The 72,089-nt window shown below is 44.0% G+C and overlaps 1 protein-coding gene across 3 annotated transcripts; it reads left to right on the forward strand.

The window, feature by feature from the left end:
* The first annotated feature begins 3,806 nt into the window (after nt 1-3,806).
* Nucleotides 3,807-6,177, forward strand: MID1IP1 (MID1 interacting protein 1). 3 transcript variants are annotated; one of them, XR_012160618.1, is made up of 2 exons: nt 3,807-4,805; nt 5,474-5,563. XR_012160618.1 is itself a non-coding variant. In XM_073358353.1 (2 exons), exon 2 carries the CDS (start codon nt 5,652-5,654, stop codon nt 6,150-6,152), a length of 501 nt encoding a protein of 166 aa, XP_073214454.1. In that variant the 5' UTR covers nt 4,875-5,105; nt 5,474-5,651; the 3' UTR covers nt 6,153-6,177. The 3 variants fall into 3 exon arrangements, 2 of the variants coding, with proteins under 2 accessions (XP_073214454.1, XP_073214445.1); XM_073358353.1 differs by lacking the exon at nt 3,807-4,805 and adding an exon at nt 4,875-5,105 and having other exon boundaries at nt 5,474-6,177; XM_073358344.1 differs by lacking the exon at nt 3,807-4,805 and adding an exon at nt 5,107-5,194 and having other exon boundaries at nt 5,474-6,177.
* The last annotated feature ends 65,912 nt before the right edge of the window (nt 6,178-72,089 follow it).

The following is a 72,089-nucleotide window of genomic DNA, read 5'->3' on the forward strand; positions in this document are numbered from 1 at the left end:
AGAGGAATTATTTAAACTCAATACCAATGTGGACACAAGAACAAATGGATATAAACTGGCCACTAGGAAATTTAGATTAGAAATTAGACGAAGGTTTCTAACCATCAGAGGAGTGAAGTTTTGGAATAGCCTTCCGAGGGAAGTAGTGGGGGCAAAAGATCTATCTTGCTTTAAGATTAAACTCGATAAGTTTATGGAGGAGATGGTATGATGGGATAACATGGTTTTGGTAATTAAATATTCATGGTAAATAGGCCCAATGGCCTGTGATGGGTTTTTAGATGGGGTAAGATCCAAGTTACCCGGGAAAGAATTTTCTGTAGTATCTGGCTGATGAATCTTGCCCATATGCTCAGGGTTTAGCTGATCGCCATATTTGGGGTCGGGAAGGAATTTTCCTCCAGGGCAGATTGGAAGGCCCTGGAGGTTTTTCGCCTTCCTCTGTAGCATGGGGCACGGGTCACTTGCTGGAGGATTCTCTGCTCCTTGAGGTCTTCAAACTACAATTTGAGGACTTCAATAGCACAGATAGGTGTGAGGTCTTTTTTAGGAGTGGTGGGTGAAATTCTGTGGCCTGCATTGTGCAGGAGGTCAGACTAGATGATCATAATGGTCCCTTCTGACCTAAATATCTATGAATCTATAAGTTTCAGGCAGACTATACAAGATATATATAAATTCATTATGTTGCATTTCATCTTCCATTTTGTTGCCCAGTCACCCAATTTTGTGAGATCCCTCTGTAACTCTTCGCAGTCAGCTTTGGACTTAACTATCTTGAATTGTATATCATCTACAAACTTTGCCACTTCACTGTTCACTCCCTTTTCCAGATCATTAATGAATATATTGAACAGTAGTATTTACCTCTCTCCGTTGTGAAAACTGACCATTTATTTAAAACAAACAAGAGGAAGTACTTTTTCACCCAGTGCACAATTAACCTCTGGAACTCATTGCTATGGGCTATTGTGATGTCCATAAGTATAACTGGGTTCAAAAAAGAAGTAGAGAACTTCATGGAGGATAGGTTTCAGAGTAGCAGTGGCTATTAGCCAGGATGGTCAGGGATGCAACCCTATGCTTGGGGGTGACCCTAAACCGCTGACTGCCAAAAGGTAGGAGGGGGAGACAAAGGTGGATCACTCCAACTGCCCTGTTTTGTACACTTTCAGAAGACAGGATACTGGACGAGATGGACCATTAGTCCGACTCAGTATGGAAGTTCTGATGCAGGCAACCACCAGCAGCACAGGGAATAGCAGCAGGGTCAGCTGGAACGATGGGTGTGGGAGCCTTGCTGCTACTCATGCTGATCAGATATATTTTATTGTACTGTTGAAATCATGTTCTTTCTGACTGACTGGTTTTTCTGTCTCTCCCATGATCTTCAATCCCAAATCCCAAATGTATATATGCATATGTAGGTTGAATTTCAGGCTCTCCTCTGCCTCACAGGTTGCACAGTCATTCTGCCCTGAGTTTGCACTGTGCTTTGTGTCTCTCTCTTTCCACTGTAGTCTATGGTCACTCATTCTGTGTTTGATAACTCTGCCTTACCTTTGTGCATTTCACAGTGGCCTACGGGTAATCTGCCAGTATGGCAGTATGCCAGCTTGTCGTTTCTCATCTGTTCTTCCCAATAACTTGAATTTGAATATTGCAAGCCGTGGGCTCGCATCCAGAAAAATTAGTTTTTGACTTGCTAGTGCTTCCTGGCAGCGGACAGATCGTTTGTCCCTGCGGTTGAGATGGCACCGGAAAGTTCAGGGTGGCTTTTGTACGTTGGCTAGGAGTCAGAGAGGACAACGTCTTCGTTTAATTTGGCCGCTGTTTTTCTGGGTGTGTGCATTCTCCGCAAGTGCTCTGCTGAGCTGTGTGTCTTTTCTGCCTGTGGCCAGGCGTGCATGGGCTGCGTGCGGGCCTTAGGCGTGCTCCTGACTTTGCAGAAATGTAGGGGGTGCCTGCAGTACAAGGATGGGACCAAAGTCTCCCTGCGACCCAGGGCACTGAACTCTCCCACGGCGGGGCGACTGCGACACAGCGGCGGGGGCGCCGCGACCTGCCTGCGCCGGGCCGGGATCAACGCCCATTCGTGGCCCCCGCCCGGTGTTGTGGTTGATCGGTTGTCTAGGTAACGCGGCACGGCCATCTCCCTCCGTCCCACGTGTCCCTGCAGCGGCCGCCTCTGTTACCAGGGTCGCCAGAGAGAGGGGGGGAGGTGAGTGTTGTTTCTGATTGGCTGCCGCCGAATCTTGCTTACGAGGGTATGTCGGCGGAGCCCGGCTACTGGAACGCGAGCCGATTGGCTGAGGTTGGAGGTGAGGCTGTGGGGTGATCCCGGCCCCGGCGCAGCCCGCTAAGTCGCCGGGCGCGGGCAGCGAGCCAGATAGGGCGGGGTCGAGCGCGCGCCTGTTGCCCGCCCCCTCCCTTCGCGCGTTCTGGTTTTGCCTCCTTCCCGCGGGGAGGGGGGGGAATGAGCGGCGTGTCGCGCGCCTGGCCTAAGATGCCCTTCCTCTCGCGGCGCCTGCTGCAGCCCGGCTGGGGGAAGGGCGGTGCACGTGGTCGCGGTGCAGCCTGCTCCGGTTGCAGCCGCGGCTGGGCTGCCCAGCTGGGAGAAGACAACGCAGGGAAGCCGGGCTGTTGCTGGACAGATTGGCTGCAAATGCGCAGCGCTGCTGCTAGAGCAAGGGGCTTGATGGGGGAAGGGAGGCAGGTAGACAGGAGCCGGGCAACGTGCAGTAGCAGGCGGGAGGGAACGCCTCGTCTCGGGGTGCACAGCGGCGCTTTGTAATGCTCTGCCCTCGCTGCTGGGGGCAGTGACCGGCATGCCAATGTCAGCCAGTCCGCTCAGGGCACAGCTGGGGAGAGCGGAGCGCTTCCCATCTCCTCCGTTGGGCGAAGGCCGACAGCAGGTCGAGAGAGACCGGTTTAACAAGGACTACATTCCTGGATCCCAGTCGGATGAGTAAACCGTGTCCTCCCCGGCTAATTACCCCCTCCGTATGCGGGGGCCAGAGCGCCGGCTGCGCATCAGCAGCGGAGAGGAGTTAGCGTGTGCACGCCGTGGGGCTACTGATTCCATCTCCCTCCCTTTAGAGCGCGATATGAGGAATCGCATTCGCTGTAAAGTCCCTTCAAAGGCAGCAGCATGCGGGGCCGGCGTGTCACTTGGGGGCGTGCCTGGCTATGCAGCTAGGGCGTGCGAAACCACCGATTTGCTCGCTACGATATATGAGACCGACCCGTTGCGATCCCCTTCCCCCACAATGCAGCAGAGCCGAGCCACATCATCACCCGTGCCAAATACATTCCCACCAGGCATGTTACAACCTGCTGCTACAGACACATACTGAGGTGCAAACATACATATTGGGCAGTGGGGAAAGAGGTTTAAAACTGGGTGTGTTCCAGACTCCCTGTTTTTGGATTACGGTCCGCGGAGCGAAAGGCAGTTTAAACTGGGTGTTTTACAGTCTCCCTTCTCTGAGGTTTAGGAAACAGGTTTAAAGCTGGGTGTAACAGTCTGTCTCTCTGGGCATGGGGAGGATTTGCGTGTGTTACACAATCCAGTTCTTTCTTGGACCAAGGTACACAAGTATCGCTGAAGCACGGTAGCACGTCTGTCTGAAGTCGGTATTGTCTCGAGAGAGGGGCTGTCTATCCAGCCACACGGCATGTATAAAGTGCTTATCTGCAGAGTAGCTAAGTGGTGTACGTAAAAAAAGATGGGTGGGTTACTCTCTCTCTGGAGTTGGGGGGCGGGAATTTGAAGATTGGGGTGGGTGGATTTTCCTTTCGGGGTCTGGGGAGGAGAAGTAAGATTGCTTTGTGTTAGAGCAGGAGGATTAGGATGGTTTGGGGAATGCTGTGTGCTCGTTGACTAGGCGTGGAATTCCAGGCTGAGTGTGTTAGGGGTTTTCCTCCTGGGGGTTGGGTGCAGCTGGCGTAAGGTATGTTGCACTCTATCCCTCGTGTGAGCAAGGAGGAGGAGGAAGATTGTGTTCTATTAAATTGGTTCCCTCTGGGAACCAGAGGGAGTTTTCTTTTTCGAATGCCCAGACCTATCCTGCTGGGATGCTTGGGGTACTTACTCGAACTGCCTCTCTGACAGTTGCCCGAGGTGTCTGTCTCCTGGGCTCACATTGCCACTGTTTGCATGGCTTATCCGGCCGATACGGAACTGATTCAGCGCGAGAGTCAACATTCCACTCCGCGCTGTGTCCTGCTCTGCCCACTGACTCCTACGGGACTGAGTCAGGAGCGGCTGGTCCCTATACATAGGCATGGATGGATGTGGCTATAGATAACAAACCAATCCAATCCGGAGGAAACAGGACCAAATTCGGCCCTGAGGCAAACAGGGGTTTGCGCGCCGCTGTGTAGCTGGCTCCTTTCCCGTCACCGGCCGGGGTGTAGAGTGATGGGTGGGATGCGCTGTAGCAGGAGCTGGTACCTCGCCCACCCGGCTTCCCTCCCGCAGCCACTAGCTCTGGCAGGATCTGCCTCCGGGTGCGCGCTGCGCCCTCCCCTTATGGGTGTCAGGCGAGAGGCGGAGCCGCCTTCCCGTCCCTTGTAGCAGGAGCCGGTATTACTCGCGGTCACTCAGAGCCGCCTTTATCTTGCTGCACTGCAAGGGGGTGGCACTTGGGAACACCTTATTTTACCATACACGCTATAAATACACCTCCTGGAATGGGAGCAGGGCTACCGGCCGCAGCGGGACACAGTGGCGCACGGACACCCGGACACCAGCAGCCAGACCCAGAGAACCGGCAGTGAGGCTCGACTCTACAGGACATTTGGTGGGTGTGGGCTGCCTGCGGCGTCCCCCTGATCTGAGCGGGTGATGGGGTGAATGGCCGTGGGAGCTCCCGAGGCGGCTTGCATGGATCTGTGGCCGTGTCACGCTCACAGGGGGCTCTTTTAATTTATTCCCGCTGCAAGGAATTGTGTTTCTGCCATCAGAGGCGCTCCCTTTGCCGTCCCCATCCCCCAGTCTCATTCTTTGAACCGTGGGGCGTGGACTGGAAGAAGTTGCTCTTGCATCTTCTGAATGAGAAATCGAAACGCAGCTCGGTTGCCTCCCTTAGCTGCTGGCTTTGGTGATGATGCGCTGATAAAGGATGCCGCGAGATATTGGGCAGGGGGCCACCGGGAGAGGGTTGAGGCCAGAGGAGATTTGCACAGAGAGGTAGGGAGCCTTGGGGGCGGAGGAACGGAGGGCTCGGCCTTGGAAGGTACACGGAGTTAGGAGGAAAGATCGGAGGCAAAGCCCAGAGCGGGGTTAGGATTAAAACGGGGAGCTGAAGGGGACGGGGGTGAAGAAGGAGTTTGCAGAAGGATAGGGGGAGAAAAAGGTGAAGCTCTGAGAGAGGGTTATGGGTAGGAAGAGGAAGTACTGATAACTGGGGGTTGGCGCATGGCGCAAAATGCCTTCCATCTAAACAGCATCTATCCTTCTCTATTCCAGCAAACCGCCCTTGAGCGTTGCAGCGAGCAAGCGGGGGGAAGGCTTTGGAGATACAAGGCCTGGCTCCTGGTGGCCCTTGCAAGGAGATTTGGTGGGGCAGAAGAAGGAACCAGCTGCTGTGTCCGTGCTCCCCAGGCACCCGGTGATCACTGGCATTGCACCCCACCCATCTGCCAACATGATGCAGATCTGCGACTCCTACAGCCAGAAACACTCCCTCTTTAACGCCATGAACCGCTTCATCGGGGCCGTCAACAACATGGACCAGACGGTGATGGTGCCCAGCCTGCTGCGGGACGTGCCGCTGCTGCTGGAGGAGCTGGACTCGGGGGGCGGCTGCGGGGAGGGGGATCCCCAGCTCTCACCGGGGGACGCCGGCGCCTTCTTCTCCCGCAGGGACATGTACAGCCATTACCTGCTGCTCAAGTCCATCCGCAACGACATCGAGTGGGGGGTGCTGCAGCAGGGCGCCGAGGAGGCCAGCCGGAAGAAGGACAAGCTGAGCGGGGACATTGTCCGGGGCCTGCCGGAGCCCGCGGTGGAGGAGGAGGATCTGGAGAAGCAATTCCATTATCACCTGAGCGGACTCCACACGGTGCTCTCCAAACTCACCCGCAAGGCCAACGTGCTCACCAACAGATACAAGCAGGAGATCGGCTTCAGCAACTGGGGGCACTGAGCCAGGGCAGGGCTTGGCATGGGCTGGGTGGGTGGGTGGGTGGGTGGGGGTGCTTCCGAGCAAGGGATCCCTATCTGCCGGGGGGCGGGGGGGAAGAGAGGGAGGGAGGGGCTCAGGGGAGCGCGCCCAGGGGACGAGGAGCGTGTGTGTGTGTGTGCGCGCGCGTGCAGATGGAGGGGGAGCGAGTGTGTGACAGTGGAAGCGGGTGGGGGCGCGTGCCAGAGGGGGGATGAAGGACTGCGAGCGTGGAGGAGGGGGGCAGACGTGTGTGTGTGTGCGTGTGCATGGGGCGGGTGGACGTTCAAGCGGGAGGGGGAGGGGACCGTGACGCATGGCGGGCACATCCTGCCCGGGTGTGCGAGCAGCTATGCGCTGCACGGCGGCGGGGATCTTTGCCTGCGCAGCGGCGGCAGCGAAGCGGCGTGGGTGTATCCAGTTTCCTAGTCTGGGAGCTTAGAATGAATGACGGAGGGTGACCGAGGCCAGTAGTTGCTGAGAGCGTGTGGTGGCGGAGGCGGCCGTCCTCCTAGTGGAGACTGCATCACTTCTTTCTTTCCTGTTTTGCACTACTTTTATAACAATAAAAGACGTGTATATAATGTGTAAGATTTCTTTGCATGATCGTAGAATTGCAGGCCTCTTATTTTTTACCAACGCACAAACAGAGAAAGGTGTACATTAATCAATATTAGTTTATTCGAATTTTTGTTCTGTCCAGGGTGAGGAATTATTGTTCCCCTCTAAGTAAGGAGACTGATGACTTGTACCTGTATGTGCTGGCTGTATAGCTGGCTGATATGAGGCTGAAAATAAGCCAATGAAAATAATAAAACTGTTGTAAAAATTCCATTTATTACCCAGGACAGAGCCAGTTTACTAAACTACATCCCTGTATCACTGGACGGATGATGGGTTCCATTAGTGTACATGTACTGAAGCTTATTTAAAACTTTTTTTTAATCCAGATGTAGAGTATATTCTAAATAAAGAAGCAAATGTATTGACTAAGATTGGCTTAACTTTTTTTGTTATACTCCCTGTTCCCTACTTGTATTAAATACTAATTATTCACATACACAACCTAAATATGTTAATTGCATCTCTAAATGAATTTAAAATTGTATTTCCAGTGCTATGTTACAAGGCGCTGGATATAAAGGGGTAATTTGTTAGTGAGGACTAGCCAACATATGCAAAACTGCTAAAAATGGGTCTAGTAAATATACCTTACACAATATGTTTTAAGTTACTTCAACTGTTAAACAGAGTGAGAATAGTCTGTCAAGATGTATGTATACCAATATAAAGGTCAATCCCTGTTTAAACTAAAGTATTTGACAATATATATATTATATATAATAGCAACCAGCTCTATGTTACCAGAATGGTATAGATTTTATTCTCTGTGCATTTTTTCCCATTTGCTGAAGTAATAGGCCCTGTAATTAGTTCTCTCTTTCTCTCTACATATATATGTAATATTAGGTGGTGTAGCACATAGCACATTTTATTGTTTGGTAAAGGCTTGCCCTTGAATAAGTCCTAAGTAACATTACAGTATACTTATGATTACAATATACGTGTGCATATGACAAACAGATAGGGTTAACAGCTTTGCTTTTCACGTCATGAAATACTTATGTTCAGTGATAATATACACTTAATCTTCAGGCACAATATCACTTTCAATTTTTTCTTGCTCAGAAAGGCTAATAGTTTGTATATATCTTAAATGTACTTAAAACGACACTGCCATGCAGCATGTGCACAAACAAACAAAAACCGCCTTTGCTTAGATTTAAAAATTCCCCAACACTCTTTTCAACGTCTCACTGTGACATTGTACTAGTGCATGAGAACCAGACACTGATACCAGCGGGTCAGTTTTCATTGTCCAAGTTGAGTAAAGTGAAGAAAGTAAACAGTTTAAATGTTAAAATGTATTTTAAAGTTCATCAGTGCTTCCAGTGCTAATTTAAACTGGAAATTAGAAGGTTTCTAACCATGAAAGGAGTGAGATTCTGGAACAGCCTTCCAATAGGAGCAGTTGGGGACCAGGGCAGACAACCCAATTTGTTTGAAAGATGGAGTTTGATAAGTTTATGAACAAGCTTATATGACTGGTATAGCAGGGCACTAGAAGGTCCCTTCCGGTCCTATGTTCCTAATAAATCAAAGTATTTATTAATGACATAACTGAGGAGACCTTGGAAAACATAACTGGCTTTTTAACCTAACTCTCTCTTTAGTAGTAACATTGCTAATCAGTCTGTTTTACTAGTCTAGTGTATCTCCTTCTCAATAGGGTTGTGCATGGAAAAATATCAGGGGTAATGAGAAGTATATAAGGGATTCCTAACTTCTCAGGTGGTAAGGCTCTCTATTAGTGAACAAAGCCCGATAAACATGAGGTAAATGATGCCTTGCCTTGGGATTGTTTTAAATTTTGTACTCCTGGAAGTTTTGGAGGAAGAACTTGTTCTGCTTTATTATCTAGTTTTGTATCAGAGTCTTGCCAGATAAACCATCTTAAGGCTACAACACTATCTGTGTTTAAAATTGCTTATTAAAAAGACAGGCCCTGTTATTTTAAGTTTAACTATCTAATTCCGAATTAGTTGTAATCTCTCACAGTAAAGATTTAGTGTATACTCAATTTATAGTGCTGATCAAAACTACAAATACAATAGTAGAAAATATCCATTAGTAAATTGATAGTATATTCTCATCTTGAATATTACATTCAATTTTGGACACATCTAAAAATATAACAGAAATAGAAAAGGTTCAGAGGGAGAACAATGAAAATTATTAGAGGTATTTGGGAGTAGAAAGTTTCCATATGAGAAAACCTTAAAGCTTAAGGTGATATACGAGTATATAATATAAAGGACTGTAGAGAAGCCATTCAAGTTCTTCTGTTTACTTATTCATATGATTTAAGTAAAAGAGCACCCTTGATGAAATAAAAAGTCTTTGAATTTAAAAATAGATAAAAATGAATATTTTTCCAATGCAAAGTCCAAAGTATGGAATTCGTTGTTGTCATGTTATTGAAGAAAACAACTTAGTTTAAAAATATGTTTTAAAATGACATATAAATCATAACATCTGAAATTTCAGTAGCAAGGATACAATTACAAAGTCCACCACTCTGAGTCTTCATGCCATAAATTGATTGGGAAGAAATCTCCCTTAATGGTACCGTGTTGCACAATTAGCTGTATTACTGGGCATTGTATCGCCCTTTGAAGCATTAAGCATTTGTAAATGCTAGAGATTAGATAAAAGAAAAGGAGGACTTGTGGCACCTTAGAGACTAACCAATTTATTTGAGCATGAGCTTTCGTGAGCTACAGCATATGCTCAAATAAATTGGTTAGTCTCTAAGGTGCCACAAGTCCTCCTTTTCTTTTTGCGAATACAGACTAACACGGCTGTCACTCTGAAACCGGAGATTAGATACTGGACTAGATAAACCATTAGTTTGGGCCAATAAAGCAATTCTGGTTTCAGATTAAATCATGCTTACAGACAGGATCTGCCTTTAAGAAGTTTCTCCCTCAAAGCTGCAGTCTAACAACGTAGTGAATGGAGCGTTCTCCAAGGATATGACTTACAAGAAAAGGCAAGTTTTAAAAAAAAAACTACAAAATTGTTATTTAACCAGAAGAGGTACAATTTGTGAAGTAGTAGTATTTTTTAACTCACCTCTGATGATAAGAAAATAAACCAAGTAAACTATTTCAGATATTGGTAGAGTAATAATTAAGTCTTAAAGCGCTTTGCATACTTTACAAACTGGTTGCAACTCTCTATATATGCTGTCTACCAACTACTACAAGGCATTGTTCATGGAATATGTCAGTTGTATGAGAGAGTTGTATGTACACCACTGTGGTTTAAGTGCTAAATCATACCTTTCTGCATATAAAGCCACAAAAGGGCAAAAGTTAGCTGGAGAAGTCATGGCTTCATCTTAGCAGGGGGCTGGTTTAACATCCTTGGAGGATACTGGGGATATGGTGGCCAAAGGGCATTACGGCCATGGGCTGCAGTCCTGGATGGATGAAATTTTGTGTTGGATTAAATGTACATTTCACAAAGCATATTGTATAGTTCTGTCAAGTGTGCACAATGAGCCCCTGGCTGGTAAACTGTTGGGATGGCAAAGGTGCATGCCAGTCTGCACACAGGAAAGTAATTGGGAATGGAAGAGTGTAGGACTCTCATAAAATGCTGAGTGCAAGTACTTAGGTTAATACAATGTGAAGAGCAAAACTATGCTTCCTGGGAGGCAGAGGTACACTGGAGGAGGCAGCACACTACCCAAGTGGTGGTGGCTGGTGGCATTATATGCCTTTACTAGCAGCGGTGGAGACATTTTGAGAACTGTTTTTTTCTGTGCCTTTGAAAAACTGCTCTGCTGTTATGTCCTGCCCCATGCAGACGAATCCCTCGATAAAGCCATTAGCTCTGCCTGCATTGCTAGCTGGTCCCTGCCTCTCATTTCCCTGCAGTTATATAATGGCTACCTTCTTTGTTGGGTGTGCATGGGGAAAAGGGCTTCTTGGGCCCCCTCCCCGATCTGGTGCACCTGCACAACATAGCCATAATTTGGGCCTAAGGTTGCAAATGCAACAACACAGAAGTCAAGAAGTAGCCCAGTTAAGGTTCTTACAGTATCAGCTGCTGCATACATATTACTTCTGATTATTACTTTGGATGTCAGGTGTTTACCTTCCTATATAATATGTGCGATGTGAAAGAGTTGATGTTGCTATGGGAGATTTAACTTTTTATGTGTTTACATTTGCAGCATTCATTTTACATTTGCACAGGTTTTTTGTAGTTAATTTCCATCTGATTTTTCTCCCTGCTTTTAAAGATACAGGCAAAATCTAAATACCACTTATGTTCATGGCAGCTACGGGTCAATTGTATTTCCGTAACCATTGAATAAACTGTGTATTTATTTCACAGCTTTGATCTCTTTGCCGGCACTCTGCCCACCACTCCATTTCCACTGGGACTACTTCTAACATCCCCAACTCCAGAGAAGCCTTCAACAGCTGCCTGTCTTTATAAGAAGAACATGGTACAATAAGGTTTTCTTCTTCCCTCCCTAATACCGATCAAGGAAAGAAGGGCCTAAACATTATACTTTCTATGTCCAGTTCTGACATAGAGACAGATTAATGATCTGAAACCAATATCTTGACACTAACCTTGATTAGAAACACTGAGGCATCCCACAGGAAAATCTGACATCTGTTGGGCCAGATGTGGCTCTCGCCATTGCTGTGTCGAATGAAGGGCTCATCTCAATGGCACCCTCATGCCTTCCACACCCTGCAGAGGGTGCTCCATGCTGTACGAGGTCCATGCAGGGTCAAAGGATGGAGATTAGGTAGAGCTGGGCAGGACTATCATTGACTCATCTCCTTCCCAATAGACCTAGCTTGTGAAAGCAAATATAGCTTGAGGTGGTATTACCTCTTCTACATAGGCCCCACTCCTGCTGCAGCCAGGTGAATCCCTGGTAGCTTGGCTTCAATGGAAACTGGATCTCCACCATGGGCCACAGCTGGTGCCAAGACACAAGGCTTCCATTGAAATGGGCCTGGCCACTCAAGTGGGTATCTGGTAGGTTTGAGGAAGGGCTCTGCACCCTATTCCATAGGCAAAGAGGGACAGTAAAAACCTATCTTCCTCCCCACTGATGAGATAATTTGGGCTAGTGGGAAATGATTCTGTGAGAAGATCCTTGCAGAGATTTCCTCCCATAGAGCCCTTTCCTACAGATTTTAACATTACATCATTTATATTTGGCCAGCAGCATGGTTGGTGCTCTAAAGCTTAGCGACTTAGCCAAAGCATACAGCCCATGTCGCAAAGGACTTATTTATCTAAGAAGATAACATATAGACAAAAAATAGGAGGTGAGATATAACAGACCATAAATCTGGGCAGAGTGCAAGTAAAGAGTTCAATACGGCAAAATTAATCACAATTGGTCACATGGATTTTTGCGGAGGTTTTTGGTCATTTGTTTGTCACTTTGAAAAATTAGAAATGTCCAAAAATACTAGTGTCAAATTTGTAAAGTAATTCATTTTCGGACTGAGGCCTGGCATGCCAAGTTTAGGTCCAAATTAATTGTATTAATCAAGTTACAAACCCCTTTAGAAAAGGCATTTGCAAAAATGACTTTGCTTTGCAATTACTCAGTTTGTGGTTACTACCTGTCTGCGAGAATCCATGCTCTTTAAAAAGAAAGTCCCCCCTCACACAAGTTCATACTTATCTGCCCGAGTGTAATGGAGTGAGAAAAACACCTTTTAGTTCTGGGCTTTTGTGTCGTGCTTGCTCGTAGAATAGATGGTATATAAAAACCTTCGAGAGATTAGAGAAAAAGCAGGTGGTGCCTCTGTATTAAAATCACCAGCCATTAAATGAGCTTGTCTAGTGAGGTCTGTAGGATCTGTCATAGTATTAATTAAACAGTGTTGGATCTTTTTATTAGGATTATCTACATACAAATAATTCTAAAATAATTCTTCCTTTCCGCCCCCCACCCCCTCTGTAATTGCTCAGGGCTATTTTGCAGTAGCATCTTCATGTTAAAAGCTGGGTATATTGCACATTGCTTATGCCCTACGGTCCTAGAACTGGTACCTATGACTATTTGAGCAGACCAGCCTGTTTATTAAAAGTTTCCCACTTATACATTGTATTTAGGTTGAGAAAACGGGCAATGTATCTAATGTAATAATTCACAGTAATCCACAGTTTTGCATGTCATCAGGTCCACCCCTCTTGCGGACCTACCTGCTGCTGCAGGGGAGGGAGTCTGTGAGGAGGAATGCTGTGTGAAGACTTCCTCCTTGAATTTCTTCCACATCATTCTGTGGGGGGAGGGGTGGATAGGGAGGAATTTAACCCTTCCCCCAGCCTTTGCCCTGGAATGCTGAGTTCTGCCCCTGGACTCACAGGAGGCTGGGGCTGACTATGCAGAGGCCCTAACTCCTCCCCCGGCACTGCTGTTTAAGGATGCTCCTTAAAGTGAAAGGGTCCGGCAGAAAAGGTAATACAAGTTAGGGCCTGTCCCCACCCAGTCATAGACTGCCCGTTGCTGGCCAGGCCTGCCCAGTTCCTCCCACCCTAATCCCAGCCCTGAAAAGAATCTTAACTGGGGTCCAAGAAATGAAGAGAGAAGGTGATATGACAGTGCACGACCTCCTCTCCCTTTCGTCCCCCACGCAGAAGAGGTTGAGATCCATGCATGAAAGATCCCCACATTACTCAGATATGGACGAAACACTCTTGGCCCGAGTTGTTGGCATGCCGCTGATTGCTGTTTTAGCTAAGTGTCTGGAGAATGATAAGACCTGCCAAATCTGCTGCTTTTCCGGGCACTGCACTGGTGGGGACTGTGTAAAAACAAAGATTAGGTACCTTAGATAAAATACTACCTTTTAGCCCTTCTTTCTGATCTACGGGGAAACCTGACCAGTCTACTGCTTTTGTTGGTTCTTGGCTCAGTGGGGAAGAAGGCTATTATCTGAAAGCTGAGAGTGGTTTTTGCATGTGCAGAACTATAGCTCTGGCTCTAAAATATTTAAAAGTAATCTTCTGTTCCCCTTGCTTTTCTCATAATGTAGATTATCCAAATCCAGATTCCCAAGAGACTCTAACAAGGCATTTATCCTAAGAAAACATTTTCTTTTTTCTATTTTTAATATCCATGTTTCTCAGATTTCCTATTTCATCCTAGTCAAGTTTGAAATCGGCCTCTGAAGACTTGTCTTCATGAAAAGGGGAATAGAAATATTATTGGAAATGTATTTATTTCCTCAACTCGCATGTATGGCACCTAGGATAAGCAATCTAGATACCCCCCAAATGCATGTAGTTATCTCCCCACACTGGCACCTTATTATTGTATAACTTTAAAATGGGAATGCACATGCTTATAATGGGTTCTGCCTGAATTTATGCAAATATATGAACAATTAAGAAAATGGACAATCTACTGCTTTTTTGTTGAAGGATGTTGGCAGGTACAATATCATTCTGGGCTTTTCACATGTTAGTAACAAAAGTGGATGTTTAGAACGCTCTAGCTAAAAAAGGCCAACAAAGGCACTTACTCACCACTAGGTCCTACAGCTATATACAGTCTACACAGGGTGAGACTAATACCACTGTCTTTATTTAGATTAAACTTCAATTGGCTTCAATGAGAGTTTTGCCTGAGTAATGATCACAGGATCACATACAAGGTGGCTTATACCACCTGCCTCAACAGCTGCCTTCCCACTTGGGCTACCATGATTTTCATTAATGTTCTCCCTCTGCACCCCCATGAGGCCATTTTCCCCCTGGACTGTTTCCTTCCCAGTTCACTCCCCTTTCTCTTCAAACCCATTCACACCACCCCTCCTCCCCCAAAACTCCAGACCAGCTCCGGACCTGATTTCATTATCTGGCCATTTTTGAGTTTTGAATTGAATGGATAATAATGTTATGTGATGTGATTCCATGGTGCTTCCTTGTTTGAATACTACTACTTTTATTAACTTACTATTGTTATACGGGCGGGCTGATTTTTAATTTAAAGATGATAGCTGATCACCAATCAATACTTTGAAAAATGTCAGCGTGTATAATTAGCCCTGCTGAAAGCAGAGCCATCAATGCAGGAAGCTAGTGTATGTTGCTAAAGTACATTATATTCTTCTTTTGATGTGCCATCTAATTGCCGTTAGCATTAAGGGGAGTGTTTCGCTCTCTCTCTCTCTCAAACATCTCCCTTCACACACACACACACACACTGAAAGGAAAATATACCAGCAGTGAGCATGTATGGGGAGGAGGAGGAACAAGGTGGTTGTTAGAATGGTCTGCATGCACTTACAAAAAGGTAGTAAATTGCATTTGAGTGCAGAATACTGAAAACAAATGTGAATTTGAAAACAGTAAGAAATCAGGTTTTAACAAAGAAGAATGTGTAGTCTTTTCAGCTCTCACTAGCATCATTAGTACAATATTTAATAACGTATAAAAGGCTCTCTCAAATGTTTCCATAATGTGGACCACACCTTAGTAGAGGGGCTAAAAATTTCAGAAGTCCCTAAGAGACATAGGTGCCTACGTCTCAGTTTCAAAACTGAGTTAGGAACTCAGAGTAAACGTTTTTAAAATGCCTAAGGTAAGTGATGCGGTAATATCTTTTATTGGACCAATTTCTGCTGGTGAGAGAGACAAGCCTCTGAGCTTACACAGAGCTTTTCATTTTACTTGTCTTCTATTCATGCACATAAGGCCTTATCTCCACTTTCCTTTACAACCCTCTTTTGGGTGGTGTTATAAGGAGCAAGAGTGGACTGACTACCTTTGCCCAGGCCTTAAGGTAATAAAGATAGGTGGTCATGAGCAACAATGCCAAAGAAGGCAGAGCAAAGTTAATACAGATGTAATACACTGAGAGGAATGCCCCAACTCTGCATTTTTCATGACTTCAATCCACTTTTAGTTTTCCTTGCAAAAGAAATAAAGATGCACTTTTGAAGTCTTTCCCATTATTTGTAAGTGATTAGGGCACACGAGTCTGTAAACCCCCTTGTGTTTCCATCAACAGAATCTATATGTTCTTTTGGAAGGGAGAGGGTGTCTTCCAAGACTATGTGCAGGGCTTATCACTTATTTTGGGGTCCCTTCAGTTCACTGCACGATTAGCATACAGTGTTCTTCAGCACATGGGGCATGCACTATTTTTTAGCTGCCCTCCTTGTCACTCAATGGATTATCAAATAGATGGTGTTCTTAGAGATCCACCAATGTGATCTATGCCATCATGTGCCAGCAATGCCCCTCTGCCATGTACATTGGTCAAACTGGACAGTCTCTACGTAAAAGAATAAATGGACACAAATCAGATGTCAAGAATTATAACATTCATAAACCAGTCGGAGAACACTTCAATCTCTCTGGTCACGCAATCACAGACATGAAGGTCGCTATCTTAAAACAAAAAAACTTCAAATCCAGACTCCAGCGAGAAACTGCTGAATTGGAATTCATTTGCAAATTGGATACTATTAATTTAGGCTTAAATAGAGACTGGGAGTGGCTAAGTCATTATGCAAGGTAGCCTGTTTCCTCTTGTTTTTTCCTACCCCCCCCCCCCAGATGTTCTGGTTTAACTTGGATTTAAACCTGGAGAATGGTCAGTTTAGATGAGCTATTACCAGCAGGAGAGTGAGTTTGTGTGTGTATGGGGGTGGGGGGGATGTGAGAAAACCTTGATCTATGCAGGAAATAGCCCGACTTGATTATGTAAAGAGTTGTCACTTTGGATGGGCTAGCACCAGCAGGAGAGTGAATTTGTGTGGGGGGGTGGAGGGTGAGAAAACCTGGATTTGTGCTGGAAATGGCCCACCTGTTGATCACTTTAGATAAGCTATTACCAGCAGGACAGTGGGGTGGGAGGAGGTATTGTTTCATGATTTCTGTGTGTATATAAAGTCTGCTGCAGTTTCCACGGTAAACATCTGATGAAGTGAGCTGTAGCTCACGAAAGCTCATGCTCAAATAAATTGGTTAGTCTCTAAGGTGCCACAAGTACTCCTTTTCTTTTTGCGAATACAGACTAACACGGCTGTTCCTCTGAAACCTTAGAGAAAGATGGCTCTCATCCCTCATTGGACCAAAGTTAATCATGTCTGAGCTACAGCAGTTCTTTACTATTCTCTGAAGTGAGAGTCTTGAGGTTTCCTCAAATGTATATGACAGCCTAGTACCTTGCCACCTCACCATCAGACATGCTCGTCTTAGGTACTCTGAAATACAAGAATTTTGCAAAAATGTTACATTTGATTTAATAAGTGGCACAAAGAACTTGATCTGCTTTGCAACCTTCTAGTTCGTTAGGCTACTGATTCTGTTTCGGAGATGAGACTATATGTTCACATATACAGTGGAATTAAGTACTCAAACTATAGTTCAATATAGCATGATGATCTTTATTGTTTTATACCAATAATATGCTCATTTTGCATGTCTGTTCTTCCTTCTCCCAGATGATGGTATTTCTCCTCTTGCTTCATTTACACTCCAGTCCTTTCTCTTCTTCTGCATGTTAACATGATTAGCTTTCTATCCAACCTGTAAATCACTGCTTTTGAAGTCTCGCAATTTTTACACACGTTTCAAGCTATTATCATTGGGTTATATTTAATTTGAAAGGACACAGTGTTATTGTCTTTTCCTCCCTGCAGATGTTTCTTTAAAATTATAACATATTCAGTGCAATACCCCACTATGTTAATATTACAGGCTGACATTTAAATCACACACAAGTCAAAAAATTCAACGCTGTGGTTTCCACAGCAATCATAATTTGACATCTATGCACACGTGTATTTTCTATCCTTGCAGTGTTGTTACAAGAATTGGTTTAAGGCCATATCCTAAGGCCCCCCTTCTATGGGAATAAGGAGATAATATACCTATGAGGGTTTATACAAGTCTGACCAGTCCTGAGAATGATCAGACCACTGGGGACCACACATAATGCCTGAGAATGGTCAGATCATGGAGGGAGTTGCAGTGGGCTCTATGCCTACTCCTCCACCAAAATGTTCAGTGGGCCAAGGAACTACCCATAATACAATTTAGCTCACCAGACATCCACCCCCCAAACCCTCTGTGGTTTCTTTTCCTCCTCACCCCCAGTACATGACATATGGAGGTTACATCAGCCCCATAGAGCTGCTGGCAGTGGACAGAGAAGTAACAGTACAGGCCCCTGACAGAAGCAATGTGTGGTGGAATATTGGGGATCATCTTCCCCCCCCCCCCCCCCCGCTACTTGTAACACTGCCAAAGCCCTCACTCTGCTATCAGCAGGTACAGGTCGTCTCTGGCCCCTGAACAGGACATTTCCCCTGATATTGGTATTCTAAGGGTCTGAGACTAGGCCATTGAATTGCTGTCACACTGTATGTGCTGCAAAGTCTTAAACACCAAGGGAGAGTCACTAAGCAGCCAAAGAAGGAGTTGAGAGTTATGTTCAGGAGAGGGGAAATGGTGGGTGGTATTAAAGTAGAGTTTTACCACTTCCCCCGCCCCATGTTTTCCTAGCAGAGGGAAAGGAAGAGAAAATGAAACCTACAGGAACTCTAATTCTGATTACAGGAGCATCATGGCAAGTACAGATTTACTGCTGATGGGTTGAAAAAACATGGTGACTAAATACAACAAGACTCAGGGAGTTTTAACTTACTGATCCATGTTATTTATTTAAAGGGGCATTACTGATTTGAATTTTGGCAAAATGAAAAGATTGAAAGATTTAATTTGCAAAGTCTTGCCTTAACACAAGGGTTTTGCACATAGCCTTTGGTGGTGCAACAAGTACTCCTGAGCACTATTTCCTCCCCCAAAGGAAGTGAAGTGCCTCCTAACCCTGTGGAAAGCTCAGTTGCCTCCCACCCTGCCCTCACCAGGTTCTTACTGCTTCCCCCACCCAGGCCCCACTTCAAGTACTTCTCATCTCCCAGCCCTATGGAAAGGTTTGGAAGAGGACCTCAACCCCAGGGACAAGACTGCTCCTCTCCTCATCTTCTAGTTCTGTGGAAGGGTTGGGAGAAGTCCATGGCACTACACCAACTGCCCTCACCTCACTGATTTCTATTGCCTCCTCCCTCTAGGTCCTGTGGAAAGATCAGGGGAGACCCTCAGAACATGTTCCTTCCTATCCCCTTCTCCTGTCTTTGTGGAAGGTTTGGGGAGGATTCATCCACCAGGCCCCTCCCTGGACTAATGGCTCCTTTTGGAGCCTGTGAATGGAGGCATCTTCCAGGGTTTGGGCTAGATGAGGCAGAATCCTCAGGTTTGCACCTCCTGTTTTCCTGCCTAGTGCAGGTGTTTGGGAGAAGCAGCAGATGAGAGCTGGGGGAGGACGAAGATGAGATCACAAATGGTGAATCCTCCTTCTTCCTATTCCCTGGGTCAGTTTCTACCCACAACCTTCTGGTAGCTGGTCCATTATTCTGGAGAAATGTAGCTTTCCTGGGAGAACATGATTGCAGAGAGAGAGAGAGAGAGGAGATCTCTCAGGGAGTGTGGTCTTCTTTTAACCTTTCTCTTTTCTCTGTATTCTCCCCATGCCCAGTTATGAACCTTTCCCCACATATGTCTCTCTTCTTATGCCCTCTTTCAACCTCTCTCTCCTCTGAAGGGTCTGATCCAGCTCCCAATGAGATATATTGTAATCTTCACATTGACTTTAACACAGACAAATCATGTCCTCTCCCACGTGAGAGAGATTATGGGATTCACTCCTGCAAAAAACAATGAGCATTGACCTCACTGCTTTTTGAAACTCATGTTCTTGGCTTTTCATTCCTACAATAATTACTGGGGAAGGGAAGGGAAGGACACTACAATCAAAACAAAGCATATATTTCTGGGAGAGCAAGAGAGAGACACACGCACACTAATCTTTTATTTCAGTTAAAACTTGTAAGGTGCCTAGATACAACAGTGGTGGGTGTGGAATAAAAGACTAGATTGCTAGGATAACCAGCTAAAATATAGATGAGGCAGACTGTTTGGCTTGAGGTAGATACATGAAAAGGCCTGGGATGAGAGAGAAATGGAGCAGGGAGAGGAGTGAGAAAGAAAAAGCGAAAGCAGGACCTAGGGAGGAGAAAATTTGAAAGAGGGTATGAGTAGGAGAGAGAATCAGAGAAACTTAAACAGGAGTTGGTGAGGCTATAGAGGGAAAGTGAGAGGGGTTGAAAGAGAATATAGGGTTGTCAAGGTTCCTTCCCCACTCTGAACTCTAGGGTACAGATGTAGGGACCTGCATGAAAACCCCCCTAAGCTTATTTTTACCAGCTTAGGTTAAAACTTCCCCAAGGTACAAACTATTTTACCTTTTGCCCTTGGACTTTATTGCTGCCACCACCAAGCGTCTAACGAATATATAACAGGGAAAGAGCCCACTTGGAAACATCTTTCCCCCCAAAATCCTCCCTAAACCCTACACCCACTTTCCTGGGGAAGGCTTGATAAAAATCCTCACCAATTTGCATAGGTGAACACAGACCCAAACCCTTGGATCTTAAGAACAACGAAAAAGCAATCAGGTTCTTAAAAGAAGAATTTTAATTGAAGAAAAAGTAAAAGCATCACCTCTGTAAAATCAGGATGGTAAATACCTTACAGGGTAATCAGATTCAAAACATAGAGAACCCCTCTAGGCAAAACATTAAGTTACAAAAAGACACAAAAACAGGAATATACATTCTCTCCAGCACAGCTTATTTTCTCAGCCATTTAAACAAAACAGAATCTAATGCATATCTAGCTAGATTACTTACTAAGTTCTAAGACTCCATTCCTTTTCTGTACCTGGCAAAAACAACAGACAGAGAGAACCTTTATTTCTCCCCCCCTCCAGCTTTGAAAGTATCTTGTCTCCTCATTAGTCATTTTGGTCAGGTGCCAGCAAGGTTATCCTAGCTTCTTAACCCTTTACAGGTGAAAGGGTTTTTCCTCTGGCCAGGAGGGATTTTGAAGGTGTTTACCATTCCCTTTATATTTATGACAAGGGTAAAGCGGTGGGAGGTTGAAAGACATCCAACTTCCATTCAGGTTAATGGAAAGGTTCTTGTTGACTTCACTGGGAATTGGGTCAGACCCATGGGGAGAAGAGAACAAGGAGAAATAGGACATGGGGAGGAGAAAACAAGGAGCAGTTGAACTGGGACATGGGAAGGAAAGGGAGAAACTGAAAAAGGACACAGGGAAAAGGAAAAGAAAAAGAAAGGGGAGGAGGAAGACATTGAAAGTGGATATGGAGAAGAGAGAAGAAAATTAACCTGGGGGAACAGGGAAGAAAGAGTTCTTATAGAGCAGAGTCAGCCTTGAAAAAGGGAAGGGAGATTACAATCAGAGCAAAGTAATATCCAACAGGAGAGAGAAAATGACAGAAAAATAGAGAGCTAGATAGAAAGCGGGACTGAAAGAGAAAAAAAATCTCCTGGAGGAAGGAGATGAATGGAGTATGGTGGGAGAGAAAAAGCACAATATTAAAAAAAATCATTAAACACTGAAAAATTAGGTTTCAGAGTAACAGCCGTGTTAGTCTGTATTCGCAAAAAGAAAAGGAGTACTTGTGGCACTTAGAGACTAACCAATTTATTTGAGCGTAAGCTTTCGTGAGCTCATGAAAGCTTATGCTCAAATAAATTGGTTAGTCTCTAAGGTGCCACAAGTACTCCTTTTCTTTTTACTGAAAAATTAGACTCAGGCAATGCCAACAATGACAGAGCCAGAGCACAAGGGGCACCAAGGTATACAGAAGAAGGAGAGAAAAACTGGAGGGAAGGAAGGGAAAAGGAAAGGAGAAAAAGTTTTAAAAAGTGTATTACTTTATGGGAAGGTTGAGGCCTTTATAATGCTGTAAAATACCACACATTTATGATCTCATCTTATATGAGACATAAGGTGCCTGACTGTGGAGAAGGGGTTTTGGAAAACCCAGTGGTGTATGGGAGAAGGCCACATAAGATTATTGTTCTTATGCATGGGAGAAGAAAATAAGTTTCTTTTCCAAGGCACAGAATAAGATGTTTTTACCTATGTTTCTCTTGTGGTGTTGCTGGAATTTTGCATGCTTTTCTATGTAATTTTGCAACATTAGTACTGGGAGATTTGATTGTTTTTAAATACTTTTTCCATGTTGTGTCCAGCTTCCATGGCACCGGGGATGGTTCTTGTAGCTTCTCACTCCAAGATCTTTTTTGTTCAACACAGAGTTTAAACAGAACACTAACATCCCCAATAGGGAAAAGGAGGCTCTCACAAAAGCACAATGCAAACCTTTAACAGGTTTAGTAAGTGTGTGACTAGATTCTGAAGAAAAAAATACAAGCAGATGACATATTCCATAATATGTGCTTCCTAAGAACTTGGTATACTGCTGAAATCATCTCTGAGCACACTCTGTGACTACAGAACTTTCTGTTCCTTCGTTTGCAAACTTCCCTCAGCAGAGTCTCTCTCCTTTTTTCTTTTTTTTTTTTTTTTAACATACAGTTCCACCCCTATCAGGGTGCACACCTGGGCTTTCCAAGTGCATCCCACAAGAGGCAGCAAACAGCCATTCTGGCTTTTAGAGACTCAGTCCCAGTCATGGAGGGTGAATACAACCTGAGGTAAGATTTCTGGAAAAGTTCCTAAAATGTCTAAAGTAGAGTGTGTATCATGTAATTGCTTGTTAGGAAGTATGTGAGTATTTGCGGTCTTGTGATTCTGGTGAACTAATTGAGTTCAGCCCCCTGCCTTTGTGGATACACCACAAATTGTACTGGTTCCCCCTCCCCTTTTTGTTTGCTGTCCTTCAGTCTCTTTACTGAAGTCATAGTTGGTCCATGACACTGAATGTCTCACGTTTTGGACTATATCCCTGGTGCACTAGCTTGCATTTGCCTCTCATTTTATTCCCTGCCTATATTTCTAACTTCTAGGAACAAAACTTTTCCAGGCGGCGCCCTGCTGATTTAGTGGCTTGCATCCATTTCAGCATGAAGATAGTCGCTTCCAGTCCCTAGCAAGGGATTTGCTCTCTCTTCTTACTACAGCTGGTACTGGTCTGGGCACATAGGGTGGAGTCCATGAAGCTACTTAAGCACCTAAACCTAGATTTAGGTGCCTAAATTTCCCACTTTGAGCCACTGAACTCCTGCCAAACGCTGTAGGTGCCAATCAGTGAGTGCCTATGTGTTTTTTTTTTTCTTCTTCTTGTAAAGGGGCTAGGCCGGGGCTCGACCCTCTCCGAGGCAGCGCGGAGCCACACCAGCTCGCTACAGCCAGCTGACTTTAGGGAACTTGTTCGGCCACCGGAGTCTCCCTCGGCAGTCCTTGCGGTAACTGGAACGAGCACCGTAGGCCCGGGCCCTGAGTCAGGGAGGGGCCCCAAATAGTCAGTAGCTCAGGCCCTCGGGCGGGGCTGAGCAACACAGCATGTGTGAATTAGCCCAGACCTACAAGGACCTGGAAGAGGGGGAGACTACCACCCACAAGCTGGGTGGCAGGGACGAAGCAGGCCCACCCACTTCACTGCGTCCCAGCCCGGGGCCCTCGCAGCAGCAAACAACCACTGCTGGGTCAGTGGGAATCCTGACCGCAACACACTGACATGGGTTCTGGCAGAGTTACAGCCAGACTAGGGTCGGCTGCCCCCGGCCTGCTTCCTACCTCCCCTCCTTCTGGTACCTGGGTCACGGCGGTGTTCCCCGGGTGGCCCAGCACCATGGGCTCCTCGGGGCAGCGGACAAGTGGCAGGCCTGGTAACTCCCCCGGATAGCTGGCGCAGGGCAGGTCCGACCAGTCTTGGCATGGACCTGGGGCCGCAGGGTTTTCCCAGTCGCAGGTTAGGCTGAATACATCTGGACCCCCCTGCGGCAGGTCCTCTAGTGAGCTCTGAGCGCCTGCCTTTATACTTCTGGGTCACCGCCTGTCCCTCTGGTGCCTGGAGGCTCCGCCCACTCTGGTGTCCCTCCGAGGCGGCGGGGAGCCACACCGCCTCGCTACACTTCTTCAAAGTAAAAGTTTCTCAGGAGCCTACGTTTTTTAGAACCTAGGGCATGTGTGCTGCTGCCTGACTCTAGGCATCTGGGTGCCTGTCTCCTGCCTAAGCCCCAGGGTGATGCGTGAACCAAGGGACGATAAGTGTTCTGCTGCCTAACTCTCTCAAGGGGCCTGCTGAGCATGCTTACCAGGTTGGGCTACTTTCAAATGCCAGCTGGTGGTAGTAGTGCCTATCTCTTAGCCCAGTGGTTAGCGCACTTGCCAAGGATGTAGGAGACCCAGCTTCAAGCCCTCCTAGCACAGGGGGAGAAAGGAGAGAACAGGGGGCTCGGAAGCAACTACAGAGCACTGAAGAATGTTGTGAATTGCTAGCAGAGTAAAGTGCTTCTCTAAAGCCTGGCCTATCTCTGAAAAAGGGCAGGGTGGGAGAATTAGCACATCAGCATCTATCTCCCCTGGGCTAGCCTAAGCAGGAGCTACCTGCCATGCTGGCTTCTGTGGATAGCATTCTAAGGCACCTATCTCTTCACATTCATTGTACAGGGAGCCTCGGTTCCCAGTTTGCCTTGTGGTCATAGTGTTGTTCCCTATTTCCAAGTCTCTGTCCCAGGCCATACTGGAATGAATGAAGGTTACATCGTGTACAAAAGATTGGAGATAGGTTTTAATACAAACTTCCCATGTGAACACCCTTCAATTTTGGGAAGGTTCCGATCCAGATTAGAAAGTCATTATTATCTCCTGTCTCTATAATAAGTTAAGTGAAGCCCCCCAGCTGGGTCTGAACACCCCCTCCCACCCCTCCATATTACTGTCCAGCTTCTGGAAGCAGTCAGATAGGGATCCAGGTGCAGTTCTGAAGGTAGATCCCTCCACAGTGGTGGAGTAAATGATATGCAACTCCCCCAGAAGTGAAGTCGTTGTTGGATGGACAAACATATTCCAGTCTTCCAAATTGTCTTTAAAATATAGGTGACCAGGGCATAACATCTACTTGCTTGTCCCTTACCTTGATGATAATGATAAAACTGATGATATTTTATTTGTTCATCAAACAAAAAATATCCACGGCAAGTAGAATTTTGCAGGTCTGGTCTATTCGCACACTTCTGGCATTGGAAAGGTTGAAAAACCAATAACATCTACTGACATTGAACTTCCTTGGCAGACAGGTACCATGAATTCAACACGTACTTATTTTCCTACTTCTAGAGTCATCTGCAAGTCTTACTGACATGCTATTATCCCGAGATGGCTAATGAAAATGTTACATGGATTGTTCCAGCAGCAATCGCTGTGGTATATACACACACACACACACACTCCACCGCCCCATAAACAACTCAGTGCTTTGGTGCTAACCATTAACTAATTATTTATGGTCCTTCAGCCACTTTTAAATCCCAGTAGCAACTCCCAGCTAATCTGAAGTTTTCAAGTACTATGGGCCCAATGCTGCTCCCACTGAAGTCAGGGCAAAACTTGCCATATGGGTGTTTCCTGTGCGAGGGCTCTGGTGGGAGGGGCCTTGTGTGTCCTCTCTCTCACTTGCGCAGACCACCTATCGTTTAGCTTGACCTATGTAATATTAAATGTAGTTAATTTGTTTTACAGTACCTTGTCAGGCACTATTTCCTCCTCACTGCTGTTCACTATCAAAGTATGCATGTATAAATAGAAGCAATTGGAGGGGTGTTCCTCCCTGAGGACATAATTCATTGCCAGAGATAACATAATTCACTGTTTGAGAAGTGATCACACTGGATTAAGATGCCACTATATAAACAAATCAGGAAGAATGAGATGGCTGTAAATGAAGTAGTTTCTATGCACCCAGCAGTATCTTGAGTCAGCTGTGATGGAAAAGAAATATGGAAAAGTTTCATAAGAGTTAGGAGAGGCTCATGGGCGGCGAGTGAAGCTTCCCCTGCGGGAGGCTCGCTCCCTGTCCTGCTTCTTCTGCCTGCAGCCCTACCCACGCTCCACCCATGCTCCTCCCCCGGCCCTGCTCCCTCCCCCGCAACCTTCGCCACCAGCCACATCCCTTCTTTCTTCCACCCTTCCTCCCCCGTGAGTCTGCTCCCTGCTCACCGTGTCTCTCCTCTCCTCCATCATGCTCCCTGCAAGAACCCCCTGCCTGCCACTCACTGTGTCCCTCCTCGCCGCTCGCCATGCCCTGTCCGCGGGGGTGCGGGTGAGGAGGTGAGCAGCAAGTTTGGGTGGAGGGAGGTCTCGTGGGGAGGGGGCAGGGGGAGAGGAGGGACACGGCGAGCAGCAGGGACCTCAGGATGCGGGGGGTGGAGTGAGGAGAGGAGGCATTCACTCACCAGGCAGCGGTAGGCAGTGGGGTCCTTGGGAAAGGGGTAGAGTGGGGAAGGGAAGAGGCAGAGCGCAGGCAGGGCCACCATGGCCCAGGTGTCTGGCAGCGGGTTGGCTGTGGGCAGCTGTGCAAGGGGAGGCTTAGCCTCCCCTGGCCTCTTATACCTACCACCCATGGAGAAGCTCAAGAAAAAATATACAGTATGTTTTAAAGTTTGCTTGAGTGTGATTAGTGGTCTCAAAAACATGAGAATATGCTGATTGACCTGGGGTTGCCCATACACCACCTACACAGATTACTCATGTCAGGAGCACCTGCAATCCCTGCAGGTGCAGCTATACAGAGGATTGGGTCTATGTGCTGACATGCGTGGCTCATACTGTTCATTCCCAGACTCTGGGCTGGAATGAGCTGTTTACTGTTCATTCTGCAGGTGACCTGTTTATGGAGGAGATGGTATGATGGGATAACATGATTTTGGTAATTAATTGATCTTTAAATATTCATGGTAAATAGGCCTAATGGCCTGTGATGGGATGTCAGATGGGGTGGGATCTGAGTTACTCAGGAAAGAATTTTCTGTAGTATCTGGCTGGTGAATCTTGCCCATATGCTCAGGGTTTAGCTGATCGCCATATTTGGGGTCGGGAAGGAATTTTCCTCCAGGGCAGATTGGAAGAGGCCCTGGAGGTTTTTCGCCTTCCTCTGTAGCATGGGGCACGGGTCACTTGCTGGAGGATTCTCTGCTCCTTGAAGTCTTAAAACCACGATTTGAGGACTTCAATAGCTCAGACGTAGGTGAGGTTTTTCACAAGAGTGGGTGGGTGAGATTCTATGGCCTGCGTTGTGCAGGAGGTCAGACTAGATGATCATAATGGTCCCTCCTGACCTTAGTATCTATGAATCTATGAATATAAGGGTTTAGGGTACCAAAGTTACATCCTATTTGGTGCCCTCCCCTTTTCAGCATATGTGTATACATAAGAGCTGGTTTACTGACCTTTAATGGAATTTATTACACAAAGTTAGCTATTTGTTCCATGCTGATCTAAAATACTGAGATTTCTTAAAGGGTGTCTGGTACCCAAATTTAACTCCACCCAAATGGAATTTAGTGTTTCCAAAATTTAAAAAACTGAATATAAGAATAGCTTTAAAACAGCTATGCAAAGTCACTGCTGGAGTAAGGTGTTGAGGTGGAGATGTTAACTGATTTAGACCAAGCCTTTGGATTGCACATCAAACAAGGATGTGAAATGCTTTTTTCATCTATTGACCTAAGGCACAGTTTAGTCATGAAACAAAATATAGGTGTGTCAACCACTGCAATTCGTTAACTCTTTACTTCAATCAGTCTAAATTATGATGGGGTGATTCAGCGTCCCTTACACTAAATTGTAACTTGCTTCATGTGTAGTTCATGAGTACTACTTGTAAAGAAAGTTTGTATCTCAATGGAAGAGTAATAGAATTGGTCCCCAGAGTATTTTTCTCAGACACCTGAGTTGCTTTTTTTTCTGGCTTTGCCTCTTAAACGAGCTCAACCACTTCATTGAGAACAGCACTGCTAAAAGTGGATGTTCTATCCAAAATCCATAGGCTGAGTGAGAAAACGTTTACAGGCTAAAAGCTTTGGCAATGGTGCTGAAATTGCAACAGCCGAGTTTTCTTCAGCATGTGCATAAGCTCAAAATGAGAAACTTCTAAGAATACAGTTGGCCAACATGCTTTCTCAGTAGGGAAGTTCTTGTTCGGTATTAGTCTTCTTTGTGACGTTTGTTGGGGGAATTTATGAAGAAAGGAGAACCTTTTGTACTGTAATCTGGCTATGTGTGGGCTAGAAAGGAAAATGGCTGTATATTGCTTAGCGACAAGGTGGGTGAGGTAATATCTTTTATTGATCCAACTTCTAAAATAAAAGATAAAAGACCTCACCAACTTTGTCTCTCTCATATTCTGAGACCTACATGGCTACAACACCACAAACAAGTATATTGTTTCCCAGTTTAAAAAGATAGTCTCGTAAAAGGTCTGTATCAAAACTTCAAAAACTTTTGTTAACCTACCTGTCAAGGGTTGTTAGGGGAAAAACGTGTGGAGCAGGAATTTGGATGGAATTTGTTCCTTGCTGTGTTGCTGTCAACTTTTGAATGACATTAGAAGTAGTGGTGCCATGGGTTTACAGGTTTTTCTGAGTGACCACAGAGTTCTTTTGTTACTACAACCTTGAGTAGCATAGCTACAAATGTATTAGGTATATACAAGAACATGAAAAACATAGCCCTCATGCTCTCAGTGGAGATGGAGAGCGAAAAGTTTTGTATTAGGCAGGAGAGAAAACAGTTAGACCTGTGGGTCCAAATTCAAGCTTGATGTAAACAGATGCAACTCCATAACCAATGCACGTTCGCATACTTATACCAGGTCTGAATTTTGTCCAAGGAAGTGAACTTTGAAAAAACATGAAACAATGGAAAACTTTGAGGAAAAAATCTATTTAGCAACAATTGAACTTATACAGCATGCCAGGTTTTTCTATATTACTCTCCACTTATTAAGTGTTATAAGGAACACTTGCAAAAAACCCCAACCTCTGCTGCTTAATGTGTGGTTCTACCCTGAAAATGTCTATGTAATAATGGCACTTTTGTACTCAATTGGTTGACTCCCTGAGTGTGTTCAGAGTCAGATCAAATGGCTTTAGTGACATAAATAAGTTTTTGTTACTTTTTCATTCTTTTACTAACCAGAACCAACACTGCTTTCTGACTATTGAGCTGGATAGTTTTCTGGCTTTTGCGTCATCAGCAGAATTGTTACCTGAGTTCCAGTTGCAGAACTGTGCTGGGGGGAGGGGTGGAGTTTGCAAGTGCTTTGGAGGATAGGATTAAAATTCAAAATGATCTGGACAAACTGGGGAAATGGTCTGAAGTAAATAGGATGAAATTCAATAAGGACAAGTGGAAAGTACTCCACTTAGGAAGGCACAATCAGTTGCACACACATAAAGTGGGAAATGACTGCCTAGGAAGGAATACTGCGGAAAGGGATCTGGGGGTCATAGTGGGTTACAAGCTAAATATGAGTCAACAGTGTAACGCTGTTGCAAAAAAAGCGAACGTCATTCTGGGATGTGTTAGCAGGAGTGTTGTAAGCAAGACACGAGAAGTAATTCTTCCACTCTACTCCGCGCTGATTAGGCCTCAGCTGGAGTATTGTGTCCAGTTCTGGGTGCCACATTTCAGGAAAGATGTGGACAAATTGGAGAAACTCCAGAGAAGAGCAACAAAAATGATGAAAGGTCTAGAAAACATGACCTATGGGGGAACATTGAAAAAATAGGGTTTGTTTAGTTTGTAGTAGAGAAGACTGAGAGGAGACATGATAACAGTTTTCAAGTACATCAAAGATTGTTATAAGGAGGAGGGAGAAAAATTGTTCTCCTTAACCACTGAGGATAGGACAAGAAGCAATGGGCTTAAATTGCAGAAAGGATGGGTTAGGTTAGACATTAGGAAAAGCTTCTTAACTGTCAGGATGGTTAAACCTGGAATAAATTGCTTAGGGAGGTGCGGAATCTTCATCACTGGAGATTTTGAAGAGCAGGTTAGACAAACACCTGTCAGGGATGGTCTTCTAGATAATACTTAGTCCTGCCATGAGTGCAGGAGACTGGGCAGGATGACCTCTCGAGGACCCTTCCAGTCCTATGATTCTATGAAACTTTTTTATTGGATATATGTTAGACAGAACTAACCCCACTTGACTCTTAGATCCAATAGTAAATTTGCAGGGCTGAGAGATATGGGGGGCGAGGGAAGCCTTTCTTTTTAAATTGAGCTAATTGCTTCTTGAAATCATTGTTGCAGAATAAACACAGAGCCTCATTGTGTTACTTTCAGAATAAAACTGCACTTTAAACATTCAGCAGCTCCTTCTGCCCACTTTCCACCCAAAGTTGTATGTCTCAGTTTGTGTGTGTGGTATGATCTTTTTCAACAGCAAACAGTTGTACTGCCACGAGTGAAAGATGGTGACTTCAAGGGGAGGCAGATCCATTGCAAAAGGGTACTTTCATTCCTTCAAGCATCTTCCAGAAAAACAGTGTATTGCACTGATTTCTATATATTCCGGCATAAATTGCCAGAAACATGTGCCTTCTCATAAGTTATGCTATAGCATAGTAGGTTGCGCTTATTTTCCTCTAGATGAAGTAGTGCTTTAAAATAGTTTTCACATGGGGGAGGGACTTTTAAATTCATCAGTATCAGAGAAAAATCCATCCTGAATATTTTTGCTTGCAAATCAGTCTTCAGGATGTACAGTGATTTGTTTCTCAGGGCATGTGTGGAAACGAAGCACAAGTAGCTTTTGTAACTTGTGAATCAAATCAGATTTCTTGACTCTGGTCATGCTGCAGTTAAATAGTCTTGTGAGTTTCTGTATGGCACAGCCCCCACAGGACATCTTTTTGAAAGGACTGGTTCTGTTAACATAAGACTCCTTTTCTCAACGGGAATGTCAGAGTTATTCCCAGCAGTGACATCATGGTCTTCTACATTCCCACACTCACAAGGGCATTTATTGATGGGCATGACATTTTCCTTTTAATGCTTTCATTGTTTCCAGCACTTCATTTGCATCTTTGTTTGAACCCAAAGCTAGAGGCAAACTATATTATGAAAGAGCAAGAGAGAGAGAATGCAAAATATGTAGCAAGAAAGTAGAATCCAAGACCTCTAGTTATTTACAGGGACATAATTTTCTGCGGGAGTTCTCCCAAGTGGTTTATGATGATGTCACCTTCACAAGGCTCTGGTATCTGCTCATTATCATAACCCACTGCACCTTGATGGCTGATTACGTAATGTTACCAGGATCCAGTGCAGGTTTTTATTATATACAACAATGGCTCTTTTTAACAAAGGTAGGGGAGTTGCTATCATGCCTGCCTGTAAGAGCAAACTTGGGGGATACTGGGGCCCACAGAAAATTCTCCCCCTCAGCATTGGGGCTCTGCAGGATTCCAAGGTGTCTGTGTTCGGCATGGAAAAGGGAGGAGCTGGGGAGAAGCTACTGTCTGCAGCATGCTCCTTTTAAAAATGGCAGAGACCAAAGTGCTTATCGCTGTTCCTTAACACCACCATCCCTGGGAGGAGTACTGAGCGGCAGGGGTGTGCCTGTGTGAGGAGTGGGGGTGTTTGAGGGCAATGCGGGTCTGGCTCCTAAATGAGCTGTACTGCTATGGGGAGGAGGAGAAATGACCAGAAGAGTAGTGGGAAGTGAGCAGAGGTTCTTCATCCTGTTGAGTGGGAGTGTCCTTGAAAAATAAGATACTCAAGGTTTGGGGACTGTGCCCCCTCCGTGGTGGGATAAATCTTTCCCACACACGAGGAACACAGATCAGGAACTCTGCAGGTGAATGGTGTGGAGATTCCTGAACCCTCTATACGCTTTCTGTTGTTTTATTGCCCTGTATGTGGTATAGCCCTTCCTCTACAGGGGATTGAATTTTTCTGAGGAATACCTATAACTCTGTCAGGGACATGACTTCCAGAAAGCTATGTTATTTACAAAAAAAAATCTCTGTTACACCCCTTATTAAATAGATCCTAACGAACACATTGCATTTAATGGAATATGCAGACATTTGTGTCCCCCTCTTAAGACTTCATTTGGCTGGCAATAGTGGCGGATTAACACATAGGCCCATGAGGCCCGTGAGCAGGGTCCCTGGCCAATTTGGGGGCCCTCAGCAGGAGAGCTGGAACCTGGGTAGAAGGGGTAGGCATGAGGCCCTGCCACTCTCACTGGCCTCGCCCCTGCTTCTCCTCTTTTCCTGAGGCCCCGCACCTTGGCAAGGTTGTAAGCTGGATGGGCCCCAAGCTATGCTGGCAAAAATTCGAAGTGCAGACCTGGCTTTACTCTGATGCAACTCCATTGACTTCAGTTGAGTTACTCCTGATTTGCACCTGGGTAAATGAGATCAGATTGAGGCCCATAACTTACAAATAATTTAAGGTGTTACAAAGTTTCTCTTTAAATTTTCCAGGAGTTAAGATACTTAGAACCAAATGTTGTAAGATCCTGGGTGCTGCCTGTTAGGTGCAAAGCACGCCCGCTCCCACTGATGTGAATGAAAAGAAAGGAAGGTGCTGAACATCTTTCAGGATTGGGCTCATAGTCCTCAAAAAAATTGTTGGAATGGGTCCAGAATTTAATGTAGCTAGGGAAAAAGGAATAAATACAAAATAAACACTGTCAAATATTTTCCTATCATTTTATTTACTTAAAAAAAAAATCTTTCCATTGACGTTAATGATCCAGCTTTGCGGAAGTCTGCAATGATGGCCAGAATATTCCAACCTGGGTACCCAAAGGACACATTTAGGCACCTACATATAAGTGATCTGATTTTTTTTTTCTTTAAGAGCAGCTAAGCATCCACATTTGAGAGCTCTGACTAGTATTTCTTTCCTAATTAGTGTTAACCACGTATGTTTGACCAACATCTTTTCCCCACTAAAGAGCTGAAATATCAATGGAACTGAAATGAACGTGGCTTTTTTGTTGTTGTTTTTGCTTCTGTTTTGTATACTGCTTTGTATGTAGGTGGCATTGAGAATATCCCCAAAAGGTCACCTCAGATCTGTAAATAAGGATTATTAATTAGTTTGAGCTTGCTTTGTGTGGTTGACAGGCTCTGAAGCAGCAGAGATCAAATCACTGTACACAATCCTACACGAACAGTGTGTATTTGTTAATTTTTATTTATTTCTTGGTGGCGGAACGGTAACCTGTTTAAAAGAGAGATTTGTAATGTGAAGGGCATTCCCCATCAGAGTATCAATTTTCAGGTAGGTCTGATTTTGGGGCCTACAGATAGTTATTGTACTTTACATTGACAATTTAATTGATGAGAACTATATTTTTTGTATAAAGGGAATGAATAAAGTGCTTAATTTTACTTTGTCTCTAATAAACATACATAATCCATGTGAATGGTTTGGTATAGGTGTGTATTTTACAGCACACAGATCACAGGCATGCAACAAATCTGCTTGTTTTGGATTTGTCAGGTGGACAGATAACATGGATCAGGATGCATGGATACTGAATACAAGAGCAGGCAGCTGGGAGGAATGGTTGGGAAGAAGATCATGGGAGCACCATGCTTGGAGGAGGGATGATAGTAAGGAAGATGTGGGAGCGAGGCCCTACTTAAATGGCCTCTGTCATGTGACACCAGCCATTTTAAATATTAGTTTTCCATACTTAAAAAAAAGATTGCATTTGTACAAATACGAATCCATTGAAGTGGTCAGATTCTATTACAAATGGATTCTGGTTCAGTGAATTATCACATCCCTAACAAACAATGAAGACAGCAGGTGCTGTTAGACCACACACCCTTTCTCCAACTAGAGGAAGGAAAGAAAGCTTCCCCGTCTTTCCAGAGTATGTCCTCTATGGCAGTGGTTCCCAAACTTGTTCCACTGCTTGTTCAGGGAAAGCCCCTGGTGGGCCGGGTCGGTTTGTTTACCTGCCGCATCCGCAGGTTCGGCCAATCTCGGCTCCCAGTGGCCTCGGTTCGCTGCTCCAGGCCACGTACTGGCCTCCGCTTCCAGCAGCTCCTATTGGCCTGGAGCAGCGAACTGCGGCCACTGAGAGCCACGATCAGCTGAACCTGCAGACGCGGCAGGTAAACAAACCGGCCCGGGCCGCCAGGGGCTTTCCCTGCGCAAGCGGCAGAACAAGTTTGGGAACCACTGTTCTATGGGCCTTTGTGAGTAAGCATTTCTTGGACTGAGCTCTTTATAAAGCCTTTAGCAGTAGGTTGGGCTTTTAATATTGAAGTTACAGGTGTGTTCTGTCTCTGCTCTGACTCTCTCTCTCTGGCCTTGAGCAAGTCACTTTTTTTTTATTAGCTATCTGTACAATGCCATACACATATAGGTGGTGCATAGTGTGGCATTTAGAGACATGCAGACACAGTTCTTGCAGGACAGGGAGACAGCATGACCTAATGGAAAGAGCACTGGGCTGGGACTCAGGTAATCTAGGTTTGTTCCCAGTTCTGCCATTGAATTGCTGGGTGACCTTGGGCAAGTCATGTCACTACTCCGTGCCTCAGTTCCCCATCTTGGGATAATAATATTGACCTCCTACATAAAGCACTTTAAGATCTACTGATTAAAAGTATTATATAAGAGCTGCTTGGTATTATTCAGTATATCAGGAACTTACAATCCAAAGTTACCTCTCTGCTTCTGTTTCCCTGAATGTGAAAATGAGGCTTTTGGCAATTACCACCTTACAGAAGCTTTGTGAAAATTAGTAATTTTTGAAAAGCGCTTTGAAAAGAAAAAAATAAAAGTGCTAAATATTATTTGTTAGTATTTCATGCTCAGAAAGCCAGGCTAGCTATTTATGCATGTTAGGAGAAAACATATTTTACTTTATTTATTTGATCCTGACATCTGGGACAGTATTTTAATTTCTCTGTAAATTCAAGAAAAAACTGTACAAGGTAATATACAGGACCTGCTTAAACATCATTTTTACTGCACATATCCAGTCTCATTTCATGCTGAACTTGTCAAGACCAAACATCTGGCTTTTGCTTTGCCATGTGATGCCTATAGACTTGCCAACACACTACCGATAGAAATGCTTTCAAAGAAGTGAGCTGGGTGGAGGAAGGGAAAGGAAATCAAATCTGTTTCCTGTCATTTCATTATCAGTAGCAAGAAGGACAAAAGTGTTTCACATTAATAAGCCATTTTTGTATGGGAATGTCCCCATGAAGCTTTCAGAATTAGAACATAAAAGTAGCCTTACTGGGTCAGACCACTGGTCTATCTAGCCCACTATGCTGGTGCCAGATGCTTCAGAGGGAGTGAACAGAATGAGGCAATTATCAAGTGATCCATCACTTGTTGTCTAGTCCCAGATTTTGGCAGTTGAAGGCTTAGGGACGCCTGGAGCAAGAGGATTGTATCCCTGACTATCTTGGCTAATACCCATCAATGGACCCCTCCTCCATGAACTTACCTAAATCTTTTTTGAACCCAGTTATACCTTTAGCCTTCTCAACATCCCCTAGCAGCAAGTTCCGCCGGTGGACTGTACGTTGTGTGATGAGGTACTCCCTTAATATATGAGAGCCCTCCAAATCATGGAAATTTAGGGCTGGAAGGAATCTCTAAGGGATCCATAGAAGTCATCTAGTCCATTCACTGGCACTGAGGCAGGACCAAGTACCCCTAGACCATTCTTTACAGATGTTTGCTTAACCCATTCTTAAATATCACCAATGACGGGTTCTCTGACCACCCTAGGTACTTGTTCCAGTGCTTTACTATCACTGTAGAGAATATTTTGTAATATCTAACCTAAATCTCCCTTGCTGCAAACTAAGCTGATTACTTCTTGTCCTACCCTCAGTGGACACGGAGAAGAATTTGTCACAGTTCTTTTTATAACTACCTTTTACATATTTGAAGACTTATTGTGCCCCCCCCTCCTTCTCTTCTCATAACTAAGCCCAAATCTCTCAACCTTCCCTCACAGGTTGTTTTTTGAACCCCTGATCATGTTTGTTCTCCTCTGGACTCTCTCCAATTTGTTTACGTCTTTCTCAAAGTGTGGTGCCCCAAACTGGACCCAGTACTCCAGCTGAGGCTGCACCTGTGCCAAGTAGAATGGAACAGCTACCTCCTCTGTCTTACATATGACTCCTGTAAATTCACACTGTTAATTCACCTCAGAAAGATGCTGGCCTCTTTCATGACAGCATCACACTGTTGGCTCATTCAGTTTGTGATCCACTGTAACCTCTGGATCCTTTTCAGCAGTACTACTGCCTAGCCAGCTATTCCTCATTTTGTAGTTGTGCGTTTGATTCCCCTCCCGCCTTTCCTAAGTGTAGTACTTTGCGCTTGTCTTTATTGAATTTCGTCTTATTGATCTCAAACCAATTCTCCAGTTTATGTATATGGGGAACACAAATAGGCTAGAGATTTCTGGATAAATTCATTTGTACTGCATGGATTTGCTGATGCTTTAATGGACTGTATGGCTGCTGTTCCTTAATCAGCTGAAATGGTGGGGAAAGGGTCTCTGTGGCTTCAGTGACGCAAGGCACTTCATTCCCCTCCATCCTCGAGAGAACGGATCCTGGGCCTCCCACACAGAAATGAGGAGGATTACCTGTGAGATGGCCCTAGAAATAGCATTACATGGTTGTTTTCACCCCAGAACAATACTGGGTGTATTTATATCTTGATTTACACTCAAGCAAATTGCTGCATGCAGTTTCCAAAAAGTGCTTAGCATTTTTTTATGCTCTAGGCAGATTAAAACACACAATACACATTTTTACCACAGTTGGCAAATTCAAAATAGTTTCCAAAATCTAAATGCTAATTTGGTGACCCCTTCCATATTAGCAAGCCTTATGACATTGCTGTTTCTCCGGAACCACCGAAAGCCTGGCAATTACCAAGAATTTTGAGCAGAAATAGTAGCTGTCACATGAGAGGCAACAATTCCCTGTTGTGTTACTATTGAACTTGGAACAGACTAGCTGCATTTCTCTGCTAGCATTGCAGAAACACTTATTATCAAATGTCTTCAGTAGATCCCAGCCCCGCCTGGCCTAGAGGGCTGCCAGCAGGTCTCAGGCTCCGGCTGTGTCTGTAAATGTAGTTTTGTGTTACCAGGTCACAGTCTAAAATACAGTGCTCAGGCTCATGGAATTAAACTGCTGGTCACACCTTTTTGACTGCCACTCAGTTCAATGCAGGAGCACCACTAGTGCCTGTTGAGGGGGACGGAGCACAAGCTACATGCCAAGCTCTGTTTGTTTCTTCTTTTTGCTTCTTTTCTTTGGACTCAGATCAGACAGTAAATGTTTCTTGCATTCTCATGGAACAGAATCCGAGTAAGAGAAATACATTGCTGTGTTCTAGATCTAATTTCTAAGCATCATGGTTTCCCCTAGAGAAGGGACTGTACCAATACCCCAGGCACATCTCTTTTGAAAAGTGTGGATCCAGATCTGGACTCTGTGTCCAGCACCTATTGCCAACACTGCACATAGACTCAAAGCCCAGCTGAGAAAAATTGGGTCTGGTTTTGACTCAGATCCATCTCACATTTCTGTTCAGCTTTTCACTTTATGGGATGTCCAGTTGATAAAGTGGAAAATATTTCATTCATGGCCAGGTTAATGTTTTAACTTGTCAGTGTTGCTTAAGAAAAACAAAATCCCATTTGTGCACACTAAAGTGACCTCTTCCCCCTCCCTCCCCACTCCCCCCATTCTGATTTTTCGAACTAGGAACCTTTGAGTCCGCTCCTGCCCTGACCCTTGGGAGCCTCTTCAGTAATAGACATTTGCTGGAGCTGTAGAAGGGTCCTCTCTCCTAACTGAAATGATAGGAAAAAGGGGAAAGAATTGATCTCTTGCACTTAAATCCTTTGAGTAAGTTCTCACGACACTCGTAGGAGTAAAATGAAGTGGAAGGGGCAATATCCGTTTTAGGAGGCCAGAGGGGAGATGTTGAGGGTTAGGATGAGAGTTTTGGCAGCTGTGATGGAGGAGAAGAGTACAGATCTTAGAGAGATTGAGGTGGAAGATGTGGCAGGATATGGACATGTGTGAGGTGAGAGGGAGAGAGGAGTTAAAGATAACCCCAAAGTCAGATTTTACAAATGTCCAGGAAGCTTTGTGAGTTCTTCCCCATCGAAGTGCAATAAAGGCCATCTTGGCCAATACACCAAAGATTGGATTGGAGATTTCAGGTGGTAAAAATATGGGTCTCTGCAGTTTGAGCTAAAGAACCAGGCTTTGAAGGTAGTGGCAGTAACAGACTCATGTCCAACATGAACTAGGCAAATAGGGCCCCACATGACACACACACAGTGACCAGTCGGTTATAGAAGCACCTGGCTCATTATCTGCACTTGTTCTCTGTATTTTTATCAATAGTAGAGTTCTTTAATACACAATCGCGTCATAGACTGTTGCTAACCTTGCATGTCTTGTTACAAAAAAAAAGAAGGTGGATTTTTGGACATTGCACCTGATGTGAAATGGTCCTACATGACCTCTCCTGACTTGCCCTGTGTGAGGCAATTTGTCCTAGCTTATTTCTTTCAGAAAAGTGATTCAACAAATATAGGTGAAAGGTTGCTGCTTTGCATGAAGTCAATGAGTGCAGTTCAACACGCTTTCCCTTTTCCCCTAGTTTCTGGTCTTTTGCAAGTGTTGCATCATTCCTCAGCCAGTCATCAGTCTGCCTCTGAAGGGCTATTGGGAAAATTGTCCATTTCTGTCTACGGTGTAGCTTTTCCCCCCAAAACTTTAAACATATTCTCATTAAGGAAAAATCGTAATGAAAAGTAAATCGATTTTACATCTAGACGATCCCAGCTGTTTTAGCTTTGATATTACTGAGGAGATGAACATTTGGCCTGTTTTCTCCAACTCTTTAACAAAATAGTAAAAAATGCACTTAGATTAGAATTTCCAAATTTGGATTGTTGACATTAACCCCCTATCTAGGTCACTAAATATGAATCACCTAATTTTCCAAGGTGCTGTGATGAGCACTTGCAGCTTCCATTAACTTCAAGGGGATTTGTGGGTATATTGCACTTCTGAAATCCAATAAATCAGGCCACTTAGGTCCTAAGTGTGGGGCTAAGGTAGAAGGTGTAACTCATAGTACTTCTATCATAGCCATAACCCCCACCACCACTTGTGATTAAAAATAAGCACCTCTAGATTGGACTTCTTTTTCCTGCTTTCCTTTCTGAATTGGATAGATAATCTACTATCATCAGTTTTTGCAGAGGAAAGTCTACCCTGATTTGCACCCAGGGAATCCCAATGAATTTGTAAGCTGACCAGTTTGGGAGGAGTGGTTGTAATGAGTCCACCTCACATCCATGTCATAAATGTCTGTCTATGGTACTTCCTTTTTCTACATCAATTTATTTCATGACATTCTCTCTTGGGCTCCTCAAGCCCTTACTCATGACTCCTCATTAAAGTATGCAGAAAAAGAATTCCAAATGCAGCATTTCTAGTAGCTGCAGGAGGAACTGACCGCATCCGTTTTGCAGTAATATCTAATATTCTGCTGTAGCTGGCTGTTAGTTTGACCCAAAGAAAAGATGATCTAGAGAGGTTCTGTTACTGGGGGTTGCGAGACTAAAGCTCATTTCCATGCTCCACCACAGACTTTTATGGGAACTTAGACAAGTTGCTTTTAGAGCTTATCTACACTTTAAACACTGCAGCGCTTCAGCGTAGCCACTCCATATGCCAACGGAAAGGGTTCTCCAGTCAGCATAGTTAATCCGCTTCCATCAACCTAGTGTGGTCTACACCAGAGGTTAGGTTGGCTTAACTACGTCACTGAAGGGTGTATATTTTTCACACCACTGAGCGTGTAGCTGTGTCGACCCAACTCTTTAGTGTAGACTAGGCCTTGGTCTCTCTGTGCCTCAATTCCCCATCTGTGAAATGGGGATAATAGCACTTCTCTGCCTTCAGGGGAGTTAGAATAAATACATTCAAAATTGTGAGGTGCTCAGATACTACAGTAGTACGGGTCATATAAGTACCATAGATAGATAATAAAACATTTCTTATTTATCCTGAGTATGGGGAGATCAAGGTGTGAAAAGGACCCCATGTTTCAGGTATTGAAAAATCAGGTTTCTAAATCTTGGTCATTTTTTTTCATGTTGTGTAATTTGGTGTTTGAAATTTTTGCAAGCCCTTATTAGTTGGAGGGAAAATAAAATGAAAAATAGTTCTACAATAGAAATGTTTTTTTCAAGTATTTTTTGTAAACTTTTTTTAAACAAACTATAAATATGTGACTAGACTGGATTAATATTGAGGAATGCTAGAAGTAAATTATTACAATTAGAAAATGAAATATTTTAGCGTCCTTGCTTGTATTACAACTACAAATATTCATACAGCCCAGTCCCAGAACGCAGAGTACTTGCATGATGTGGTGGTTAGCTTTTTATATAAGTAATTGTTCTTCTGTTGTCTTCTCTCACACCAGGGTATTTTGAAACATACATAGAAGTCTAAAGAACTTTTAATTCTAATAAATAGTACTAAATTTTACTTAGTACTTATAAAATGAAGAATACAATAGAATATTAAAATGAAGATTATTCAGATTATAGCTCTAACCTGGTCCAAATATGTAACTACCTCTTTTGTTTTAGTTTTGTACAGAGATGGGAGCAGCCGAGGCTGCCATTTCTCTTTGTCAGGGGCCCTGGATAACTGATGCAAGGGTGGAGTTGGATTGTTGCCTCACAAATGCCATGCTGTAAGTTTGAGCTGCTGCTCAGGTCTATTGAAACTGACAAGGCAGACTGCTCTAAATTGCAAGAGATATCTGATTTAAGAACAAAGGAGAAAAGCAATTGCTCAGGCAAAGAATGAAAAGAAGAAAGCAATAGGGAAAAACATATAGAAAGCAGATAAGAAAAAGTATGAGTTTGAACATGTAATCCAAAGACAGAGTTCAAGAACACAAAAGTGAGGATGGTGGGGGAAGCAAATATCTGATTATTAGTAATGCAGCATTGCCAACCACAAACATTCAAAAATCGTGAGTAAGGCCCCCGAATCATGAGATTTAAAAAATAATTAGTTGCGGTGGCAGGTATGTTCCTGTGCCTTCTCACGTTGGAGCCTTTATGGTGCATTTAGATCGTGTTGTCAAGCTTTTCTCTACCACTGAGGGCTTGAAACTTTTTTTGAAAGCTGAACTGCTTCTTCAGTCACATGTCTCCGGGAGCTGGGGCTTTCAGTAAAACACCAAACAGCAAAAGACTTGCGATTTAAAATCATCAGAGTTGACAACAGTGGTAGTAACAAATTGAAAAGTGTATACATTAAGTCAAGGATTGACTTGAAGGTGAAATAAACAGATAAGAACCAAGACCAAAGATTAAAGTTGTGAGCTAGATTGTAACATTGTGCTTCCACTGGGCAAATCCTAATCTTCCCACTGCTCCAGGGAGGGAATGATCTGTGACAGGTCTGACTCCGTACCCAGCATAGTGTATGTTCCCTGGCATATTGATTCAGCTATGCTGGCTGGGATGTTTGGGGGAGGGGTTGGAACTAAAGCTACTCCCACTCCCTTCAGGCCCCTGATGCCCAGCTGCACAAGGGAGTGATATAATTGCTCTGCAGTGTCTGCTTGCTCACCAACACTGCTGTCCAAGATTCAGGCACTGCATTGACCGCCTTGGAGATAGACATTCTCTTATGTAACCTCGTAGCTGGTAGATCAGAAGCAGCAAAGCTTCCCCCACGTTGCTTTGCCATTGTGCCTCAAACCTGCCCTGAGGGGGTTACCTCTAGTGAGTGGGTGTGGGAGTGTAGATTAGTCTCCGTTCTCATTAAGTCCTTGGCCTATCTATTGAGGCAGTTAGTATCAATTGGGACGCTGACTTCTGTGATGTGGATGCTTGTCCACAGCCAAATCCTCCCCCATAGACGAGTGAACAGCTCTTTGATGGAATAGTTATGTCATTGTACAGTTAGGATGCTGGCGCCACAGGTAAAGTTGCAAAAGATCTTGTTAAAAGCCTCCTTCAGTGGGAGCAGGATCGGACCCTGAGGGGCCGTACTTTGAGAGGAAAGCAACACATTTCACCCAGCTGAGGAACTGACTCCAAGGGCAAGTGTTAAAATAAAAATCTAGGCACTCCATGAACTGTCCTGCAGCCACCGAGAGCATGACCAGAGGCAGCGCTGCATTCCAGAGCTCAATTTTTTTATGATGTAGGCCTGTGAGAATTTTCAGTTCTTGGGGGGAATGGGAGGGTGAGTATCCATCCTCCTTTGAAGATTTTTCTGTCTTTACAGAGAGGGAGGATTATGCATTTAAACAGTACCATCTGCCTGGAGCTATGCTATTTCCTCTTCCTTATATGCCTAGGCACAGAAAAGGCCAGGCAGGCTCAGCAAACACAGGAGACAAGGGAGCAGGAGTGTTTAAAAGCAGTCAGGTGAAGACCTTCCCAGAGGCCCCTGAGAAGGAGACTGTGTAATTCACCATGCTAAGCGCTTTCACTAATCTGTATATGGCTGTGTTTATTTTTTTAAAGGGGGGGTGTAATTGTAATGCCCACAATGAACTCACCATTAGTTGGATTGATAAACTGTATGAATGAAGCATTAAACCATTGCCTTGGGCAGGTAAACTACTTCAGCTTTGGGATGAGTAACAGTGTGCATGCTGGATTTCCAGCATTCTGTATGGGACAGTGTGAATTGGGAGTCTTCCTTGAATTTTCTGAAAGGCATATTTGGACTAATGGAGGCTTCCTGGTTTTTATCAATTTATACTTTACCAGATTAAATGCAGTGATTATTGGCTGATTTTAAAAAAAATCTTCCCTGTTGGTAAACAGAACACTAATTTTTGCACCTACAAGTTAAGCAAGTAGCTTTATATCCATGATAGAGATGGTGAAACTGAAGTCCAAAAAGGTCTATTTACTTGACCAAGGCCATCAAGCAAGTCAGTGGTAGACATGAGGATAGAACCCAGGAGCCCTAACTTCCTGTTGTCTCTACTAGCTATTTAACAATAGGGAGTAGAGCAGAGAGTGTCTAATGGTTAGATCCGAGGACAGTGAATCCGATCAAATGGGTTCTGTTCCCAGTTCTATTACTGACTTGCTGCATAGCTTTGGATCAAGTCAGCTAATTCTGGTGCCTCAGTTTTCCAGTCTCTCTATATAATACTACTTATTTAACTACTTCACAAGAGTGATGGGAGAAGTAATTAATGTTCCTAAAGTGGTTTGAGATCTTGGATGACGAATGGTATATAAGTGGAAAACATTTATTTTGTTTGATTATATTAAGACAGGAAAAATGGCTAGGAAAGCTGGCACACTTAAAATGCTGAGAAAATCCAACAGAGTTAATGATCAACATGTTGAGAACCAAAATAAGACAAAACTATTTTTCATCTTGGGGGAGCTGGATTTGAGTGTGGTGTGTTTTTTGTTTGTTTGTGTGAGGAGATTTTTTTGTAATGCTTCCCGAGTTGTTAATATAAATGTATATTTAAAAAAAAAACAGAAAGAAACTACCCCATTCACGCATCAGATGATTATAGGATTCTTGATCCTATAGGGTGATATTCACCCCTGAACAGAGGGCCAGTACAAGACCTAACCACCACATAAATCCTACTTAAACCCACTGAAGTCAGAGGCTCTACAGTATTAAGGGACCACATATGTAGATTCAGTTACAAGATTGGGCCTTAGTTTTCCTGTTGTTCTCACTCAAACTTTTTTGTTAATATTGACCATTTATTAACCCTTTTTGTATTCTTTCCTGGGAATGTAAAACTCAGGATAACTTGCATTAATGAATGCTTATGCAACCCATTTTTGTTGGACCTTTAACCCATTATCTATATGACTTAATGTGAAAATGCAAAAAAGATTTAAACATACCCTAGGAAGTTTGTGTCTAAGTGTTGTTTACTCCCCCCCCTCCCTCATTTAAGGAAAGTTCCTCAAGGTGCAAGATTGTTGATTTCAGGGTTCTCTGGAAGCAGTCAGCAATCAAGCTTCAAACTCTTTTTCTAACATTGTCTTCAGAGCTGAGCAGTGTATTGGACTAACCGAGTGCTGATCTCACATGTCAGACTAAGTCTTAGGCTTTGTCTACACTGGCAATTGAACGACAAAACTTTTAAAAACACCCTCCTGAAAGACAAAAGTTTTGCTGACAACAAGTGCTGGTGTGAACTGTGCTTTGTCGGCAGGAGCGTTCTCTTGCCGACAAAGCTAACCCTCCTTGTTGGGGGTGGAAGCTACACTGTGCGACTTTTAGCTGCACAGCTGTAGTGACGCAGCCGTGCATTGAAGCCCATGTCTACTCTCATTCTCTCCTTGGCATTTCACATGGAGGTGGAACATGATGCAGAGGGGAATGGAAGTGAGTCATGTGGGAGCCCACAGGTAACACACATTGAGACAGAGATGCACTTGCCCATCGCATCTCTCTGGGATCCAGCTGAGAGGCAAGATGGAGCCAGCTTAGTGCAGTTCCACCCACTCCTGCTAGGTCACTCGGTCAAATCAGCAGCACCTCCTGATCTACAGTGACAAACCTGCTTTCGGGCTGCGTAGAGGAGACTGCCCAGTGGGGCAATTAGCAACATCTCTATGCTGCAACCAGGCCTGAAGCCAGAATGTGAGGAGCCCAGCATTACCTGCTGAGTTTCTTCAAGGTGGCCTGTAATAAAGTCAGTCTTTTTAAGGTCCAAACAGAAAAGAAAAGTACCTATGGAACTTGGCTGAGGAATTGTTCAAGAAAGTGCATTGACCTATATTTAGGTTTCCCACTCATTCCTCTCAAGACTCGATTATTTAATTTCAGAAGATTGGTGGTATTTAGAAAAATATACTTTGTATTTTAGTAATGATTTCTCAGGGACTTCATTTAACAATGGCCTTTCTGTGCACAAAACAGCTGCATTCCAAATTTGCAACACTACTACAGTACGAAGCTGATAATGTAATCTTAATATATTTTCTTTTGCTTCTCTGCTAGGTCCTCCCCACATAGTCAGTGGTCAATGCACTGAATGAGAAAAGTGTTAAAGGATCCCATGAAATAGCTCACGGCTCCAGTGACATTTAGAGAGGCCAAAAGAGAACAAACACAAATCCCCTTAGCAAATTGAAGAAGGTAATGTCAAGGGTTGAAATATTCCCACCAGGAGAGGAGGAGGGAGTAATAGTTGCTGCTGTCATGAGGAAGAGAGACACAAAAGAGGTGGCAGGGGCAGTTGCAAGAGAGATTAGAGCTGAGGGGAGAAACTGAAGCTTCATATGCAGAAAGAGAACCAGAGAGATGACATAAAGTATGAGATCTGCTTACAGTAGATGGACATGGACAGCCCAGCTTAGTTTATCAGGCAGATCATGCATGAGATCTTTTATCCTGCCATTAAAAAATGGATGCCGGGACTTTGACAAGAACAGTGACTTAGCATTACCTTCCATCAGCAACTGACAAGCTCTTTCCAATCTAACAACTAACTGATACTTTTCACACCCTCCTGGCTGTCCTAATCTCAGCAACCGTCCCTTGTACCTTTTTTCCCTCTCCTCTTCCAAGCAGCTATGATACTCTGACAACTAACGTCTGACCGATTATGGGGATATCAGAATATGGTAGACTCTTTTCTTCCTGAGTCCCAGTTTGTGTTTTGCATGATTGTTTACTAAATCACTTGTTCTTAAACATGAGCCAACTTATTGATTGATGCTCTAAAGGAAACTGCATCATGTTTTAAATGAATCCAACAGAAGTACAACCCAATAAATTATGATAATTCTAGTGTCATGAAAGCATTCCCACGCCCACACCCCTTCCACACCTAACTATGGAGCAATGATCAAGCATAATCAGGAAGCTGATGACTAAAATAAGTGAATACACTTCCACAGCAGCTGTTATAGACAGTTGATGCCAGAAAGTATGCTCTACCCCTTTGGTGGCTACAGGCAGCAGGCACCATTCTTGACACTTCCAGCTGCATTGGACTCTTGGTTTCCAGCTGCTAAAACATAGTATTCCATTCCTCTGGGCAATTTCTCCTCCTTGGAGAGCAAGCACAACAACCAGTGGAGACACTGGCAACATCATTATGATTGAGCTATCAGAGGGCTTCTCCACCTCACCTTTTACCTCCCATAGGTGTAATTTAGCCATCATTGGACCCTGGCTAAAACTGAAGCAGAAGCAATCCCTTTCTCTATTGGTGTAATCTGGATTTGATTTCATTAGCCAATGGATCAAAGAATAGGCAAGATCACCAACGATCGTCATAGCAACAGAGACATGGGTATTATGGTGTATGTTAGGGAAGAGTGTCCTTACTTTTACAGGTCAGAGTTCTGAAAAATCCTATGCATCATGCTCTTAATGTGGCCACTTGATGTAAATAACCAGCAAATGGCCCCTGTGAAGTACCAGGTCTTGCAACACAATCGAGTAGTTGTCTGGTTGGCATGTGCCTGTGTCTCTTGTAATGGGCAAGGGTTTTTCACTCCCATTTGCACTCACATTTTCCTATGACTTAAGGGACACTTTTCATAGCAATCACGTGCTGATAGAGCTTTGTTTTTGTTGTAAATTTCTCTCACACAATGGCCCTGGCTGCAGACTTGCCTATCGCAAATGTGTGCCAGCAAATGGCTCTCTTTGCACCCAGCCTCCACAAAGTAATACCAACTTTCAATAGCTATGGGCACTGAAGAGGTCACCCTGTGACAGAATGGACCCTTGCATTCATTCCTTGCACACTATTATAATAATTGTTGTACAAGTATGCCTTGTGAGGTATCATTTGAAAATTCATAATTCAGTGGGGATTATTGTCCTGGGAAATGTGTATCAACATTGTATGTAAAGTATAAGATTCCACTGAATGGTGTTACTAAAACCTGTTCCATGTCTGGGGCGTGACCAAACCAGTTCCTCAGAGATAAAAGGCAAGCTGATGCCTCTGCCAGGTGTAAACAAGGCCAATGGGCCATCACCTGCTAAATGGCCATTCTTTGGCAGGAAAGGGGCATGGGCAAAACGTCTAGATTTTAGCAAAGAAACAGCACGGAATTCCCATCCACACAGACTTATTGTCTCCTGAATGTCAACTGGAAGTGTTTTGCAAGGGAGGGACTGACACTTTAAAAAGGGGGACAAACACCTCCAAGGTACCCCACTCTACCTCCTCAATCACTCCAGTCGATTCACTGCACCAAAAGGAACAAAGGAAGCAGCCATTGTGTGGAAGAAGAGTTCCTGGCCTAGAAACTTGGCCAGTAAGAATATTGAGAGCGTGTGGTGAGAAAAATTCTGATTTGAATTTAGCATCATTTGTTAAATTAGGCGTCTTATCTTTATTTTGCTTGTAACCATTTCTGACTTTTATGCCTCATTACTTGTATTAAATTAAAATCTATCTCTCTGTAGTTAGTGAAGTTGTTTTATCTAAACCAGTATGTTTGAATTGAAGTGATTGGACAACCCTGTTTGGGATAACAGGATTTGTGCATATCATGTCTGTTAATAAAATTATGGACTTTATATGAGTTTGTATTGTCCAGGAGAGGGCTGGGCAGTACAAAACCTACATTTCTGGCAAAAAATCTGGGATGCGGAGTTTGCTGGGGTCACCCTGCAGTACAATTCAGGCTGGTGAAAGCCTGGGTGAGACTGGCAGGACTGGGAGTGACTTACATGCTGGAGGCTGTTTGTGAGCAGTCCAGGAGTTGAGGCAAGAACAGCAAATCAATGTAAAGAGCACCCCAGGTTACAGGGCAAGGGTAACACAGCTACTCATGAGTCTAGATTGTTCCCTGGGTATGTGTCATACCTGCTTCCTGATTAAGCTTGATTATTGGACCCCACTTGGATGTGGAGGGGGTAGAGGCATCAGAATGCCTTTAAGACACTAACATTCATATATACTGCAATGTTGGGCCCACTTCCAGGCAGAGATAATAAAAGGTGTCCTATCCGATTGGGAATTCTTTAGTGGCTTACTGTTGTGTCACCCAGCACTACACCAAGACCAAGTCCACAACTGGCTTTCCACTTGGGCAAGGTTCATGGCCAGAAATCAGTTAAGGTTGACATTAATGTCAAGCAACTTGGCCCACTGCATGTCCTGGGGCAGTGTTTTTGGTAGTGTCCCATATGCAAGTGCTGTCTCAAAGACTTTAGACTTCAACCTGCTGCTGTTTACAACCCTCAGTGGCCAGGTGACTTTCATATTACAGCTATTGTGAGATTGGCTGCTAGCATAAAGAATTGGCTTTGCTCCTTCACACTATAGTGCAGTGGGTCTCAACCAGGGGTAAGCAGAGATCTTCCAGGGGGCACATCAGCTCATCTAGATATTTGTCTAGTTTTACCCCAGGCTACATAAAAAGCACTAGTGAAGTCAGTACAAACTAAAATTTCATACAGAGAATGACTTGTTTATACTGGTCTATATACCATACCTTGACATGTAAGTACAATATTTATATTCCAATTGATTTATTTTATAATTATATGGTAAAAATGAGAAAGCAATTTTTCAGTAATAGGGTGCTGGACACTTTTTTTTTAATTTTTATGTCTGATTTTGTAAGTAGTTTTTAAGTGAGGTGAAACTTGGGGGTACACAGGACAAATCAGCCTCCTGAAAGGGGTACAGCAGTCTGGAAACATTGGGAACCACTGCTGTAGTGCACACTGGCGCTCATGCGATCAATAGCAGCAATACTAGTGGGGCCAGAGCCATTCAGAATGCTACATGAGGCGGGGTAGGCATTTTGTAAACTACCCCTAGTCCCATTCGCAGCAACGGTGCTGGGCGCTCTGGGATCGGTGCTTTGGGAGTCCGAGAAGGCAGTAAGTACTGTTACGGCCAGGAAAAATCTGGGGAGCCCTGAAGCTGCTCTAAACTTCTGCAGAGACAAAGGAGACAACAAAGGATTTCATGCAGTTGAAGAGTCAGGCCAGCTGGAGTCTATGCTGGAAAGTTGGGCCAGTAGAACTATGTTGGTTAGGGGTGTGATGTTTTTTTCTTAACCAATATAGTTATACTAATACAAGCCCTAGTATGGTGTCTTATACCAATAGTTATTTCCCCTTCCATCTGGGAATAGCTATGCCTGCTTAAAGCACCTTTATACCGGCATAACTGCATCCACGCTACGTGGGTTGTACTGTTGTAACTATACTGGTATAGTTAAAGCCGTGCAACTTACTAGTTTTCTTACATAGTGTACATGCACCCTCCTGGTCTGGGGTATGGTGGGGACAGCAAGTCTGCACTGCAGATTTTTGTGGTTCTGTCAAGCTGGTGCATTTCCTGAGCACTGAATTCATTACTAAAGAATAAACAGGTGACGTGAGGCAGCCCACATACGTAAGGAAAATTATCCATGGGAAATGAAAACACACAACCAAGAATCCTCACTTCAGAATCCTCTATTCTGGTCTGGAGTAACCATGAAGCCTTCAGATGCCATAATTCAGCTGGGTTGTAATGTGGTTAGATCAGGACTCCCGAGCCCTGTCAACAATAATTCAAATGAACATACAAATTGTAACAGTTTGCTGCCTTATGGAACGAACTGCAGGTTTCACAGAGACATTCAGGGTATCAATTACATGACCTTCCTAATGCTACACATTATGCAGTGAAATCCAAATGACTCAGTGCAGAGCCTTTGTAGCCCAGCTGGGAATGAAGGAGGAGAATTTGTCTGCTTCTTCACACTCTGAGAGATTCTTTTCCTCACCCAGCCCATATAGTCTGTTCTAGCAGTGTGCAGGGGCTGGGAGAAGTGACAGAAGGGGCTGGCGGAGAATGCCTTCTGTGCAGGCACAGTGGAGGGCTGTCACAATCAGACCTCTGTTGCTCCCTCGCGATAGAGGGGACAAGTCTGGAGCAGGATTGACCTCTCTGTAGCAGTAGCTGCTATGGGGATTCTGGGCTGAGGAGCATCTGCGGGCAGGAACTGCTTTTATGCCAGGGTTCACAATGGTTCCATACAGAAAGTGCATGGAAAGCCCTCTTTGACGCCTGCCCCCTGGGCTGTGCTTCCATTTCTGTTCCTTCCAGAGGCAAAGCTTCATTCTTAACCTTAGGGACCACCACCAACCTAATTTACCTTAGTGTGATCTTTTTTAACAGGTTGTCACTAAGATTGCTCAAAGCTCTGCTGTTCTGAGCAGTCTCGATAGTCAGGATGTTGTCGATACATTCCATCAATAAATCTTCATTAGTCTTCTTTGCCTTTGTACAACTTTCACTGAGAATCGAGTGGCTACTCGTACAGAGAGAGGCCATTGTGGTCTGGATTATATCAAGCAATGTATCAAAATCCTGCAGATTATTTTCAAGCGGATCTAACCCTTATTCTAGCCTGGTGTTGCTGATTACTTCCGCTGTTTTATCATGATGCTAATGGCCTACTTTCATCTCACCATTGTGATGATGTATTCTGCCGGAAAGAAAGGTTTGGTTTACTGGCTTATGTAGTGAAAACCTCTTCTTGATTTATGGCTGGTTTGCTGAATGTTTTTCATTGGTTGCGATGTCACCTACTGATAAGGGGAAGAATTGTTCCTCTAGGGATTCCTCTGTTACAGAATAAGGTGAAAACACTGCTTGAAACTGCATGAGGGGACCCTGTGCAGACAGGACTGCTATGATTGGTTGGGACCAAAACCTGTTTATTATTATTTATTTATAATGTGACAGAGCCCCAGAAATGCCATATGCTTTCCACACAGAGGAAGACATAGTCTAAGCTCTGCAGAGCTACTCTCCATTCTTTGGGCATCCAAAAGCCACCCCAGTACGCGTTTAGGATGCTTGAAGAATGAGATCCTAGGTGCTACCGCTGTCAGTGGGAATTGCTAATGAGGAGTTAAACATGACATGGTGAATAATAGCAGATCACTAATTGCGTTTTCCCTATAGTGACTTTGCAATTAGAAATGGAAAAAGAAAATCATAATTAAGCATCAGTGGCATAGCTTTTAACATACCTGCTTTGTTTGTTTGGAATCCTCTCCTTTCCCGGTTAATCCCTTCCGCAATATATTGCTCTCTGGCTCTGCATGCTACTGTATTATATTTGTGATGCTCTGTCGTACACATCATGTCTGCAAGCTGTCTTCTTCAGACATGAACCTATTTAGACAAGTTGTCAGAGTGAATGGGAAAAATCTTAAATCAATGTATTTCAGCATGCAATCAGATAGGCTAATTTATCCACTGCCCTCTTCAGCCTGCCAGTTTAAAATGCAGCTCTTCAGGCATGGTGACTGAAAGTTGTCTGATTAGCAGAGCAGTTTTTATTGGTAGGATGACATCACAATTGTTTTATGGCAATTGTTCTTGTCTGGGCCTGTGTATATGCAAACTGGGAAGATTAAAGCAAAAGTAAGGTAAAGATGATGAATATGCTGCACACAATCAAGATGGCAGAATGACAGAAATGTTTAGGATATTAATGTTCTTGGCTGATGCTAAGGCCAGGAGGTGGTTGGGTACCTTTAAATTCTAGCTCCTTTTGTTACATGGCCTGGACTAAATGTCTATTAGTGAGATAGTGGCTAAGGCCCAAGCATGGGATTCTGTGGAGTTGGGTTCTAGTTCAAACTCTGCCCCTCATTTGCTCTGTAACCCGGGGCAATTCTCCTTTTTTCTGAGACTCATTTTCCCCACCTGTAAAATGGTGATAACAATACTTACCTGTATTTTTAAAGTGCTTTGTGATCTATGAATGAAGAGCACTATAAGCTTTTGCCTTAATTATTTATCAATGTATGACTTTTTAAGGTAGAATTTTAAAAAAGGGGAGTTAGACACCTACTTGACAGTCAATGGGAGTTTGGCACTTAATCCACCTCCCCTACCTTGGGTGGGCTGTTGTTGTTTTTTTTTTACTCCTCCAAAACTGTCATGGGGCCTTGTATAAAATATTAAAAAACATTAAAATATTCACCTTTGGCAAAAATGCCACTCTTTTTGTTTTTTTGTTTCTCTGTCTTGTCTGGTGTCCTTGTTTAGCACCTCGCCTTCCCCACTCTCTCCTGAGGTGCTGTTGTCAGAGTTAATGATGGCTCTGGAAGAGAGGTTGGACAAGAGGGTGGATGTGACACAACAAAAGAGTGGCGCCATTAGAGAGTATCTGTACAAGTAAGGAAATCTGACATGTTGGGATTTCCAGCTGTTTCTAAAGGCATAGCACCTTTTTAATATATACACTGCTTTAAATGTATTTTAATTATTCTTTAACTTTTAAAAAATTGCATTTCTTCCCTGTTGCCTCGCTCATTGTGCTGCACAAGTAAGAGGGCAGGTAGAGGAGGAAAAGTGGAAGCTTTGATTCCTTGTTCACAACTTCAAATGCTGCCCCTAGTGACCCAGAGATGAAACTTCAGGGGAATAGCTAGCTCCCTTCCTGAAGCTCCACTAATGTGTGACCATGGTCTGAAAATTGAAGGGAGAGTGTAAGGTCCAAATGAGTGCTGCTCTCCTCTCCCTCCAAATCACTCATAAAGAAACATGGGCAGCCTTTATGCTTAATGATATTTAGAGATCACTTCCCCAAGTACATGGGAAATGTGGCTTTGTATTCTCCCTGTCTCTCACTGGAGTTCTGAATATGGAATTTTGCTTCTCATTCTGAATATGTGAGTTACGAGTTAAGAGTTTCCTCAGGTCTCCCTAGAGCCGTGCAAGGTCTCAGGGATAGAAAAACTACCTTGGTGATCCACATAGCCAATACATAGGGGAGTATGGAGAAAGGGGAGAGGATAAACCTTGTGGATGGGGGAAAGTGGTAGATGTGGTATATCTTGACTTTACTAAGGCTTTTGATACTGTCTCTCATGACCTTCTCATAAACAAACTAGGGAAATATAGCCTAGATGGAGCGATTATAAGGTGCGTGCATAACTGGTTGGAAAACCATTCCCAGAGAGTACTTATCGGTGGCTGACAGTCATGCTGGAAGGGCATATCAAATGTGGTCCCACAGGGTCTGGTTCTGTTCAATATCTTAATCAGTGATTTAGGTAATGGCATAGAGAGCACACTTAAAAAATCTGCAGATAATACTAAGCTTGGAGGGGTTGCAAGTGCTTTGAAAGGCAGGATTAAAATTCAAAATGATCTGGGCAAACTGGAGAAATGATCTGAAGTAAATAGGATGAAATTCAATAAGGACAAATGCAAAGTACTCCACTTAGGAAAGAACAATCAACTGCACACATACAAAATAGGAAATGACTGCCTAGGAAGGAGTACTGCAGAAAGGGATCTGGGAGTCATAGTGGATCACAAGCTAAATATGAGTCAACAGTGTAACACTGTTGCAAAAAAGGTTTAACATCATTCTGGGATGTAGTAGCAGAAAAGTGTTGTAAGCAAGACGCAAGAAATAATTCTTCTACTCTACTCCACGCTGATTAGGCCTCAAATGTGGGCACCACATTTCACGAAAAGTGTGAACAAATTGGAGAAAGTCCAGAGAAGAGCGACAAAAATGATTAAAGGTCTAGAAAACATGACCTATGAGGGAAGATTGAGAAAACTGTGTTTGTTTAGTCGGAGAAGAGAAGACTGAGGGGAGACATGACAGTTTTCAAGTACATGAAAGGTTGTTACAAGGAAGAGGGTGAAAAAAATGTTCTTCTTAGTCTCTGAGGATATGACAAGAAGTAATGGGCTTAAATTGCAGCAAGGGCAGTTTAAGTTGGACATTAGGAAAAACTTCCTGTCACGGTGGTTAAGTACTGGAATAAATTGCCTAAGAGTTTGTGGAATCTCTGTCATTGGAGGTTTTTAATAACAGGTTAGACAGACACCTGTCAGGGATGGTCTACATCAGTGGTTCTCAACCAGGGTTCCAGGCACCCTTGGGGGACCGTGAGCAGGTTTCAGGGGGTCCGCCAAGCAGGGCTGGCATTAGACTTGTTGGGGCCAAAGGCAGAAAGCCGAAGCCCCATTGCATGGGGCTTAAGGCCGGTAACCCAAGCCCCTCCACCTGGGGCTGAAGCTGAAGCCTGAGCAACTTAGCTTCTTGGGGTCCCCTGGGGCATGGGGCCCTTGGCAACTGCCCTGCTTGCTACTTCCTGATGCTGGCCCTTACTCTTATAAAGAGAAAAACAGTAGTTGTTGGCTGTGGAGTTGTTATAGCATGTTGGTGGGGGTACTCAGAAAGAAAAGGATTGAGAACCCCTGGTCTAGATATTACTTATCCCTGCTTTGAATGCAGGGGACTGGACTAGATCAGCGGTTTTCAAGCTTTTTTTATCGTGCCCCAGTTGAACAAAATTGCTGATGCCCGTGACCCAACGGAGCTGGGGATGAGAAATTTGGGGTGCAGGAGGGGTCAGGGCTGGGGCACAGGGTTGGGGTGCAGGGGTGAGCGCTGCAGGGTGGGGCTGAGGATAAGGGGTTCAGGGTGTGGGAGGGGGCTCTAGGCTGGGGCAGGAAGTTGAGGTGCAGGAGGGGGTCAGGGCTCTGGGCTGGGCGTGCAGGTTCTAGGGTGGGGCAGGGGATGAAGGGTTTGGGCTGCAGGAGCGGGCTCCGGGTTTGGGGGGGCTCAGGGCTGGGGCGGAGGATTGGGGCATGGGGTTGGGGCACAGGCTTACTTTGGGTGGCTCCCGGTCAGCGTCACAGCTGGGGTGCAGAGGCAGGCTTCCTGCCTGTCCTGGCACTGTGGACTACTCTGTGCCCCAGAAGCAGCCAGCAGTAGGTCCGGCTCCTAGGCGGAGGTGCACAAGCAGCTCCGTGCGGCTCTTGCCTGCAGCCACCGCCCACCTTCAGTTCCCAGCCAATGGGAGTGCGGAGCCGGTGCTTGGGGCGGGGGCAGCATGTTGAGCCCCATGGCCCCCTATCCCACCCCCCGGCTTAGGAGCCAGACCTGCCGGTGGTGTTGGAACAGGTGGGGACTAACCTGCCTTAGCCAGGCAGCACCGCTGATGGGCCTTTAAATGGCCCGGTCGGCTGTGCTGACCAGAGCTGCTGCAACCCAGTGCTGTATTGAAACATCTTTCTTTTTTTTTTAATGGGCCCAGCTTATCAAGAGATCCATACAGCTCTGTCCTGACCTCATAATTATTTATATGTATAAAGCTGGTCTTCTCCTTGAAACTTTGGGACTGAGGCAAGAGCTAATTTTGTGTCTGATGCTTGTAAACCTGGGAGAAAACTGTTCAGACTTGCTCACTGCTATCACAGCACATCCATTCTTGTTCTTTGCTCTAAAAATGAAAAAAATAAAAACATTAATTTGAGTACAAAATTGCCTTTGACTTTATTTTGTTTCCAGAACTATTGACATTTCCACATTACTTCCCCTGACAAATAGCCATGATAAAAACATAGGTGTATTCATACAATCAATTCCTTTTTAAAGAATGTTAACTGAATTTGTGTGGGTTCTGAAGGGGAACAGATACTGTGGACTGCAAGAGACATTTCATCCTATAAAACAGATGCTGAAACCGCAACAGCAGAGCAAGCTGCCCCATGCCATGCATCAGCTGCAGGGATCACTGATAGCAGTGAGGTGGCAGTTCAGTTCATCTCCATTCAATCAGTGGCCTCTCAGATGAGTCTACAGACAACATGAAAAAAATGACTACAAAAAACAAAGACCCCTAGCATCACAACCGGGAAAACCTGTTTGTTAGGAACTAGGCTGAGAAAGAGAGCGATCACGTCTCATTCTGCATCAGAACTGCCATCAGATAGGTAATGACTTTCCATGACTAATAATCTGGGTCATATTTGAATTGTTGACCTAGAGATGAGCGGTTTCCTATTCCATTTCCAAATCCCTGAGCCATCCGGTCCCTAATAACGTCTTTCAAAACAAATAGAATGGAACTTCCGAATTGCGCAATGACACCCTGACACCCTCCCCTTAGATGGAAAATAAATGTTGCTTCACCGTGGCAAGCGTGATCAATGCCACGTGTCACGCACCCACATACCCCTCCTGCATATTTCTCAGAATGCACTGGGGAGAAAAAAGGTCTCCATGTACGCGCAAGTGGGTGTTGCCTCTTATAGGGGCATCGAGACACGAACGTATAAAATAATGTCACTGTGAACTAATTATTAATTGCTATTAGTAGCAGTAACAATATTGCGGCAGTGCTGTATCCACTGTGCTAGGTACTGTCTGTAGGCCCACAACAAAACTATGGTCTCGCCTCAAAGAGCTTACAATTTAGGAAAACTAATAACCAAACTTTATTTTAAAATGCGTTTTTTATTCAAAACCTTCTGCCTGGGTTTTTTTCCTCTCACATGTATTTCAGGTTGTCCTGACTTAGGTCTATAGTACTTTCCATCAATGTTTTAGGTGTCTTTGGTTTCTGAGTAGTTTTCTCCCTAGACAGATCATTCTCTGCCACGGCAAGAGGTAGCACAGATGCAAAAGGAGACGTATGTATTCATGCCATGTCCTTTTCAATTAGTTCTCACTGTCTCTGTAATATTGGGGTGGGGGGGAGAAACAAAGGAGAGAACATAAAATAGGAATGTTTATTGTAATTGAACAGGCTTATATGATACACCTGAATTAGTGTATCATAATATTCATTAATGAGACACTACCTGGAGTTACGTACGCTTATTATAAGATGCAGTATTTATTGGATAGTGTAGCATTCTTTCACGATGTGTTTACCTATGACTAAATACATAGCTATGTCCTTTACAGTATGCGTTGTTTACACACCTTACTTCTGTTACATGTGTGATTAGTCTTATGTGTTGCATACTGTATTATTCACTTATGATATGCTACCTGTAATTGTATATGCTTATGGGATATGCGTTATTCATTGCATACTGCAATATTAATGGTGCCACTATGAAGATGGATCCTGGCGTTACGCTTTCTCATTTTTACTTATTTAATTTCTTTTTATTATTTAACCATCCCTTTTATGCTTTGGGTGCTCTGCCACAGATTTCTTCAAACACAGAGCTTTATTACAGACCTGATTCATATCATATGTGAAATTCTGGCCCCACTGAAGTCAATGGCAAAGCTCCCATTGACTTCAATGGACATTGACTTCAATGGACACAGGATTTTGTCCAATGTGGTTTGCATTATGTGATATCTTGTATTTATATGTGCTTATCTGACATGGTTTATTTACAAATTCCTCACATCCACATAGAGACCCATTATTTGGGATCTGTGCAGTTGGGAGTGCAGGGCAGCTGAAGTGAACCCCACCCCAAATGCAGAGCTAGGGCGAGGGGCTGCCAGGAAATCCATGGACTGTACACAGCCCCTCTGTGTCACTTGTACAGGGTATTGGGACTTGCGAATCTGCAAAAAACATGGATCTACTGCCCCTCCATTGGTCCATTCCCAAATGTCTATCAAAATGTTGATCTCTTTGTAATCTGTAATTTAGATCTGATTGAATGCAGAATTTATTCAATTTAAAAATACATCTGTAGACGCCCACCTGTGCTCTGGGTGCCTATCCCATAAATTAAAAACACATCAGAAATGCAGACAAAAGACTTTCCCTAAATACCTTCCCCTCCATTCATACCCTGCTCAACATCCTAAACAAAGATGTGTTTTGCAGTGTGCTGAGACACTTATAAAATCTCTGCTCTGGTGGACCAAGAGGGGGAGTGAGTTTCAAAATTGAGATCTGCTCGCAGAGACCACCTTGCTAGCAGTTCCCTCCTGTTAACACTGAGGGAGATCCAGCTCCAGCGCCTCTGCTGATCTCACCTGTGACCGTATGTTATGGGGAGTGAGATGATTATCTCAGGTAACTAGGTCGCAAACCATGTAGGGCTTCCCAGGTTAAAGCCAAGGTCTTGAATTCCACCTCAAAGCTTATTGGGGGCCCGTGCAGGTCCCAGAATACTGATCTAATGCACTCCTAATGTGTAACTCCACTTGACACGTGGGCTGCAGCATTCCGCACTAGCTGCAGCTTTCAAACTGTCCCAAGGTGTAGAGAGCATGACTGCAATCTAGGCACAGATCATTGTGGTAAGGTGTGCATTGGAGAGAAAAGCTTGTGCTTCTCTTGTCGGGCACAGATGGAAAAGTGCTTTTGGCGACAGCCCCCACCTGGGTGTGCAGAAGCAGCCCAGGATTTAACACCTGTGGAAAGCATACCACAGGTTTTCGAAAAGATAGTCACCCTCCATCAGAAGGACACTGATATGAGTTCTTCCAACTCTTCCAGCTCCTTCCCTAAGCCCACTAACATTATCTGTGTTGTCTGGATTGAGTCACCCACAGCTAGCTCTCATGAAAGACCCAGGTTCAGCTCGGGGTTGAGTGGTTTGCTCTGACTGCGCCAAATGTGAAGAAGAGATGGAGCTGAGTGTCATCAGCATACTCAGCGCACTGCAGGCCATACCGCCTCACCAAACTCTTCTAGCAGCTTCAGACACACATCGAACAAAAAAGAGACAACAGTATTGACCCCGGCAGCGCCCCCCCCAAAGAGAGCCATTGGGGCAGAGGAACAGTTCTTCACAGCTGCTCTTCAAGTTCTCTCCAAAACATAAGAATGAAGCTAGACGAGAGCAGTTCCAGCCACCCCTGCTAGTCCTCAAGTGAACCAACAAAATCCCACAGCTAGCTGTATGGAAGACTGCTGGAAAAGCAGTGGGAACAAAGAACTATTGTTTCTAGCTTTTGCAAATGTTTCAGAGAGTTTTAGATCTAGCTGAAAGGATAATGTCATTCCTGCTTCCAATTGGCTGGAGCATGTGTAAGGTCCATCCTTTGCGATACACTTTCACTCTTGAGCAATCACAGCTCATAGAGCTCTCAGTGGAAGACTAGAACCTTCTAGCAATACTCCCTTTAGAGTCCATAAGACTAAAACCTTCAATTTGCAAGGATGTTTTGCTTTAATATAAAGCAGAACACTAAATGACTGATTAATGTTATATGCATTTCATCACAGTGTAAGAATATTTAAGAACTTTTGACCTAAATGTTCCAAAGTGACTCATGATTTAATTTGGCTTAATTCTGGGTTCCCAACTTGAGACAACTTAAAGGGCCTGATTGTTAGGCTCCTTTAAGATGCTTCAAGTTGTGCATCCAGAATCACTCGTCACTTCTGAAAAATGTCAGCCTTTGTGTTTAAGAGTAAAAGGGAATGGCAGGTAGGGGGAAAGAGCCCCTTCAGAAAGAATCTGGAGCAAAACAAGTTTTTGGCCTTAAATTTCATTAAGGTAATTGTTAGCTCTTTAGGGGAAGGACAGTCTTTTTGTTCTGTTTGTACAGTGTCTAGCATGGCAGGGTCCCTGGTACATGACTGGAGTGCGTAGGTGCTATGATAATTCAAATAATCTTACTTTAGTAGTAAGAGGCATCTGATGTTGTTGTTTTGTAGTGATTTCCTTCGGAATAGAACAAATGAGTCACACTGCCAGTCAGTAATAAAGGGCAAGCTTGTACATTTTGCACCATGCCCTGTGGGGCAGTGGGGAGTCACACAGCCCCAGGAGAAGAAACACAGCATGACCCTGCTCTGACTGCAGTCAATGGCAAAATCCCCATTGACTTCAGTGGTGCAGGATCAATGCTGAGGGGTCCCTTAGAAGGCACTTTCTCTCCTGGGGCTGGTCAGTGCACACAGGTGGTAGCAATCTGCCCTACCCATTAGGAAAAAAACCCAGTATAGAGCTCTGGCCTCATGGCTCCTGTTTTAATAATTTAGATGGAATAAATGGGCCAAAGGTATTAATGTAACCCAGTCAATGTCTAACATTAAACAGTATTAAATAAGATCTGGGACTTGGCATACAGAGACCTCAGCCTGCTTAGTACCATGTAAAAAACACCATTAACAATCCTTTTAACCTTTTCTTAAAGATGCAGAAAAGAAGGAAAACCAGTTAACGCACTGGAAATGTAAAATAAGGCTTTTGTTTTAACAACATTTCTTATTGTCTTTCCTTTAGCTGGAGAGAGTCTTACAAGGGGGAAAAAAACAACCCCTTGTCTGACAGTACCTTAGCTGGTGTTAGGGAGATGGTAATAACTGTCCTTTTGGGAAAGAGAAAGTTAGCTGAGACAAGCTGGAGCTGTTGTTGTTGAAGTCTGATTCATCTCAGGTGGAGTGTGGGATTCCTCTGGAGCTGGGAGGGGTGATGATGTCATCTGGATCCCTCTCTCTGGCCTGAGTTGGTCAGAATACCCCTCAGGATTAGGACAAAGAAGATCTGGGTCCCAGGAGATGGTGGGGTTGGCAGTCATGATGAAGCTCGCTCCAGTAGCCTTCCTCTGTTCTTCTTCCTTTGTTCTTTCCCCTCCAAAGTCTCTTTCTTTAGGTACCCAAAAGGGGAGTGATGAGTGGAATTGCCCATCCCCTCATTATTTGTTCACCGATTAGGTCTGATATCTGACTATGACATACCAGGGCACAATCCAGACTAATGAGTAGCTGGGTCACCACAGCCCTCTAGCCTGGGCTGCCCTTTACAATGCTTTGCTGCTGTAGCCTCCAGCCTGGACTGCTCACAAACATCCTCCACTATGTAAATCACTCCCAGCTATGTCTGTGTGTGTGCTGCAGCCAGTCAACCACACCTTGGCCCTTACCAGCCTCGGTTATACTGCAGGATGACCCCAGCACACTCCCAGTCTTAGATTTCCCCCCAAAAATGTATGTAGTGTGCTGCCCAGCCCTCTCCTGGACAATACAAGTTTATACAAAGTCCATTATTGCTTTAATAGAAATAATATGCACATAATTTGCCATCCCAAGTGGAGTTTCCCAGACACTTCACACTGGATTAGATAAAACAAGGTGATTAACTATAAAGAGGGAGATTTTAAGTAAGTACAAGTAATGAGGCATAAAAGTCAGAAATGGTTACGGAAAAAAAAAGATAAAACACAACTGGTGTCTAACTTAACAAACTGTGTTAAATTCAAGCAAAGTTTTCTTACCACATGCTTTCAGCAGTTTTACTGACCAGACTTCTTTGATCAGGACCCCTTCTCAGTCCAACAAACACTTCCTTTGTTGCTTCTGGTGCCATGAATGCGATGGGCAGGGAGAGAGATGGGGTGTGTCTTGGGGTGTTTGTCCTTCCTTTTTATAGTGTCAGTCCCCCTCTTGAAAAACATTTCCAGCTGAGATTCAGGGTACAAAGAGTCTATGGGGAAGGCTGCTCCCTGCTGCTTTTTTCTCACCTGTTTGAGCACCCTTTGTTTCCCTTCCTGCTAGATTACTCTGTTTACTGCTTAAATGCAAATTAAGCTGTTTACACATTCCTTTGTTTGAGACAGATCAGTTTACCAACCTCAGTTTGGAACATGTGTTAATAACACCATACAGTTGAATCGTATAACTTCACATACGATGTTGCCACACACATTTTATCAGGACAATACTGACCAGCAAATTATGAGTTTTCAAATGACACCTCACAAGGCATACTTTGTACAAAGATTATTACAACAGCCATTATTACAATAGTGAACACAGGGGCACATACTGTCACACTGACAGACCAATTTTAGTTCATTAATTTCCCATTCCACATCTTCTGTTTTACCAAGCATAATTTTAACAGTCCTTAAATTATATCAGTGTAGCCAAGTATGTCTGGACTAATTTAGTCCCTTTGGCTGGTGCTCTTGCACCGGTTTATAACATTCTTTATTGAAAGTAACTTGACCTACTTTCCATGCTAAATTCCTAAGCAGGCAAAAGTTACAGGCTCATCTTCACAACACTCCCCATCCCTTTTCAGGTGATTTGTTCCCTGGGGTGGGCATGGGAGCAGAAGGCAAGCAGTTCTTGACCACAGGGTTTGCTGGTATGCTCAGCTCCTTGCATACCTCTCCCCTGTGCAACAACACTTCACAGTATAGCCCACTGCATATAGGCTAGAATCCACAATGGCATGTAGGCTCCTAACTTCCACTGAAATCAGTGAATGTTAGGAGTCTAAATACCTTTGAGGATCTGGGCCATAGGATCTGGGCCTTTTGAAGTCAATGAGAAAACTCTCTCTGATTTCACTGTACTTAGAATTCTATTCATAGTGCCTTTCAACGAAGGATCTCCAAGCTGTTTACATCATTGGGCCTATCACTTTATGGGAGCTTTGCCCAGGTATGGGCTGCAGGATGTGCTGATTTATTCATTAAGACTTACTACACCATTGTCAAACTTCCACTGATTTCAGGGAGTGCAGGCTTGGGCCCTAACAGAGATTCATTAAAACTCCATCAAACTCATTGGAGAATGCTGTTTTCTCTGGCGTTAAGAATATTTTCAAACTGGTGGATGGGGAGCTATGTGTCATTGGAATTAATCTGAGTTTATATATAAGGCCCGATCCGAACCCCACTGAAGTCAGAAGAAAGACTCCCACTGACTTCAATGAACACTCACTTTCACCTATAAATCCCTGCAAAACATTGGTTTGGATTGGTCAATAAATAAGACCAGATGCTGGAGAAGTTAGTCGGAAACTACAATGGCAGGTGATTCTATAGATAGATAAATGCTATGATATATGCGGTGTCCCTAGGGCTAAGATGTCTTCAACACATTGTGGTATAGCCTCTCTCACTGCACACGCATGAATGTAAATGAAAATTACACGTGTTCATCAGCAGAACAATAGGCCCCTTGGAATGAACAATTCATATTAAAAATAGTTCCTTTCAGAGTAGAAAGCGCTTTTTGTCTAGTTTTTAGAAGTACAGCAGGAAAACTCGATTTATTTATGCTTGCTTTCTTTTAACAATGGTTTCTTTGTTCCCCTCTTCCTTTTCCTTCTCTGTGCTAGTTAGCAGCAATGTCTGATGATGGCAGGCTAGGGAGAGAAAAAAGAGACAGAATAATTGTCAGGCGGAAGAAATAATTATGCACCCTTCAGAAAATATAATTCAAGCAACATTTTTTAAACAAACAAGCCAAGGAAATGTGTTTCAGCCAGACATTCAGGACTTTCCCTTAAATACACATTTACATTCCCCAATCATTCTGAGTTGCTGTTTCCCATTACTGCTCTCATTTCTCCCTCCCAGCAGTGCCCACAAAGCCAGGGGGATCATCAGTATGTTAACTCATCCCGGTCAGGCAGGTGCCTTCCAAAAGTATGATTATTGCTGCTTTATAGATGTTGCATGGTCGGGGATGACAAGGATAGTCGAATAACTCCTAACTTTACATTTAACATCTTTGTAAAACTGTGATGCTTTAGGATTCAACCTAGACCAGTTAGGGGTTGTGTCACTGTCTACCTGTAACCCCAGGTGATCTGTGCTGTGTAGCCTTGGTTCAGAGCCCTGACAGTAGTATCATGCTCAGACCACAACAGCCTCCCACTGGCTTCCATCAGCCTTGGTTACTCCTTGCAGGGTGACCCTAACACCCGCCACGTCCTGAATTGCCCCCAAACTGTCTGCGGTGTAGTATCCAGCCCCCTGGCTGAACTCTTGCAGAAGTTAAGTTTGCTGCTCCTTTAAAGAAACAGTACCCAGCAGCTTATTACTCTAACTGGGGTTAGCAAACCCTCTATTTTAATCAAAGCATTGAATTGGTTTATAATAAAAATAAAAGAAGTATATTAAACAAAAAGCCATAGGTCTAAGAGATACCATGTATAAGGACTAAAGATGGAAAGGGTTACAAGGAAACAAAAGTAAAAATAGGTTTCTAAGACTAAAACCTGATTTAACAAACTAGAGCCTTTTGTTGAAAAGAAGCGTTTCTCACCTAGTCTCTTTTCTAGCATGGATGACCAGACTCATCCATCATAGAACTCAGAGCGCTCAGTTTCTCTGTCTCTTTATGTGAAGGATGCCAAAATGGCTTTTTCTCTCTCCTTATATCTTCCCAAAGTTCATTAACTCCACTTCAAGAGGCAGGAAGGCTTCCTTGAGTGAAGTCTCCCTCCTCTGTTGAGATTGTTAAGTGGCCATCCTCCCCCACTTGCTTGCCTGATGGCTCTCTGTACCTTGCTTTCTTTGTCTTTGGTCTCACCTTCCTTAATTTACGTTGGAGACTCAGTCAAGCAGGCGGAATCACATTCTTTGTGGCTTAGGCACAGCTTGCCAAATACATTTTCTGAACTCATTTCCAGCACATATCTATATTGTCCTTTGTGGGTTTGTTGTACGTACAGCATGCAAGAATATTCATGATCAGTGAGTTATTAGGTTTCTAGTGATATCACGTCACCTTTTGGGTATCTATCATAACGACAGCGTACCAGCTGGCATTGGGGTGCTCTTCAGGCCACAATAACATATAGCCATAACCCGCTAATCTCCATCAACTTCTGTCTTAATGTTGCTCTTCGCCTGCCTCCTGCTCCTCCATGAAAACACATTGTGCACCTATCACCTGTAATTAAACTCTGTTTTCCACCACTTTATGCCTTGTGATACATAGGAGTGTGAGTGTAAAACACTTGAGCCCTGTCTACACCAGTCCTTATGCCACTGCTACAGCTGCCATTTGCAAGTGGATGCACTAGGGATGCTAATTTTTCTTGTGTAAGACAAGGCCTGTCTGCGTTCACTAGAAGAGGGGTCCGATTTATACTGTATACTGGGCATACACTTGTTCACGCTGATCTTTTGGGTGGTGGTCTTTTATACCTAATACATAGCACAGGTTTTCTTTTAGCTAGGAAAAAGGGGGGTGTTTTATAAGTTACAAGGAAAGAAGGCTAACTGAGACTAGCCCAAAAGTAGTCTGCATGGCTTGTTGCAATCCCTTGAACTCCATAGGTTCATCTGTCCTTTTGGGGCATATGTATGCATTGCACACGTTCCATTTGTTTGTTCAACTGGTAAATTTCAGATTAACTTTTTATTCATTTTCAACACATAGCATGTGTCCCTTTCTGTATGTGGTCTGTGAGGAAAATCTAATAATGTCAGAATCACTTGTATTCAAAAATTATCTACCTTCCCTCCAGCAAGCTATTTATCCCAGGAGCTTTATTTTTAAACATTCAAACAGATAAGTTGCCTGTTTCTAAGCATTACTTTCAGACTTTAGATGTGTCTAGGATATTGGCTGAGCAAGAGCTGTGAGAGAGAGCTGAAACTACTGGACAGGCAGAATGGGGCAGGGAGTGTGTCTGTGTATTGAATGCTTTGTACAAGAAATCCACAAAAGGGCAGGGAGAATCATTTTAAGTAGATGGATGGGCTAGGATGAAGGCATCTGTAGCAATGGAATACATTACAGAAGGCATCAGAGAAAAATGGACAAACATTGACTTGTTAAATAACGTTTCAGTGAGGAAGTTTCTAAGGTGGCTTTATGCAAATAAAAAGAGCATTGTATTGCAAAGAAAAGATAGGAAGAAGAATAGGCACATGGAGGGGATCAGACATGCTATAGTTTTCAAATATGTAATTCACTGATGATTCAAAGGGACAATAGGCATAAATAAAGAATGATGGTGATGCAAAAATCAATTTGGGTAAATATTGAAGGATAGAGACTGTTTAGAAGAGATCAGAGAGGAAAGAAGGTAATTGCCATTTTATACAACAGGCAAAGGCATATTTACAGGTAATTGAGATAAGAGACTTTAGAGGAATTGCAGGCTGTGTTGAATCCTGCTGCCTCAAATTAAAGGCAGATGCCTACTCTCAGATCCTTGTGGTGGATCTCTCTTGTGAATTTTGAAACTGAACCCACTGTGGAGCTTCCTTTGACATCAGTGGGAGTTTTGTGTGGCAATTAGGCCTATCTCTCATTTGCTACTGCAAAACTCTGTTTTTATGCCTCTGTAATTCCACTAAAGTCAATGGAATTACACCGATGTAAAACTGAAGTTGAATCTAGGCTCTTAATAAGCCATAAAGTTCTATAGCCTCACTAAGGGCTTGTCCTCACTGCCCCACCTTTTGGACGATGTGGGGAGTGAATAGCAGTATGCACAAAGTGCTGCAGTGTAACTCCCCTGTGTGGATGCTGTTGGTGTGAACTGAAAGGTTCCTAGTGCTTACTAACGTAGTCCTCTTCAAACAGGTCTACCTTCATGCAAGCTAGGAACCTTTTGTTCGTGCCAACAGGGTCCACCTGGGCGAGTTACAGCACGGTGCTTTGGTGCACACTAATATTCACATCCCTGTAGTCGGACAGCAGGGCAGTGCAGACGTGCCCTAAGATCTGAAGTGTGGATCTAAGCGTAGGATTTTGGCCCTAAATCAAGAAACTGATCTGAATAACTTAAATTGTTGTTCAGCTTATTTCATCTATGTAACTCAAATGTCATTACCATGAACTGGTTCTTTTTAGCACACATTTTTATTTCAATGAACTTTCTGTGATACTGATCTGACTCCACAGTATCTCATAACACCCCTAGTGTGGTAGGGCAGTGTTATCATCCCCATTTTACAGGTAGGGAACTGATGCAAAGAGCATGTGATACAGTAGAGACTGGAACCCCCATCTTTGAAGTCTCAGGCTAGCACCATAGCCACTGGGAAATCCTTCCTCTCCTTTAACTCTGCTTCATTTTGGTCCTTCCCATCAGTTAACCTTCAGTTAACTTCTACTTTCATCTGACATCTCCAGGAAAGGACTTCATGATTTGTATTTTGTGGAAGGAAAGAAGCTGCATACTATCCTTGACTTCAGCGGGAGTTGGCACAGGTTCAAATGGATGCCCAGAGGTGTTCTGCATTTGGAGCAAGGGAACACTGTGGTCCAGGTCTGGAGACGAAGAGGTGAGTAGTCCCGGTTTTGCTAAGCCCTGAGTTAAGAGGAACACAATTCCCAAATGTTGAGAAATAAAGATGTTGAATTCCTAGTGCCACAGTTTAGAAGAATGAAACAAGTGTTGGGTGAATTTGAATGACATAAAGCAGGGGGAGAAAAGACATGAGGTGGGCTGGGAGGAGATGGGAAGTGTTGACAGATAAATCACTGTCTATCCAAGGGTTATATATGCCACCTAGCAATAAATACCCTACTAGTTAAAGTAGGGCAGTGTGGATGAGCATGGAAAAGCAGAAAGTAATCAAGGACAAGGCAGAGACATATGCAAGGTATAAAATGTCAGGCACTGTGAAGGACTGGGGAGATTACAGAATGGAGTTAAAGGAATGTAAAAAAAAAAGCAAAAGTAAAGAATGAAAGAAATATTGTGCAAGAGGTTAAGGTAAATTATAAGAAATTCTTCAGATATGCAAGGGACAAGAGATCAGTGGAGGAGACAGTAAGAGTTCTAAAGAGATGCAAGGATAATTTATTGACAGAAGGGTTGGACATTGCTAAAAGAAAATGTAATTAATTATTTGCTTTAGTGCTCACAAAGGAGGGTAACAGAAGAAAGGCTAGGAGACAGAAGACATAAATTTAGGAAGAAAAATATTGAAGGAAACCAGGGGAAAGTGTGATCAGAATAGAGAACATTTAAATAACGACAAAACTGCAGGCCCCATGAGGTCCGAGAGGAGAGCCCAGTATTCTGAGGAAAGTAACAGGAAAAGGAGGGAGTGAGGAATGGAAGGGGAGTGGGGAGACAGAGTGACTCCTTTAGCCGAACTATTAAAAACCTTCTTGGGCAATGGGAGAGGTACATGCCAGAAAGAAGCTCGAGAGGGATCTGAGAAAGATTAAGGAAGTCACAGAATTGTACATAAACAAGAACATAAAACAAGCCACTGTACTAGAAAACCAATGGGAAAAAACTCTTAGAGAGTGGGAATACTTAGATAAGTACAACGGATTAAAAATAGTTTAGATGAACCCACGTTTTGGTGAAGCTAGCCCATCAAATTTGGTATAACTTTTGCAGACAAGGTAAAATGTTGCCAGCAGGAAGTTTCAGACTTAATGTAACTGGCATTCAGGTGAGTTTTTGATTCAATACTACGTACAAGGGTACAGTGTTATCTACACTATTGAGGCCTTGCCATGACTAGGAAAGGTGATCATTCTTAGTTTGCATGCACCAATAAACCCAATTTAAACTCAGCCTTTTTCCTGAGTGCCAAAGCAGGATGACACCTTTAGGTTCCTGCTTAGACTATAACCTGACCAGCTGAAATGGAGCTAAATGTGTTACTCTGAATCAACATTAGGGCATTGGTCAAGTTTACTTTGGGTTTAATAGCATGAGCTAGCTAAATCTGAACGAAATTCAACCACTTTTGCTAGACAAGACAAGACCTAGATGTGAATGAGACATTTGAGACCATAAAGAATTGGCATAAAAACGTAGGAAACCTAGTACATGAGTGAAAGATGTTAGAGCATGAATAGCTGGGCTCATTTACTCTTCATCTATTGCAGGAGGCAGCTGTATTTATTTATTTATTTTTCTTAAACTTTGCTTTTCTCAAGGTGCATTTTAGTGGTTGTGAAAGGTATTGGACTGATAGTGATGGAAATTGAAGCCATCTGCTTGGGCAAGGAATAGGTTCAGCATTGCCAAGGTAGTACAGGCTATCTCACTCTCCTCCAATAACATTCTTCAACCCTATTCTGAAGGGACCACTTTAGGGGCTAGATGGTATTTCAGTCTTTGGCTTCTTGACTGGGTGTGCCAATAAGGTACCAGCTGCTGCGGTGGGTTTTGTGATGCAAATGGAACTGGGCAATTATTTTCAACTGAAACTTTTTTCCAGCAATAAACGAAGAGTCAGGTCAACTGACACATTTCACAAATTCATGTTGATTTTGGCAAATTGTGTTTGGTCCAAAAAACGTGAAGCATTTTGTTCTGATATTTTCAAAACGAAATGTTTTGACCTTTTGATTCAAAATGACTTTGCTTCAAAACTACCTTTAATTTTATTTTAATTTTTTTTTAAGAAGGGCGGAAGCTCAAAATGAATTTTTGTTTGGCTTTTCAGTTGTCCAAAAATTCAAAATAATTTGGGTTTTGGTTGACTGTAGACTTTTTTTTTTCTGAATTGCTAGAAAACTAACAAATTCATTATACACACATCTGCAAATGCAAATAAGTCCTCGCTAGGGTGTGGACTGGACGGATGGTTACAACTTTTGGTCACTGATTTTCAGACCAGTGACTATCTACCTATCTTAGGAACTCACGTGGCCCTTGGTACTATAGTATCTGAGTACCTCACAATCTTTAATGTATTTATCCACACAACACCCCTGTGAGATAAAAATGTACTGTTATTGGGAACTGAGACACAGAGAGATTAAGGGCCAGATTTTTAAAGGTATTTAGGCAATTAAGTGCTTTTGACAATCCCGCTAGGCATCTATGTGCATCTTTAGGTGCCTAAATACCTTTAAAAATCTGGCCCTAACTCACATAGAGAGTCTGTAGCACAGCAGAGCATTGAACCCAAGTCTCCTAACTCTCAGGCTACTACCCCATCCACCGAACAACTCTTGACATGATCTGTGTGGCTTTTATTAGTGACTTACTGGTTTTGGAGCACCTTGAGAGCTCCCTGTAGAATAGATACTACCTTAAAACAACTGGTTAGTTTCATCAGGATTCCCTGGCTCAGCTGGCCTGTTGATGATACCCCTGCACTGGCAATTCCTTAGGTGGCATAGAGCATATGGAACAAATGCTACTTCTACCTACAGCTGGTCCAAACTTGGAAATTTTGACATTCCAAAACTTGTGTTCTGAATTGGAACAAAACCAAAAAAATTCGTACATTTTCCATGAACTGAAATTTTCAAAAAGATTTAATTTTGTGTTCCATTTTGATAAAATTGAAACATTTCATTCCAATGTCAATTTTTTATTTTATTGACTGTTCTATTATGGTTTATAATACAAAATAAAATTTCTAAAGGAAAAGCATTTTGAAATGAAAAATTGAATGTTGAGCTCTGATAAGACTGAAACGCTTTGTTTCAATATTTTTTAAACAATATTTGATGGAAATATCATGTTCCCACAGAAAGTTTTGATTTAGATGAAACAGCATTTTCTGATGGAAAAATGTTCTGTTGGAAATTTTTCAGCTCTACTCCAATCTCTAAAGGTTCCCTGGTATAGGGTATGGGACAAGGGGGCATAGTGGCATCATCCCTGCATCCACATGATCCCCAGCTGCCTTAATGCCCCTTTGGGGCCATAATCAGCCAGCAGAAGTAAGGCTGCTTGAACGAGCACCAGCAAGAAAACCAGCACCAGGGTGGCCCCAGGATTGGGGCAACATAAAAGTTGGTTGAAAACGATCTTTGGCTACTTCCCCAGTCTTGTACCAAATGCAGCTCAGCCAGACTGGAGAAATGTGGGCAAGTGAGAGTATGCACTTATGTGTGCATGTGCATATGCCATTTATAAATTCAAATAATTGGTAGCATTTCTGGTTTTACCAACAAAAGGTTTCATGGAATCCCAGAACAGGAGATCTAGTCAGAGTGACAGGCAGGGTGAGATTACTTAAGTAAATGGAGTCAAGCGGCCAATAGATGGATAGTTGAGACAAGTTTAGCTAAATGAAAGTGTCCCGTGTTTGGATGAATTGATTTGGAATGACAATAACCACATTACATGCGGGTTTAAGAATTAATGGGATCCAATATATGTGGGCTTCGGGACTGATTTGATGAACCAGTTTGTCAGGCTTACTTAACCTTGTGCTCAAATCAGTGCTATCAGCCTGTCAGCATTGGCATGCTTCTTCCCCTCCCCCTTTTTGCTTGTTTAAGCTCCAAAGTTTTTGTTGCTGCAGAAGAATTATACCCAGGAAACTGTTAAATGTACAGGCTGTAAAAAGCAGACTCTCAGTCAGTTACGAGGAAGAGTTTGAATTTTCAACTGTATTTGTGGCTTGACGCATGGAATGTTTACTTTTAAAAGAAAATATACACCACTAAAACCCGTCACTGAAAGATTGATTCCCTTGCCCAGGCCTCCCAGCCATAGACTCATAGACCGGCGGTTCTCAAACGTTAACAACTTGAGGACTCCCATTTTGATTTAAAATTTTTCACAGAGCCCCAAGCCTCTTGCTCAGCCCCAGGCTCCGCCCCAACTCCACCCTGTCACCCAAGGCTCCACCCCACCTCTTCCTGTTCCTGCTCCACCCCTGCCCCTCCTCTTCCCCGCCTCTTTCTGCCCCCTTCCCTGAGCACACCCTGCCCCTGCTCCTCCCCCCTCCCTCCTATCACCTCCTGCACGCTGCTGAACAGCTGTTCCCTGGGGTACAGGAGGCAGTGCGAGGAGTTGATCAGTGGGGCTGGTGGCTCCGGACATGATTCTGCCCGTCCCCAGAGTGCGCCCCATCCCCGCTCCTCCCCCTCCCTCCCAGTGCCTCCTGTACACTGCGGAATAGTTGTTTCCCAGCATGCAGGAGGCACTGAGAAGGGTGGGAAGAAGTTGAGGGAGGGAGGGGGAGGAGTTGATCAGCAGGGCCCGTGGACCCCCTGGAACCCCAGTTTGAGAGATGCTGTCATAGACTTTAAGGTCAGAAGAGACCACCATGATCATCTAGTCTGACCTCCTGCATGTTGCAGGCCACAGAACCTCGCCCACCCACTCATGTAGTAAACCCATCACCTCTGGCTGAGTTACTGAAGTCCTCAAATCATGGTTCGAAGATTTCAAGTTACAGAGAATCCACCATTTACACTAATTTAAACCTGCAAGTGACTCGTGCCCCATGCTGCAGAGGAAGGTGAAACCCCCTGCAAGGTCTCTGCCAATCTGACTGGAAGTAAAATTCCTTCCCAACCCGAAATATGGCGATCAATTAGTCCCTGGGCACGTGGGCAAGACCCACCAGCTAGATACCTGGGAAAGAATTCTCTAGAACAACTCAGAGGCCTCCCGATATAGTGCCCCATCACCAGCCATTGGAGATATTTGCTGCTAGCAGTCGCAGATTGGCCAAATGCCATTGTAGGCAATCTCATCAAACCATCCCCTCCATAAACTTATCAAGCTCAGTCTTGAAACCAGTTACGCTTTTTCCCCCAGAGCCAAGGGGACGTAGACAGGGGCACCATTTTTTCCCATGTCCCCTAGCACACATCAGCACAATACCACCATGGTATTGCACCCTCTCCAGCCTTGTAGAAGTGGAGCTTCAAAGCTCCCAATTGCTCTGTGGGCAGTGGTGACAGCAATGGTATGGCAGCAGATCCCCTGTTGTTTGTCGGGGGTGGGGGGCCCTCTCGCATCCCACCATGGGGGAGAGAAACATTTTTAAAATAAGAAAAGTTTTTGTGAAACTGCACAGTCTGGAAGTGGGCCTCAGGGACAGGTGTGGTACACAAAGCTTCTTTAGCTCTTCACCTACCAGCCCACACTGCAGAGCCTGTCTCTAGTTAGCTGTTCGCACCTCCTGTATAACCTGCCCTGCATTCATGAGTCTCCTGTCTCATCATGAGTCAGCAGAACCCTTTCCCAGCTTTTCAGCGCCTGCTCAGGCAAGTC

The sequence above is a fragment of the Lepidochelys kempii genome, chromosome 1 (assembly GCF_965140265.1).
Source record: "Lepidochelys kempii isolate rLepKem1 chromosome 1, rLepKem1.hap2, whole genome shotgun sequence".
NCBI classification, from domain to species: Eukaryota; Metazoa; Chordata; order Testudines; family Cheloniidae; genus Lepidochelys; species Lepidochelys kempii.

Bases quoted from the DNA above. Each gene is read 5' to 3' on its own strand.
- MID1IP1 (XM_073358344.1), top strand. From the start codon at position 5,127: ATGCCGCGAGATATTGGGCAGGGGGCCACCGGGAGAGGGTTGAGGCCA. The intron at 5,195-5,473 runs GTAGGGAGCCTT...TCTCTATTCCAG, and splicing joins GAGGAGATTTGCACAGAGAG to CAAACCGCCCTTGAGCGTTG.